Source organism: Schistocerca gregaria, chromosome 2 (assembly GCF_023897955.1).
Source record: "Schistocerca gregaria isolate iqSchGreg1 chromosome 2, iqSchGreg1.2, whole genome shotgun sequence".
Classification (NCBI taxonomy): Eukaryota; Metazoa; Arthropoda; class Insecta; order Orthoptera; family Acrididae; genus Schistocerca; species Schistocerca gregaria.
In genome coordinates this window covers 925,556,321-925,628,409 of record NC_064921.1, presented here as the reverse complement: position 1 = coordinate 925,628,409, position 72,089 = coordinate 925,556,321, and positions in this window count along the sequence as shown.

Below are 72,089 nucleotides of genomic sequence, written 5' to 3'. Positions count from 1 at the left end.
TACACGAACTGCTGCAATACAGCGAGCACCAATACTGCCAGCTAAGTAGAAGGTTCTAACCACTAAAGACACTGACTTCTAATAGAGATGTGGTTAGCAAAGGATAGACATTGTTGTGGAGCAAACAATGTACTTACCTTATTAATGTGGTAACCACTTCAAAAATCATATAATATATAAACGTGTGTGACATCCAGTTCCAAAAAAGATTATACACTCCTGAAAATAGAAAAAAGAACACATTGACACCGGTGTGTCAGACCCACCATACTTGCTCCGGACACTGCGAGAGGGCTGTACAAGCACTGATCACACGCACGGCACAGCGGACACACCAGGAACCGCGGTATTGACCGTCGAATGGCGCTAGCTGCGCAGCATTTGTGCACCGCCGCCGTCAATGTCAACTAGTTTGCCGTGGCATACGGAGCTCCATCGCAGTCTTTAACACTGGTAGCATGCCGCGACAGCGTGGACGTGAACCGTCTGTGCAGTTGACGGACTTTGAGCGAGGGCGTATAGTGGGCATGCGGGAGGCCGGGTGGACGTACCGCCGAATTGCTCAACACGTGGGGCGTGAGGTCTCCACAGTACATCGATGGTGTCGCCAGTGGTCGGCGGAAGGTGCACGTGCCCGTCGACCTGGGACCGGACCGCAGCGAAGCACGGATGCACGCCAAGACCGTAGGATCCTACGAAGTGCCGTAGGGGACCGCACCGCCACTTCCCAGCAAATTAGGGACACTGTTGCTCCTGGGGTATCGGCGAGGACCATTCGCAACCGTCTCCATGAAGCTGGGCTACGGTCCCGCACACTGTTAGGCCGTCTTCCGTTCACGCCCCAACATCGTGCAGCCCGCCTCCATTGGTGTCGCGACACGCGTGAATGGAGGGACAAATGGAGACTTGTCGTCTTCAGCGATGAGAGTCGCTTCTGCCTTGGTGCCAATGATGGTCGTATGCGTGTTTGGCGCCATGCAGGTGAGCGCCACAATCAGGACTGCATACGGCCGAGGCACACAGGGCCAACACCCGGTATCATGGTGTGGGGAGCGATCTCCTACACTGGCCGTACACCTCTGGTGATCGTCGAGGGGACACTGAATAGTGCACGGTACATCCAAACCGTCATCGAACCCATCGTTCTACCATTCCTAGACCGGTAAGGGAACTTGCTGTTCCAACAGGACAATGCACGTCCGCATGTATCCCGTGCCACCCAACGTGCTCTACAAGGTGTAAGTCAACTACCCTGGCCAGCAAGGTCTCCGGATCTGTCCCCCATTGAGCATGTTTGGGACTGGATGTAGCGTCGTCTCACGCGGTCTGCACGTCCAGCACGAACGCTGGTCCAACTGAGGCGCCAGGTGGAAGTGGCATGGCAAGCCGTTCCACAGGACTACATCCAGCATCTCTACGATCGTCTCCATGGGAGAATAGCAGCCTGCATTGCTGCGAAAGGTGGATATACACTGTACTAGTGCCGACATTGTGCGTGCTCTGTTGCCTGTGTCTATGTGCCTGTGGTTCTGTCAGTGTGATCATGTGATGTATCTGACCCCAGGAATGTGTCAATAAAGTTTCCCCTTCCTGGGACAATGAATTCACGGTGTTCTTATTTCAATTTCCAGGAGTGTATATTCAATGACAAATTACATTTCCATGACGCACACGTACAGATAGTCCTCTCGAGCTAACACTTGAAACCTCTAACCTCCATTACCTCTGGCTGTTCTCCCCCACCCCCCCCCCCCTCCCCATCCATCACTGCTGGCTGTTCACCTCCAAGTGCTCAACAGTACTTCCATCACTGCTGGCGACTAACTTCCAACTACCCAAAACTACTGGTGATTAACTTCCAACAACGAGTCCAACCAGCCACGGAGTCTCTTACATAGAAAGCGCAGTCAGAGATCCAATGCAAAGCGCTACACAGCGTTGCCAACACAGAAGCACCCACTTACAATAGTCATACCAACAACTAATGTGTCACAAAGAGCAAGAGTTAGTAAATGGAGTAGAAGTCTCCAAAATTTTTAGTCCACCTACTGATGGGAATTTGAAATAGGAGAAGCATATTACTGAGCTCAAACAATTAAGAGCTACTTTTGCTCTTTGTTTATATGGTGATCTTTGAAACAAAGGAATTTAACACCTGACATAATTTGCATATTTCCATTCAACAATGTCTTATGGAACAGTGTTCTTGAATAGCGTAAATCAGTTGACTGAGCACGAAATTAGTTGACTGGACAAAAGTGAACAGTAGGAATAATAAATGGCATGCGCCTAAGGACGTTAGGTAGGTACCTCTTCAGCTAGTCACGTACTTGAGGTGTTGCGTGATTGTAGATAGATTTCCTACTCAAATTAGTAATAAATAATCCACCATAATGCCAGAACAACAATGATGTTCGTAACCGCAACACTAGAGAGAAAAATCTTTCTTACCACTTATTTAAGCTGTCAGTAGCTCAGGAAGGAGTTCAACACGCAGCAACAAAAATTTGTGATCATTTGTCCAATAACATAAAATGTCTGACACTTGCAAATCAAATTTTGAATGTAACTTAGAATCATTTCATCTGTGCAACTCCTTTTGTTCTATGAACGAATTGCTATTTAGAAACAAGTAGCCAGTAAAAAAAGGAATGAAAGAAATAACCTAGTTTTTAAATGTAGTTGCACAAGTAGAACAAAAAATTCTTTTCTTTTTTCATTAATTTTAACACTAATCATGTACACATATTGTGTAAACTGACTCGTTCCTCATCAATTCGATAAAATATTCGATAGAAGTGATCTGTGGAACTTGTAACTGACTAACTAGACACTATATTTACCCATTTGAACGGAGACCGACTGCGCAGTGTCCTAGAGAATATGGATGCGTTTTTGACATGTGTAAGGACTGGTTTTCGGTTGGTTTTACACGTGAATCCTGCATCCACGGTATCAGCAGCTGCCTTATGTCTCAAACATTCCTGTTATGCAGTTACTGAAGGCTGACACAGCGCTATCGGCTGTTATAAGACTCTCCTTCCACCAGAATATTCGCCTTTGACTCCTGTGTTTGCGTTACATTAAAGATAAATAATGTTCTATTTAGAGAAAGTGGATCTATGAACGTTTTTTTCTTAAATAATTTACAAGTACGCAAACAAAACGCATACTACATCGAGAGGTGCAGCATGTTAGCAGATTTACCACTGTGGTGAATTAACGTAATCTGATAAGCACTTTACCATTTTTATTGTGAATCCGTTAGGATGGTACGATAACAAACGTGCGGTTTGTGGCACACCACGATTTCGTAACCTGTACACTGTGGATCTGAAGCCGACAGCTTAGTCCTGTCGAAACGTGTAATCCAGAGTACCTACACGCGATCAATCCAGTAAGAAGTTCATACCTGAAGCTTTCTTTAGATTTAATTCATTGATCGCTCTCCAGCCGACAATGTAAGGTATTTACAATTTTGACCTCAGTCTCCCACGAGACTGATATCGCTTGGTGGCGTTGAGGGTACGTAACAGGGTAAAGAGAGTATGTAAGTGAAGCAGAGACGAATCGGTGATCATTCCAGAGACCATGAGGGCCGCAAATGGTAAAATCCACTGACGTAAGTGACTTGGATTAGGTGGACATGGTTAAGGCCCGACGCTTGGGAATAAGCGTCTCGGAAATGGCGAATCTGATTCACTATTAGCGTTGGTACTGTCTCCAGGATATAAGGGAACTGGTTGAAGGACGTTGAAACCACGAATAGGCGGCTAGGTGTTGGGTGGTCTCATCACAGAACTAGAACATCGGAAGCTTGCCCGATCTGAAAATTAGAAGTCTGTGATCCGTGGCATCGCTGACGACACAATAGGATGCTAGTTAAGGCACAAGTGTGTCGGAGCACACCTTTTAGGGCACATTGTCCTACAAATGGCCGTATGAAATCGGTAATTACGAATGCAGCATGTACAGTATCACAGAGACTGGGCCGTGGGTCAATGGAAATCTGTCGCCTAGTCTGATTAATCAAGTTTCTCTTTACACATATCGATGGCTCTGCCCGGACGCGGCGACATCCAAGCGAACGGCTGTTCGAAGCACGCTCGACGCTACGGACGCAGGATCATTTGCTCTTACCACGTAGAATACTTGCTGTATCGTGTTTGAAGGGCGAACCTAGGAGCTGTTATGTAGTAATTTTGCTGAGCAGTGTATGTGATTCACTTTTAACTGCTTGCTGATCAGACAACAACTTCTAAAATGACGTACCATGGGTGTTGAAATGTTTTGCCGAAAATTTCATAAAATTATTTTCGTTAATCACAACAGAAATTTATAAGTTACAGAAATATGTTATCATGATTCCCCTCTACAATCTTACTTAAAAAGATTATAGTAAAGCACAGCCCGCAATTTTCTTGCCATTCATCAAAGATGTTACTGTCCTCATAGGGAAAGTCTATAAGAAACCGTGTAGTATCTGGTTTCCGGCAGTGAAGAAGATGTATATCGTCTTCCACAACGGATCAATAGCATTAGCGGACCACTGCAATCGACAATAGCCAACTGAGTGCGTGTTTGTATGTGATACAAGTTGACATGGTGTGTCGAGGAAGTTACGTACCTAAGTGGCCTTTGTATCTGACATTCATTAAATAATTAATAATCCAATGACTACTAAATAAGACAGTAATCACAATTACTTCGGTTTATTCCGTTAAAGTTCTTCGTAACACATTTGACAAACAATAGCAATATTAATATAACAGACCTTGACATATCTGCAAAAGACATCAAGGGCAAAGACTCTAATAATCGCGCAAGTGAATTATTGCGGTCGTGGAGTGGCACTGTCACTGTTGTCATATTAAATGGAATAACAGATAGTACTGCAGTTGCGTTGTACCGGTGGTGAGAGCTGAAAGTAAGCTATTCAATGAATCTAAATATCTGCTCTCAAAGTGAAGATCGAAGTAATCGAAATGGTGTACAATTACGTTAATATTCCTACTCATCGTCTCACAGTTGCAGCTCGATCTTACTATACTTTGTCTGCTGTTGTTGTTCACCGAAAATCTACTACTCTCCTTCTCTTTCGTGAGCGTGTCTAACGTCTCCTGGTTACTGCCGTTTAAGGTTTCCTGCACACTCTTAAATGGCACTAAATCTCTTGTTTCGGTATGTTCTCTTATATTTATTGGTACCTTTGACAGATGCTGTTTCCTTTTGGTAACTGCTCCAGGGCGGTGTTCAGCACTTCCTCTCGTTCTACAACATTCACCAAGGTATCCTTTTTCGAGTTTACTTCCTCCCCATCCCATAAATAAACTTCTTCAATATCTTTACTGCTGGTATCAGTGTTCTTCACATAGGTATAAATATTTTTTTTGTATTAGTATCAAAGCATTTCTTTAATACATGATTTTAGTGCCTTGCGTTAACGTATCCACTCTTTAATTTACTTCTTGCGTCTAGTTTTCTATTTTCTTGTTTAACATTTCTTCCAGCTATTCTTATTTCTTTAAGTGGTTACTTCCTGGTTAATCACTCTTAGCTGCTCAACTAGTTTTTTTATCTTGATTTTTAAATTTTTGCTTGTTTTCTCAGTTTCTGCATCCCTAGTTTTTTTTGTTTTATTTAATCGTTCCCCTAGATCGCTAAATTCTACCTCACTATTCTTGCAAATGTTTCATTCTTTTATTCGCTTTATTTGTAGAGTTCCGGAATATTCTTAAGTTGTTCGTCGTTCTTTTCTTAATTTTCCTTAAAAAATTATCGTTTTTCTTCATCTGTTGATCATTCTTCTTAAATTGTGCAGTCAGAGAGCACTGCCGGTCGAATGCTGCAGGTAGTTTCGCTGTGTGCTCGCGATGTGTTTCACTCTGTGCTCCACCTTCGCAGCCTTTAATTTCGCCCTCATACTAAAATTCTTTCACCTCCTAATATACAACATACATGAGCGCAAAATAAGCAAAAAGCCCTCCAAAAGTTCAACAATGGTTCTTGAGCTGCACAGCCAACCTCACCGAAAAGAATATATAAATGAATAAGCGCCAGCATTTCGAACGAAATTTTAGGTTACTTGAATTATTTGTTTCTAGAAAGCAGCACACATTCTTCTGTAAATTCTAAGTTTCACAAATGTAACTACAGCAGATTACAGATCAATGAATCGTAGGCAGCTGCGGCCAAAATGGAAGTTAATGTGATGGATGGGGGAAGTTATATATGAAATGGGCCCAGAAACAAGAATCAGAATTACATCAGTTTATACCATAAAAATTATTTATAAAATAATTGACAAACAAAGGCGATATTAGTATAGTAACACCTTGGCACATATCGAAAAGTGGTCAAGGTGAAAGATGCTAATAACTGAACAAGTGAAATAATTACTAACGTGAAGTTGCACTGGGGTTGTTGTGATGTTAATTGAAAGGACAGATAATACTACAGAAGCGAACGTGTTTCACGGCAGCTCAGAGTCGCGAGCAGACAGTGCAGTGTCTTCTACTGTAAGTGGAACTTTCAGTAAAAGAAACACGATAAAATGACCTTAATAGTCTTGCGTATCATTTCATGGTTGCAGCTCGGTCTCACCTTAGTAAACCTTAGGCGGAGGCTGAAACGGCTGCAGAATCAATCATTGGTGGCATCAATGACCTTTGCCAACAGGAAAGTGCAGTCAAACCAAAATTTAGCTACGTCTCTTGACACATCAGCACAGTGACAGCAGGCCATCGGAGGCTCTCTGTGGAGAAGTCTGGAGGTGAAGCCTCCTGAATATCAAGAAAACTGAAGATACAGACTGATAAGCATGTTACTTCTGATCGAAAGTTTACTAAAAGGAAACAGCACGTTGCTGCATGTCGTGTCTCTTACTGTATTCAAACTGACTGGCTGAGCGCCAACCAGTAAAAATGCTCCCTAGAGCATGGTAGTCCCCTTCCCTCCTTTACCCTCTAGTGAATTAAGCAGTAACGTGCATTCTACCATATAACACAGAAAGCGTCATATCACTCTCTCTGTAGCTCTCTCTTTGATCAATGAGGTGAGTCTTTATCGACTCAGTAAAGTTTACACTTCTAAACTTTATTTATGTTAACCGATCCCAGTAGATCTTATCTTACATAATTTGTTCGTTGGTTTGGGTGAGGGGATCAAACAGCGAGGCCATCGGCTCCATCGGGTTAGGGAAGGATGCGGAAGGAAATCGGCTGTGCCCTTCCAAAGAAAGGATTCCAGAATTTGCCTAAAGCGAATTAGGGAAATCTAGGAAAACCTAAATGAGGATAGTAGGACGCGGGTTTGACCCGTCATACTCCCGAATGCGAGTCCAAAGTGCTAACCATCGCACTACTCAAACTGGTGGCACTAATGTTTATTTGGTGCAACTGTTTCAGAGTCATGATCGGCTTCATCTTAATGCGGCTTTTAGGCGAGCTAACATGGCACTGGGGAGGGCGCTGACGGCAGAGGCCATGGGTCACATCTCAGTGCTGCCAGTTGGGTCTATCAGTAGATCGGGATCTATTAGGCACTTTCTGCATCTCAATAGATATGGGAAGGGGAGGCTGGCTAAGCTTATAGGTGACAGTGTAGAGGGTGGTGGTGGTGGTGGGATTACTCATGGAAAAATTCCTGCAGTAGTTGATATTAGAGCTGCATCTTTTTTAGACTGAAGTCTGCTGACAGGTATACCTGCTTAAAGGAAAACCCTCTAACTACGGGCTCACCTTCAGAGGATGTAATGCTTCCACGTAGAAAAGGAATTAGTATATTTCATCAAAATATAAGAGGTATAGAGATAACGTTAGTGAACTACTTATAGATATTGACTCAGAAGTTATGAATAATTTGACAATTCAGAGGATTCCTTTACCAGGATACATATTAGCAGGCCATTTTTCAGTGAGTTCCTTGCGGGGTGGGGGAGTGGCTATGTGCGTAAAAATCAGTATTCAATTTGCGTCAATAGACGTGTCTCGGCACTGCATTGAACAGATATTTGAATGTTGTTCAGGGGCTGTTGAGTTTACTGAAATTAAACTTCTAATTGTTATTGTTTATAGGTCCCCTAACCCGACTTCAGAGCATTTCTGCTCAAGCCAGAGATGATTCTTGATTCGCTTTGTAGAAAGTACCAGAAATTAGTTGCATAAGTTGACTTCAATATAAATTTTGTATGTGATGCTGCAAGAAAAAGAATGTTGGTAGATCCCATAAATTCATATGAAGTGATGCAAACTGTGTTTTTTCCTCCTACGGTGCAGGGAAACAGTAGCACAGCCATAGACAATATTTTTATTCATTCTTCATTACTATATGGGCATTCTGTTAGTAAAAGGGTGAATGGCATTTCAGACCATGATGCACAAATTTTAACACTAAAAGGCTTTAGTAATCAAACAAACGTCACATTTAATTACAAACTATGTAGGAAACTTAACAGCAATAGAGAGTTTTTTAACCTTGTCATGGAACAAGAGGGGAAGAATGTTTATAATGCTGATAAAATAGATGATAAATATAATGCTTAACCTCTTGTCGACCCCTGTTCACAAGTCTGGATATTTCGACATTGCCCTCTCAATATATTCCTTACTGTCATATCTTATTAACAAAATTAGCATATTTCCAAGAATAAGCAGCTATCACTCAGTTAATACTCGGCAGAAATCAAACCTGCATTTGGATCGGACTTCATTAAGTACTGTGCAGATATGTGTGCAATATACTGCTACATCCATTTTTAATAAGCTACCACTCGAATTGAAAAATCTTAGTAGTAATTCACGCGCTTACAAATCGAAACTGAAGAGTTTCCTCATGCGTCACTCCTTCTATTCCGTCGAGGAACTCCTTGAAAAATGAAGCTGATTCTTGTTGTACTATTGATTGCATTTACTTACTTATGGAATGACTTTTTTCAAGTTCTTAAACATTTATTTTTATCTGTTCTTACTTTTATGTTGTAATTTTGTGTACTGAAACGTTACATGTCCTTGGAGATTTGCTCCTCAATTTGGTCCTACGGAACTTGACGTGTAAATATAAAAAAACAGGCTCGCTAGGTTTATCTTGCAGAAGCCTTTGGTTTTTGTAATGTTATATGCCCAGTGGTATCTCACGCATTCAGAAGCTCAAAACTGTAGGTTACCATTCCATTTTTGAGATGTTTATATGTGACATCCGGTGGCGCAAGGAAAAATATTCATCTTTCTGCTTTTGTACACTTGTGCCCTCTGCTAAAAAGGATTCCAAGTGCTTCCTCTACAGGTTGTAAACTAGTTGTAGCTGGGGGGGGGGGGGGGGGGGGCTTGCGACACAGAAGATTGAGATTGTCTGTAATGCCCTGGGCCATCCAGTGTGACTGTCAAAATCCTGTCCGGTGGCCTGGGAGAAACTGAACTGCGCTTTGCTACTGTACTTTCCCAACTGTGGTTTCAACGTCATCTCATTTACATAAGGCACCAAAACTCGGATAAAATGGTAAATAAACAGTCACGTTCATTATTAAGCTACCAATAATCGTTAGTACCTTATGTATCATAGTTGTCAAATCTGATTAAATATTTCGATAAAATGGGTCATTCATTATGATTTTACATATATTACGTGTTTTTTTCTCTAAAATGGTCTCATAACAGTGACGCCACGTCCCTGGGTCGGAATACTTGGAATCGAGCTTTTATTTCTGTCGGTATTAAGTGCGGTTGTGCACTGTACGTTCATAGAAGGTAAAACGAACTTTGAAGAGGTTCGTCCCAGATGGATTCATTTGACTTTAGCACAGTGGGCCAGAATATAGTAAGTGTAAGCCGCTGTCTGTTTAGCCAATTGTCCGGCCGTAAGGACTCTCCTTCCAGTCGCGGACTATGGATGAATTTAAAGTGACACATCTTCACACTGAACACAGTACTCTATACATTAAGGATGTTAGGCATAAAGATCTTCAGCTTCTGATCTATTTTGAAGAAAAAATAATTCCACTTTTATTTCCTGACACAATCAGTCTGTATATAACTTTTCTCGGTTCACTTGTAACATTAATTCCATATGAAAATCCAACCTTGCAACAATATCTATCATTGGAACTTCCAGGCAGATAAATACTGTTTGCCAGACCGAGACTTCAACTCGGCCTATTTGCTCTTTGTGGGTAAGTGCTCTGGCGATTGAACCACCCAAGCATGACTCGCGACTCATCTTCACAGCTTTACTTCAGGACCTCGACTCCTACCTTCCATCATTGTCTTCGTCGGGAGATAAATGGATTGTCGAAGAAGAAATTGAGTCATACAGATGTAACTGATTATGCTTTTTGTTTGTTGATCGACATTATTGCACATTACAGCTAGCGGCACTATCCAGTGCGATTAGAAATCATATTGGTGCTGACGATGAGACGTCACTCACAGAAGCTTTGTCCTTCACAACGTACAATACGTAACATACTACTATGAAATATCATGGTGCAAAGTGCCCAGTTCAATACACTGGTCAGTACTTGTCTCCTAAAGATGTGGCCACTAAAAGGCTTCTTTACATAATTGTGATACCGTTACATTTTCACCAGTCATCTGCTTTCCTGACGAGTACAGACCTAATATTGTCCAGATTTTGGATTCAGATAGCGATAAGTGCACTGAGAACGTACTAAAAATTCTACTGAAAGATTTCTTGGTTAAATCTGACAACAAGTTTACAAGTACCTTTTATGTTATTCGCCCTCCAAGTTCAAGCACATAACCAAATAAATGAATTTTTATACCCGAAGATAATAAGAATTAATTATAAAATAGAACCAGCTCCACACAAATTCTGTTAAAAGATATCATCTCTAACAGTGCATTACACAAATAGAGAACGAGAAAAGTCGGTTCAGGACACGCATTCGCTTTAGCGTGGAGTTAATTAGCCGCCCCGATTAGGTGAGCAGCGACTAACGTGCAGCTCTTAGCGTCGGGTGTTTCTGAGAGCTTCAAATCGATAAACAGAGCCGGAGGTTCCATTAACGTTCCTACCGAGGGACCTTCGAGAGGAATTCCTTGCGCCACCTGGCAGCTAAATAACATGGTTGCGGTAAGTTTTTCCCTGCGAAGGAGCCACTTTCAATAAAAGTCAATACAAGTTTCTTCAGCAGCTACCGGGTAATTTCAAAAACTTGTTCACTGCACCTACCAACGCTGATTTTCTGTTTCTTTTTCAACTGGTGGACCTGTTATAATTTCCCTGGTTGTAAGAGAAGCTGTGTTTTTATAAAAGTTCGTACGAATCGTAAAGACCGTCATGAATATTTCATTTCATATTGTCAGTACGAGTTATTATTAGAAGCTGTCGCTTGATATTACATGTGCTCTGTTATTGTTGTGTTGTTTTTCCACGCTGTAAATTAAAATTTTTTCCAAACTGAAGTGTCACTCACTCCTCAGTTAGTTATGTATAGCTACAGAATTTAAAAAGTACGTTGGTTAAAAATAGTCATCCAACTAATGTGGTTTTTAAGCACTGTTTGTTCCCGCATGCAGTATTGCTTTACCTTGCACAGGAAAAGTTCACGCGAGTAACTTAACATAGAAGGTTTTCAGAAGAAGAAACTGGAGACGAAAACATTATGCATTCCCTTATTCAGATCGAGGTAGCAAGGGATACAAATGACAGGAGCACTGGTGATTACATAGTTGTGAAAACACACTTGAACTTTTCGCAACAAATACTCCTGAGCTAATAACAAGCATCAAAACGGATACATGGATTAGTGAACACAGGATTGTCGTAGTGAGACTAATTATTATAACCCCCAAATCCTTCAAAAGTAAACGAAAAATATTCCTATTCAAAAAATCTGATTGAAATTCGCTTGACGTCCTCGTGAGAGACAATCTCCACTGTTTACCAGATGTGGCTTGAATTCAAAGAAATAGTATTGGCAGCAGTTGAGAGATTTATACCAAATAAATTATCAAACGATTGTGTTGATCCTCCTTGCTACACTAAACGTGCCTGAATACTGTTGAAGAAACAACGAAAAAAACATGCTAAATTTAAACGGACACCAAATATCCAAGATTGGCTATGTCTTGCTGAAACAAGAAATTTTGCGCGGTCTTCAATGCGAGGTGCTTGTAATAGTTTCCACAACAAAATTTTGTCTCGGAACCTGTCAGAAATTCCAAAGTGATTCTGGTCGGCAAGACACGATCAACATCTTCTCTGTGCGATAGCAATGGAAATACTATCGAGACTACTGCCAAAGCAAAGTAACTAAACGCAGCCCGGTTCGTACGGCTACCTCCGCCGGAGGTCCTCCCTCGGCCATGGGTGTACGTGTTGCCTTTAGTGTAAGTTAGTTTAAGTTAGATTAAGTAATGTATGAGGACCAAGGACATTATTAGTTTGGTCCCATAAGAACATACCACAAATCTCCATTGAAACGCAGCCTTTCAAAATTTCTTCACCAAAGAAGATGAAGTAAATATTCCAGAATTAGAATCAAGAACAGCTGCCAACGTGAGTAATGTTGAAGTTGATACCCTCGGAGTAGTGAAGCAAATTAAATCAATCAAAAAAAAAAAAAGAAGTCAACAGAAAAATGGTTCTGAGCACTATGGGACTTAACATCTGAGGTCATCAGTCCCTAGAACTAAGAGCTACTTAAACCTAACTAGCCTAGGGACATCACACACATCCATGCCCGAGACAGGATTCGAACCTTCGACGGTAACTGTCACGCGGTTCCAGACTGAAGCGCCTAGAACCGCTCGGCCACACCGGCCGGCAGAAGTCAACAGTTAGGTTCCTTTCAGAGTACGCTGATACAATAGCTCCATACTTAACAATCTTATACAACCGTTCGTTCGATGAAAGATCATTAACCAAAGACTCGAAAATGTCACAGGTCACATTAAAATTCAAGAAAGGTAGTAGGAGTAATCCACTAAATCACAGACGCACATAATTAACGCCGATATGCAGCATGATTTCGTAACATATATTGTGTTCGAATATTATGAATTACCTCAAAGAGAACTGTCTATTGACACACACTCAACACGGTATTAAAAAACATCGTACTTGTGAAACACAACTAGCTTTCTACGTGAAGTGTTGAGTGCTATTGACAAGGATTTCAAATAGATTCCGTATTTATTGATTTCCAGATGGCTTTTGACACTGTACCACACAAACAGCTTGTAGTGAAATTGCGTGCTTATAGAATATCATCCGAGTTATGTGACTGGATTTATGATTTCCTGTTAGAGAGGTTACAGTTCGACGTAACTGATGGAAAGTCATCTACTAAAACAAGTGACAAGTGATTTCTGGCGTTCCCCAAGGTAGTGCTATAGGCTCTTTGCTGCTCCTTATTTATATAAACGATTTAGGAGGCAATCAGAGGAACCGTTTTAGGTTGTTTGCAGATGAAGCTTCCGTTTATCGACTAGTAAAGTCATCAGACGATAAAAAAGTTTCCAAAAGGATTTAGAAAATATATCTGGTTGGTGCAAAAATTGGCAGTTGACCGTAAATAAAGAAAAGTATGAGGTCATCCAAACGTGTGTTAAAAGGAACCCGTTAAACTCCGGATACACGATAAATCAGTCAAATCAACAGGCCATAAATTCAGCTAAACACCTAGGAATTACAATTACGAACAACTTAAATAAGAAAGAACATATAGAAAGTGTTGTAGGGAAGGCTAACCAAAGACTGCGTTTTATTGTTAGGACACTTAGAAAATGTAACAGATCTACTAAGGAGACTGCCTACCTTATGCTTTCCCGTCCTCTTTTAGACTGCAGCTGCACTTTGTGAGAACCTTACCAGGTAGCATTATTGGAGTTCATTGAGAAAGTTCAAACAAGGGCAGCAAGTTATGTATTCTCGCGAAATAGGGGAGAGAGAATCATTGAAATGATACAGGATGTGCACCGCTCATCATTAAAACAAAGGCGTTTTTCGTTTCTTCACGAAATTTCAATTAACAACTTTCTTCTCCGAATGCCAAAATATTTTGTTGACGTCGACCTACATCGGTAGAAACGATCACCATAGTAAAATAAGGGTAATCAGAGATCACACGGAAAGACGTAGGTTTTCGTTTTTCCCGCGCGGCACGAGATTAGAATAATAGATAATGATTGTGACGCTAGCTCAATGAACCCTCTGACACGCACTTAAATGTGATTTGGAGAGTGTCCAGGAAGATGTAGATGTAGATTGACACTGTTGGGTGACACCTCGGACAGCGTTGGAAAACGGTGGTGGGGGGGGGGGGGGGGATAAAAAATGGTTCAAAGGACTCTGAGCACTATGGGACTTAACATTTGAGGTCATCAGTCCCCTAGACTTAAAACTACTTAAGGGGCAGTCTTGCACTGCTATTTTTATAAATCCATATCTTTCTCATTTTTTGTTCAATCTCATTGAAAATTTGCACACGTATGTATAGAGATCTAATACGATTCCAAAAATAAATTCAGATTTTTAATAACAATCTAATGCAGTGGGATAATTTTGAATTTTTTACTACATTATTATTTTAAGTACACTTTTTCATAATTTCTAGGAAAATTTGGCAAGTTCTTTTAATGGTAAAATAATCTACACTAATAGGTGTACAATTGAGTTCAGTATCTTTTTGGTAAATTAATGCTATTATTTTCTGTGACATTCTGGATTCGAACATTTTTTACAAGCACACTTTTCAATATATTATCAACCACAAAACTATGTATAATAGCTCGATCAAAATTTTGTTCCACTTCGCTTCAAAGTAAAATAATAGGTGTGCCAAATTTCATTGCATTCCTTCAAGTAGTTTCTGATATATGCGTTCTGGAAAGCAGTAAACCTTATGTTGCAGAAAAATCATTTTAAAGTTTGGATGAAACGTACAAAAAATAATAATCTATCATACCTTAGCTAAAACTGTCCATATCCATATTCCGTTTCTTCCTCATCATCCTCTACAGCTCTTTTAGCTTCTCTGCTCTTTTGCCTAGTAATTTTTTGTATGTTCTGGACTGAGGTCTCCGCCTTCGCGGTTCTTGGCTTATCGATGATCTGGCGTATCTGCTCAGTCTGAAGCCCAACTTGCTGAGGATGTAAAGTCTTGCCACATTCCCTCATTAAGCACTGCTGCAGCTTCTAAAGCAGAAATATTCACCACCAAATTGGAAACAAACACAGTATTTGGACTTCTTTTCCAAATAGAAGCATTGAAACTTTCATTTGGGTTCTGTGTTTTCCCATGCAGATATTTTTCTAGCAGTTCTGGTGAAGCCAGTGCTCTAAACGTTGGTTTAATGGCCATTGAAACCTCATATGGAAGGCTATTTTTATGGGTATATGCTTCCCCACTTTCCTCACTTTTCAAAAATTTACACCAGTCATTAGAACAGAGGCCATGTTGAGGTGTAGTGTCTGTCGACAAGTAATGAAACCAAATCGCCCATACTGCTTTCCTCATACTGTCCAAGCTTATGATGTTACTTCTAACTGCAGCACCATAATAGACTTGTAGGCTGTCAGTTCTCTTCTTTGTTAGTCTGTTCTTACCTCCCAGTGGCTTCCCATCCTCTAGTAGCTTGCCTTTATTGTCTGCAACAAGTCTTCGGAGTTGTCCACTAATCCTCTTCAGAATATGGCCTAAACACTCCAGTTTCTCAATAGTGCAATCTTTTGCATAGGTCTGACTTTCAACTACATTCTTGAAAGCACTAGAGTCTCCATCTCTTACATACTGTACGTATCTTACTCCTTACTTTTGCAAAGATCTATCGAAAATGAATTTCACACCTGCAGCTTCCATCCACCCACTGGAGCCTCCATAATTTCTGCTAAAAACAGCTTTATGGGCTTCTTGCCATTCTGTTTCTTTACCAGCATCAATATATTTCTTGTGAAAGGAACATGCAGAACAATATTTAGACATCACCTCTAAGTCTAATACTTTTCCATTGTCGACTCTAATGATTGTTGGAACTCCATGCAGTGAAGGATCTTAACCTAGGAACTGCCACAGGAAACTGTTATATTGTTGCTATTAGTTGCTTCACAATTTTCTTGAATTGACCCCAGGACTGCCATTTGCATACTCTTTTCACTTACTTCTGCAACTATATTGAGGAGAGCAGTTTTCACTGCAGCAAATTCTAGGGGAAGACCAGGTATGTTCATAATACCACATAAAAGGTTTCCAGCATATCTTCCAATCCCTATACATCTTAGTTCATAAGAAAATCTCATATTGGCTTCATAGATTCTATTACTGACCTTTGATGTCTTCAATGGTCTGTCAGCATCACAGTTTTGACACAAAATGTGCACTGTGCAAACTAAACCTTCTCTCATTCCATCATCAACCAAATCCACATTTCCTCCACAAACAGAGCACTTGCAGGCTTTTCTAAGTGCTTCTGCCACCATTTCCAGTTTCACAATTCTGAAACCTGTATTTCTGTCATGATTTGTTTCTTCTGACACAATCCCTGTCCCGAGTTTTATTTTAGATGCAGTTGGAGACAAGACAATTTTTGCATCTGCAGGCCTGACCCTAACTTCAATGTTAGTTTTTCGCTTTATATTAGAAACATGAGACTTACTATATTTTTTAAAAATATTTTACCAGGCCTAGGCATTGTAAAAAGGGATCAACAGATTCAACCTTGCACAAAGAATGGCACAATAAATCAAGCTTCACTCGAATTCCACTAAACAGCACCAGCTTGTTTACAACACTCCACAGCCTTCTATACCACACTGATTGACCCAGAAAATGGCTCAACAGCCTTCTTTACAGCGCTGCTATTAGGTGTACAAAAAATCACAGCCTTCTGAGGCTATATTTTCTAGGTTCACAGGCCAAATTCTGGAATAAAATTTTTCCTCCATTTCGTACACTGAAAAGCGGGCTCGTCGCATTGCACTGCTTAGGGTTTTAATTTGTTTATGCCATTTGTGGTTCGAATTTCAAGGAGAAATTTGGGATAATAATCTCAGTTATATTTACTATCTAATAAGCAAATAAAAATAATATGTAAATTTTTCATTATTTCCGCCACCGTCTAACCTAAGGACATCACACTCATCCATGCCTGAAGCACGATTCTAGCCTGCGATCGAAGCAATAGCGTGGTTCCGGACTGAGGCGCCTAGAACCGCTCGGTCACATAGACCGGAAGGGGGGGGGGGGGGTCGTGATAATGCTGCTAATCAAAAAGAAGTTCAGTTTTCACCAAACGTTGGTTACTTATAGAGACTTACACTTACAGATTTTGAATGTACGAGTTATAAGATATCTCACCAAATATTTTTAAGTGAGAAAGAAAATAGTATATTGGACCAACCTGCATTTTTCTAAAGGCTTATGCAGTGACCAATTTTCTGTTGCTGAGCGTGTTCTGTGGCCAGTGTCATTGCATCGGGTTCACATGTTTGTTTTTCTGGTTTGCGGGCACATTTTCCTGTCGTATTCACGCCATAGTACCTGTAAGAATGGAAAGTGGCTGCAGCAGACCGTTACTGACATTCTTGAATTATGCCAAATATAACAGGACGGAGGCGGTTCAAAGTGATATACCTTAAATCATTCAAAATTGTCACGAAGGGATAATAAGGTGGATGACAGCTTTGTGTATAAAATTACGTAGAAGTTAGTTTTTTCTGTTGCGTTATTCGCGTTTATGGAATTAAATAACTATCATTGCGTTGAATAGCTTCACCACTTTTCCCGACAAGGCGTGTGGCCACTTTACCGGAAGGCTTGTGAGATGTCCATGACTAAAGAATTTATTGCTAGGGCACTCGAGCAGATGTAATTTCGATGGATTGCTCTCGCGCTGCCTGCGATATGTAAGCTATAAGAGAATCTGAGACCAAAGAGCAGTGCTGACTGCAGTAGGAGTATGTTGTTACTAGCGATCAGTCTGGTGTATCGTGTTGGCTAGGCCGGTCGTGGGTGCGATGGCGGTGCCTGAGCGGTATAATATAAGGTAAAAGCAGCCTAGCTCATATGTACTATTGTTATATCAAGCCCCATGTAAATGTTTTTAAAAAAAATCTCTTAATAATAATCTTTCTCATAAAAAGTAACTATAGACAATCATTCATTTCAATTTAAAGAATTTACTAATTTCCACAATCCATGGTCATCCCGATTATTGCAAAGAAAAATCAGTTGTTCTTTCTATACAAGGCAAATGTATCGGCCAGCATTGCACTGAGCTGCGCCAGAAAAATTTCTTATAGGAGCAGATGTATAAGCGTTATCCGGCGACGTAATTGAGGTAAGATTTTTCAATTTATTCAGAATGAATTTTCAGGGCCATGATGCAGCACTGCTGACGTCCAAAATTTACCAGTTTAAATTCACAGTCAATTATTGAAAGGTTATAAGTGAGCGACAATTTTATTGAGAAGTTAGTCACATTGTATTATTGGTAGGTTACGAAATTTTACTATTGGGAGGTTTTGGAGTGTATCTGTTGGAAGGTTACGCAGAATGTGAATTATATACTTATATTCTTTTTACTGCTGGGAGGTTACGGAATTTATTTTGTGGGGAGGTTAAACTAAATGTGAATATTATTCCTATTATTTTATTTTGTGGGGAGGTTACACTTGTCGAGAACCGGCCAGGATCGTATTCTATTTGTGAATTTCTGAGAAGTAGTCAGTTATATATCTGCTCTCATTTACATAATATTAACTGTAGTTTGTATCTGGCGTAACGCATTTACTAATTTCTCACTCCTTCATTCACAGATCATCGCCAATTTATTGCTCTTTGTTGTAATTGTATTTGTTCCAATTTTGCTTTGTCTTTGTTTGATTTTGTACTTAACTTTGATTTGTGAAAATGCCGCGAAAAACTGCCAACAGTACATCGCGATGTGCAATGAATGAAAAAGGCGACTTCAATAATTTGACCTATAATAATAGCGGCACTTAGTGTAATAGTGATAATTCCCTAATTACAGATAATCAGTGCGTGCCGATCACTAGTAATGATATTGATCTTAATGATGAGCAAACAAATTCAATTATATCCACCGTAAATGTAACAATTGATGACGCGGCACGTTCCGTTACAATGAACGCTTTCCAGTTTGACACGCCTGATTTGCAAAATATACGTAGCGAACAGATAATTCTTTCTAACAAAGGTGAACACAAAACACGTCAAGTTTATTTGATTCCGATGTAGTGACCAACAGTGCACATCCGATTGGAAAACCTTTTTGTGAATCAGACAATGACCAAATGGTTACCAGTACACAAAACGTGACACATGAACATACAATATCACACAGCACAGAGTGCTTGGCATGGATCGAGTTATGGCATTATTGCTACAACTTAATGAAAATCTCAAACAACAAATTAATGAAAACCTCAAACAACAACTTAATGAAAATCTCAAACAGTCGAATGAAAAACAAGACAACAATTACAAACTACTTAATGAAAATCTCAAACAGATTAATGAAAAACTTGACACCTCTATTGAACAGCTTGAAACGCCCCCTTAGAAAAATTATACACGACTGTGCTTAAACTGACACACAACAATTTTTAGCGCAACGCAATCTGACTTTCAAAAATCCCTACAAAAGAATGGCCCTAACATTTACCTATACCTTTCACAAATCACTTACCTCACCAATAGTCTTCGTTACTCGAACTACTGCAATACAGCGAGCACCACTACCGCCAGCTAAATAAAAGATTCAACCTACTGAAGGCGCTAACTACTGATAGGCATAGTTAGCAAATGAAAGATTTTAATAGAGAACAAACAATGTATTTACCTTAATATATATATATATATATATATATATATATATATATATATATATATATATATATATATAACTCCACCATCTCTCTCCCCACGTCCACCACTGCTGGCGTTGCTGGCGTCTCACCTCCAACTCCGCAACGCTACGCTCTGTTAACATCCAGCTGCCGCTGCCCAACACTCCAATGGCAGACAACAATGCAAACCAGCCACAGACTGCACACGGCTGAGCCAGTGATTTTCATACAGAGCGCTACGTGGCGGCGGCGTTACCAATAAAATAACCTAAACATCCTACTTACAAGCTTACTGAGCAGATTACAGCCGTTGCCGAGCAATGTAACGAAGCTAAACAACAGTTACGTGAGGAAATTAAGGCTAGTGATAGGAATAGTAGTGAAGAAATTAGATCCGTTGCACAAGAAATATGTAATACACATGCAGCCACAACAAAATAACTTAGAGATGAAATTAGTGCAGTTGCTAAACAATGTTCAGAAAACGCAACACAGTTACGCGACGAGTTTAAATTAATGTCAGCAGAACTATCACGCACAATGGATGCGAAAGTAGACAAGAAATTCGAACAACAGAACAGCTAATCACCACCCACAAAACAGTGAAACGCGTTACCGTAAATTCAAACAGGAAAAGAAGAAAAGTAAAGAAACAAGTCATGGAAACAATGACTGCACAGAGACAGGAAGATAAGCGTAAATTGTTTACGAAGGCGAAAACATACGTAGACAACAATATTGCTACAGTATCAGACGAAATCAAACAGTTGAATCCCGAATTGCATGATGAACTCTCCGATCTTAAAACAAAAACAGACCCACACACAGTAGACTTTCAGACAGTGACCAACAGACTTGAATAACTAGAATTAATACAGGATCCCGATGCCATCAAAGCATACGATAAGAAATTAAACAAAACCACACGTAAAATCAAAAAAACAAATTAATGCTTGTGACACTAAAAATGATGATCAGGTTGAAGCATTGACTGAAAAATTAGATGAACTGGCCAGTCGTATTGACGTTATCGAAAATAACAATGACACCAAATCAGACGATACGTCACCAGTTTCGTTTAATCAGACACCTGAATTCCAAAACATACAGCAAACAATCAATGAGATAGGTTCGTCCAATAATACATTGCGTAGAAAAGTGTCGTCTCTACAGCAAGAAGTGACAGAGATGAAAAATGTTTCAATCTGTAACACGACACAGCATACGCCACATCCGGAACCGAACATTTGTTACACTCATACAGCCAATGTAACTCAGGTAATCTACAGAGAGAACGTCACTTAGATTCCGAACAGTCACAAACAAACAGATTACCATACAATCCTGAACCTGTTCAGACATTCCGAGACGATAATTTTGATTATAAACACTTTCTATCCGTGAGAAAATTTAAGGTATTTAATAATGACAGAGCACAGATTCACCCTTTGAACTGGATACAACGATTTGCTTTTGCATTTCAACCGGTTTGGCCAGTAACGCAGAAACTAAAATTTATTTGCAGCGCGTAAGAGACCTCAGGGGATTCATTACACTTCGATGAATATGTGCCGTAGCGTGCAGAGGGCCCCGAGCCGAAGTAGTGCTATTTCGTCTTTAGTTTTCTGCACTGCTGCCTACTCTTTTACTATCCTTTATATCTATTAAAACAGCTCATTAACTATCGAGCTATCTAGGATTAGGAATGAGTAAAGCAAACCTTATAAGATTAGTTTTACCGGAAGTGACAGTTTTCGTTAGACACTCCCGAAATGGCGAGAACTACCAGCACAATTTTAATAACAGACAAAATTTTAATCATCAGTATGCACAAAATTTTCAGCAATCGCAATCAAATTTCGGTAACAATAGAGGTTTATCCCAACAACAACAAGTCCAGCTGGTTAGTATACCTAACCAACAATGTGGTTTGCAAAGTCAACCAAGCTTTAACGTTTCGCCGCCTACACGTATAGCGTCGGCTCCACCAAATAATAACGCACCGAAACAAGGAAATCAGTACGTACAGAAAACACACCATTTCAACTGGTATCGCAATGCGCCGTATAGCAACGATTATTATGACAGACGTAAAAGTAATGAGCACAGTTTTCAGCGTACATTTAATAACAGTAGGTCTTACCAGCAGCAGAATCATCTGCAAGAACAGATTATCATGAACGAACCAGACCGTCGATATCATCCCGAACCTAACATAACAGGAAGAAATACACTCCTGGAAATTGAAATAAGAACACCGTGAATTCATTGTCCCAGCAAGGGGAAACTTTATTGACACATTCCTGGGGTCAGATACATCACATGATCACACTGACAGAACCACAGGCACATAGACACAGGCAACAGAGCACGCACAATGTCGGCACTAGTACAGTGTATATCCACCTTTCGCAGCAATGCAGGCTGCTATTCTCCCATGGAGACGATCGTAGAGATGCTGGATGTAGTCCTGTGGAACGGCTTGCCATGCCATTTCCACCTGGCGCCTCAGTTGGACCAGCGTTCGTGCTGGACGTGCACACCGCGTGAGACGATGCTTCATCCAGTCCCAAACATGCTCAATCCGGAGATCTTGCTGGCCAGGGTAGTTGACTTACACCTTCTAGAGCACGTTGGGTGGCACGGGATACATGCGGACGTGCATTGTCCTGTTGGAACAGCAAGTTCCCTCGCCGGTCTAGGAATGGTAGAACGATGGGTTCGATGACGGTTTGGATGTACCGTGCACTATTCAGTGTTCCTCGACTATCACCAGAGGTGTGCGGCCAGTGTAGGAGATCGCTCCCCACACCATGATACCGAGTGTTGGCCCTGTGTGCCTTGGTCGTATGCAGTCCTGATTGTGGCGCTCACCTGCACGGCGCCAAACACGCATACGACCATCATTGGCACCAAGGCAGAAGCGACTCTTATCGCTGAAGACGACACGTCTCCATTCGTCCCTCCATTCACGCCTGTCGCGACACCACTGGAGGCGGGCTGCACGATGTTGGGGCGGGAGCGGAAGACGGCCTAACGGTGTGCGGGACCGTAGCGCAGCTTCATGGAGACAGTTGCGAATGGTCCTCGCCGATACCCCAGGAGCAACAGTGTCCCTAATTTGCTGGGAAGTGGCGGTGCGGTCCCCTACGGCACTGCGTAGGATCCTACGGTCTTGGCGTGCATCCGTTTGTCGCTGCGGTCCGGTCCCAGGTCGACGGGCACGTTCACCTTCCGCCGACCACTGGCGGCAACATCGATGTACTGTGGAGACCTCACGCCCCACGTGTTGAGCAATTCGGCGGTACGTCCACCCGGCCTCCCGCATGCCCACTATACGCCCTCGCTCAAAGTCCGTCTACTACACATACGGTTCACGTCCACGCTGTCGCGGCATGCTACCAGTGTTAAAGACTGCGATGGAGCTCCGTATGCCACGGCAAACTGGCTGACACTGACGGCGGCGGTGCACAAATGCTGCGCAGCTAGCGCCATTCGACGGCCAACACCGCGGTTCCTGGTGTGTCCGCTGTGCCGTGCGTGTGATCATTGCTTGTACAGCCCTCTCGCAGTGTCCGGAGCAAGTATGGTGGGTCTGACACACCGGTGTCAATGTGTTCTTTTTCCCATTTCCAGGAGTGTAACAGAACAGTACAAATAGTTGAAATGCCACAGCATCCTCCCGCAAATAACAGCACGTCAGAAAGAATTTGACTAGATACAGTACAGGTTGCATCTTCCAGCAACGCAAGCATACTTTTTGACACAGAGAATCTTGTTCACAAAAATGTTATTACTTTTGAAGACATCCGAGACAGTCTTTTGCAGTAAAAACCAGTTATACAAAAAACCATTTCCCACCCTGTCATTGAAGTAAAGATTGGATCATCCAAATTTTCAGCAGTAATCGATTCTGGATCACCTATGTCAGTCATAAATGAAGAAACCTTAAATGAATGTAACAAAGAGAATATTTATCCTACGTTACCATTAGGCAAAAGTATAGTAAAAGGAGCAGTATCTGGTAAGGGAGTAGATGTAAAATTACAGACACACTTATCATTTTGTATTTCAGGTACTACGTTCCACTCAAATTTTTGTATTGTTCCCTTATTGACAAAATACGTTATTTTAGGTACGAGTTTTTTGGTATAACACGACGCAGTTATTGACTTTCAAAATTCCTATTTAATGTTAAAGGATGAAAATGTACAACTGGCATTAGAATTTCAGAACGCTTTATCTGCAGACGAACAGGCAATTAATCGAACAGAGGTCATTTTTACATCGCGTAAGACAGACTGTCATTCGACATTGCTCACCGATACGTACGTACACAATTATAATACACTAGACGAAGCTGACGTTATGCAGATGATTTGTGATAAGGTAAAACAAAGCAGCGCAAATACAGACGTCGAACGTACTGAACTACGCAATATTCTTTTACAGCAAGCTCCAGTTTTTGCTAATATCCCTGCTATATGTCCGGTTTCATGTATGAATTTCAAGTTAAACAGCACGACACGTTTAAAGCCAAACATTATCCCACTCCGTATATTCACAGAGAACAAGTTAAGAAAGAATTGCAAGCTATGCTTGAACAATGAATTATTGAACCGGCAGGTAGTCCGTACATAAACCCGCTCCTTATTGTTAAGAAAAAGGATGGATCACTTCGACTCGTACTTGAGTCGCGTCACATCAATGACATTATTATTAATGAAACATATCGCCCACAGACACTAGAAGAACTTCTACAGAAATTTCATGGTACTGCTATTTATTCCACATTAGATTTGAAATCGCGATATTGGCAAATCCAGCTCCATCCGAACTGCAGAAAGTACACAGCTTTTCTCTGTTTTGGTGACTTATGAATTTTGCAAATTACCGTTCCGTTAAACAACTTCTTCAGCAGCGTTTATTCGCGGTTTGAATTCTATACTTCCGACAGAACTAAAAGACAGAATCACAACGTATGTAGAAGACATCCTTATCACAGAAGCTAACTGGTCTGAACACAATTTGATTCTGAAAAAACTGTTGCAAAATTTTCGTGCACAATGACTGACAGCTAATCTTAGTAAATCACTCTTTGGCAAGACTTCTATAAAATTTCTTGGACATGTAATTTCACCAGAAGGCATTGAGCCTGACCCGGAAAAGCTTCAAGCTTTACGTGACATTACTGTTCCAACGACAAAGAAACAATTACGCAGCTTTCTGGGGTTAATTAACTTTTTCCGTAAATTTATTCATTACTCTGCTTTAGATACCCCTAGATTATGCCAATTGACAGGTAAAAACACTATTTGGTCCTGGGATAGCCAAGCACATTCTGAATTTGTTAATTTGAAACATTCCTTGTTGAATGCACCTCTTTTATCACACGCAGATCTTACTAGAAATTTTTCCATTGCCACCGACAGTTCTAACACCGCTTTAGGCGTACACATTTTTCAGGAAATTGAAGAAGATGGTACCACAGTAATTAAAAACATCGCTTTTGCAAGTCGCATTCTGTCACCTGCTGAACGCAATTATTCTGTCACAGAACTTGAAATATTATGTGATCTATGAGCATTTACGAGATTTAGGCATTTTCTTTATGGAAGACATACTACCGTTTACACAGATCATAGAGCTATACAGTTTTTTCTTTCGGCTAAATTTACACATGACAGGTTAAGCAGATGGAAACTTTATTTACAGGAATTTAATTTTACAATTATTCACATTCCCAGTACACAAAATGTTGCAGCAGACGCACTATCCCGTTCTCTCAGCAACAATCAACAAGACATGGCAACCGACGTCTGCCAAGCAAATTTTAGTGTCATGTATATTCAACAAGTTGCATTCGAAAATTTTATTTCGGCCTCATTACGAGACATAGCAGAGGAGCAGTGCAAAGACAACATTGGAAAGAAATTAAACACCTTTGGCAAGATAAGAATAACGTTACCATTAGAAACCATTACTCTGTACGCAATAATATTCTGTTTCGCCGCTCTCACCCTGACAGCAACAACTGGTTATTATGTATTCCTGACGAGCTTGTTGACAAATTAATTTGGTATACTCATTTGAGTTACGCACATTATGGAGCCAGAAAATGTTTTCTTATATTGAGACAGAACTGTTATTTTGCGAACATGGAGAAACGTATTCGATGAGTTTTAGCGCCATGTAAAATCTGCCAGAAAGCTAAATCAGACACGACTTCACATATTCCTCCGTTACATCCCATTGTACCTGTTAAACTGAGACACATGGCCACTGTAGACATTTTTGGTCCGATTCCCAGAACTAATAGAGGTTTTTGCTATATCTTTGTCGCTGTTGAACTCACTTCGAAATTTGTTACCTTCACTCTGTTACGCAAATCTACTGCTAAATCTGTTTCGAATGCATTTATAAAACATTTTATATTTCATGTAGGGCATGTATTGAAAGTAATTTCCGACAATGGACCACAATTTCGATCAGCGATATGGACCCGTATGTTACGAGCTAGAAACATTTATCCGATCTATATATCCAAGTATCACACTTCTTCGAATCCTTGTGAACGACTAATGAAAGAAATTGGTAAACTATATAGAAAATACTGCCATAAAAGACATATTGACTGGGATACACACATACTCTCATTCCAGGATGTAATTAACTCCATACCAAATGAATCTACTATGCTATCTCCGACTGTTATATTGAAAAATGTTGAACCACCTAACAAAATTATAGATTTATTATCTTTTCCTACATCTCGTCGACTACGCCACCATGAAATAATCGACATTGCGCTCAACGACATCAAACGTGCCGCAGAGCGCCGGAGAAGACAGCAAAAACAGGTTTGTACTCGCCGTGACTATCACATTGGACAGAAGATATTAGTACGCACACACTATTTATCCAACAGAGGAAAGAGTAAATGCAGTAAATTTGAGCTTCTATACGCAGGTCCATATAGAATTCGCAGCATTCCTCACCCTAATGTAGTACACGTCGAAACTTTGAGAGCCAGAAAAAGCAAGGGCAATCACCATATTTCCAATATTAAATCCTTTATTGAATGAACATACTTTATGATTTATCACACTGTAATGCCATTTGCTGATGTTTATATGGCCACTTATGCAATTATATTTATTTGACTACTTACTGATAATGAGCGTATTTTTTTTGTTGGCAAGTGCCCGGCAAGTAAGGTTAGCAGGTCGCTTTTCTTGTCGTTATATATCAGACCGTACACATTTTCGATTTTTTGTGTATGTATGATTCTTTTCCTATAGAAAGCAGAATTTTTGTCTGTATGCACTATGAAATGTTTAAGATGTAACAAACGCCAGTCATGCTATGCTATATGCTTAGTTATATCACTAGAAACAAGTTTTTATTTAATGGGTATATGAATTAAATGCAAAATATTAATCCATATTCATCATTTTCAGAAAGGAATACCATGTAAAGGAAATAAATTATACAACCACAGTGGTTTACTATGAAATGGAAATTTCTCCTTCTGAATGAACGGAAGAAATTGCAATAACTTGTCATGAAGAGTAAATGGATCAGAATTAACAAGTATTAACCAGAATATACTATACACACCGTACGATAGCAGTCTTGACTAATTATTTTTCTTTCGGAATACGACGCGATTATTGCAGGCTGTCAGACAGAACTACACATGTTAATTTTAGTAATGAAATATGCTAGGAGTAAGAAACTCTAACTATATGAAGTAATGAATGATAATGAATAGTAGTATGAAGTAAATGGTAATATGAATAATTAAGTATCTATTTTTTGCAGATGATAATAAATGATGATGAATAGTTATATGAAGAATATTCTAATATGAATAATGAAGTTTTTCTTTGCAGGTGATGACTGTTATTAAAGAAATTCGATGTAGTTATTTAGGTATTTGTTGCAGTTCCTTTTGACAGCATGTCTTATGTCGCATAGTATTATGACTGAATGTTTTGGAAAAGACAGCTAGAGTACATACATATTGAGTACACGTTTCATTACCTGTTAATTCGAAGCTCACTACTTTCAGCATAACATGCATTTCATCTTTCAGCTCAATAATCCATTTTGATTTTTTCCAGGGGAAGCTTTTCGTGATATTAATGTGCTATAAGTAGTCAGTTATTAAAACTATTCTGGTACTTGCATTTTTTTACCCAGTTGTCTCTATCATTTATGAATGTGATCACATATACTATACTTGTTTCATAACCTTGCTACATCTGACTCATGACAAATGACGTTATTAATCCTTATTTCCAGCAATAAGTCAAAAGCAAATATTTTCATGCCCCAGCAATAAATTATCGATCCCAACGCAATGCACTGCTAGGAAAAAATAAAAATAATACCAGTCCCAACTATTACCGGTATGCACTAAATAATGCTACCAGTTGAAGATATATTTCTAGTCCTAAATATAATGCAAATTTCTCTGATGTATTGAATCCATTCTATGTATGTATTATTGGACTACAGACCTTGAGTGATAGTTACAATGTCTTACATTTTAAATATGTCTTATGTTACTTGCATGATATCATAAGCACTAGCAGCTTGATGCTACACGCTATAACTTTTGTTTTGAATGATGACTTCTGAATAATGCATAAAAAATGCTTTGAAACTGGGCAATGAGTGTCAATAATTACTGCAGTCAGATGAGTTATGAATAATGTTTTGAATAGTGTTTTGTCATAGTAACTGGCCAATGAATGCCACTGATTACTGTAACTAGATGACTTATGCATTAATGATATGCCAATAATTAACTCATTTTGAATGATGACTTATGAATAATGCATAAAACAATGCTTTGTAACTGGCCAATGAGTGCCAATAATTACTGTACTGAGATGACTTATGAATAATGTTCAGTAATACTCCATACATATTACTTAAATGCTGTGTAAATAGCCAATAAATTCCAATAATTATTCAGATCGGTTTATACACTAGTGTAATTCTGAATGATGACTAACATGAGACTTAATGTATCCTTCACCTTCTGACCTAATTACCAGCTATTACTGCAATATCCGTTTTTCCTGTCCATCCCCATGATCGTGGAGCACTTTATTTGGTTTTTGCACTAATTCTACGTTGCTGTAAGAGTATGGATTCTACAAGAATGTGGTGTTGTCATAGCAAGCTGTCCACCACCTTCAACGATGGAGATGTCATTATGGTCCTACTATTTGGTGTACCTAGTGTACTACCAAAATGATAACATTGAATATTAATACAACATTTCAGTGTCTTGGCTACACTGATAAATACTTCAGGGAAGAGAAATTCAGATTGTCTCACTTGGTGTTGTGCTTCTGTAGAAAGATATGGACTTTCAGTGCAGCTACGTGCCACCTACTGTGCTACAACCATGATGCAATCCTTCCCGTTCCTTTCCTAGTTCTTGTAAAATGGTAAAGACTTATATAGTGCGTTTAAATTCTTGTAAAATGCTAAAGACTTTTACAGTGCGTGTGCACTTTATTTCATTTGTTATTGCTTTTAGTTCTCGTAAAAAAAAATGCAAAGACTTATACAGTGCGTGTGAACTTAATTTCATTTGTTAATATGTTCAGTTGTCCTAAATATGCTAAAGATTTTTACAGTGCGTGTGCACTTTATTTCATTTGTTAATGTATTCAGTTCATGTAAATATGCTAAAGACTTCTACAGTGCGTGTGCACTTTATTTCACTCCTTCATATTCATGTAAAAATGCTAAAGAGTTATACAGTACGTGTGCACTTTATGATATTTGGTAATATATTTTGTACTCATTGCATATACATTGTGTCATGTCTTAATATGTTCTTAACTCAGAGTGTGTGCACTCTATTTCATTTCTTAATATCTTCTGCACTTATCAATAATGTATAAACTCTGCGACTGTAGACTTAGTAACTAAATATATTTGCCCCCCCCCAAGTGGAGGGTTATATAAGAGGTTCATGACTAAAGAATTTGTTGCTAACGCACTCGACCAGATGTAATTTCGATGGATTGCTCTCGCGCTGCGTGCGATATGTAAGCTGTAAGAGAATCTGAGACCAAAGAGCAGTGTTGACTGCAGTAGGAGTAAGTTGTTACTAGCGATCAGTCTGGTGTATCGTGTTGGCTACGCCGGTCGTGGGAGCGATGGCGGTGCCTGAGAGGTATAATATAAGGTAAAAGCAGCCTCGCGCATATGTAATATTGTTATATCAAGTCCCATGTAAATGTTTTAAAAAAAATCTCTTAATAATAATCTTCCTCATAAAAAGTAACTTTTGACAATCATTCATTTCAATTTAAAGAATTTACTATATTCTCCAATTAATGGTCATCCCGATTATTGCAAAGAAAAATCAGTTGCTCTTTCTATACAAGGCAAATGTATCGGCCAGCATTGCACTGAGCTGCGCCAGAGAAATTTCTTATAGGAGCAGATATATAAGCGTTATCCGGCGATATAATTGAGGTAAGATTTTTCAATTTATTCAGAATGAATTTTCAGGGCCATGACGCAGCACTGCTGACGTCCAAAATTTACCAGTTTAAATTCACAGTCAATTATTGAAAGGTTATAAGTGAGCGACAATTTTATTGAGAAGTTAGTCACATTGTACACTCCTGGAAATGGAAAGAAGAACACATTGACACCGATGTGTCAGACCCACCATACTTGCTCCGGACACTGCGAGAGGGCTGTACAAGCAACGATCACACGCACGGCACAGCGCACACACCAGGAACCGCGGTGTTGGCCGTCGAATGGCGCTAGCTGCGCAGCATTTGTGCACCGCCGCCGTCAGTGTCAGCCAGTTTGCCGTGGCATACGGAGCTCCATCGCAGTCTTTAACACTGGTAGCATGCCGCGACAGCGTGGACGTGAACCGTATGTGCAGTTGACGGACTTTGAGCGAGGGCGTATAGTGGGCATGCGGGAGGCCGGATAGACGTACCGCCGAATTGCTCAACACGTGGGGCGTGAGGTCTCCACAGTACATCGCTGTTGTCCCCAGTGGTCGGCAGAAGATGCACGTGCCCGTCGACCTGGGACCGGACCGCAGCGACAAACGGATGCACGCCAAGACCATAGGATCCTACGCAGTGCCGTAGGGGACCGCACCGCCACTTCCCAGCAAATTAGGGACACTGTTGCTCCTGGGGTATCGGCGAGGACCATTCGCAACCGTCTCCATGAAGCTGGGCTACGGTCCCGCACACCGTTAGGCCGTCTTCCGCTCACGCCCCAACATCGTGCAGCCCGCCTCCAGTGGTGTCGCGACAGGCGTGAATGGAGGGACGAATGGAGACGTGTCGTCTTCAGATATGAGAGTAGCTTCTGCCTTGGTGCCAATGATGGTCGTATGCGTGTTTGGCGCCGTGCAGGTGAGCGCCAGAATCAGGACTGCATACGACCGAGGCACATAGGGCCAACACCCGGCATCATGGTGTGGGGAGCGATCTCCTACACTGGCCGTACACCTCTGGTGATCGTCGAGGGACACTGAATAGTGCAGGGTACATCCAAACCGTCATCGAACCCATCGTTCTATCATTCCTAGTCCGGCAAGGGAACTTGCTGTTCCAACAGGACAATGAACGTCCGTATGTATCCCGTGCCTCCCAACGTGCTCTAGAAGGTGTAAGTCAACTACCCTGGCCAGCAAGATCTCCGGATCTGTCCCCCATTGAGCATGTTTGGGACTGGATGAAGCGTCGTCTTACGCGGTCTGCACGTCCAGCACGAACGCTGGTCCAACTGAGGCGCCAGGTGGAAATGGCATGGCAAGCCGTTCCACAGGACTACATCCAGCATCTCTACGATCGTCTCCATGGGAGAATAGCAGCCTGCATTGCTGCGAAAGGTGGATATACACTGTACTAGTGCCGACATTGTGCATGCTCTGTTGCCTGTGTATGTGCCTGTGGTTCTGTCAGTGTGATCATGTGATGTATCTGACCCCAGGAATGTGTCAATAAAGTTTCCCCTTGCTGGGACAATGAATTCACGGTGTTCTTATTTCAATTTCCAGGAGTGTATTATTGGTAGGTTACGAAATTTTACTATTGGGAGGTTTTGGAGTGTATCTGTTGGAAGGTTACGCTGAATGTGAATTATATACTTATATTCTTTTTACTGTTGGGAGGTTACGGAATTTATTTTGTGGGGAGGTTAAACTAAATGTGAATATTATTCCTATTATTTTATTTTGTGGGGAGGTTACAGGCTGGCTCTAAGCACTATGGGACTTAACATCCGAGGTCGTCAGTCTCCTAGACTGACAACTACTTAAACCTCGAAACTTCCTGGCAGATTAAAACTGTGTGCCCGACCGAGACTCGAACTGGGGACATTTGCCTTTCGCGGGCAAGTGCTAAACCATGTCTCCGCAGCATCCTTTCTTTCAGGAGTGCTAGTTCTGCAAGGTTCGCAGATCTTCTGTAAAGTTTGGAAGGTAGGAGACGAGATACTGGCAGAAGTAAAGCTGTGAGTACCGGGTGTGAGTCGTGCTTCGGTAGCTCAGATGGTAGATCACTTGCCCGCGAAAGGCAAATGTCCCGAGTTCGAGTCTCGGTCGGGCACACAGTTTTAATCTGCCAGGAAGTTTCACATTAGCGCACACTCCGCACACTCCGGTGCAGAGTGAAAATCTCATTATTTACTTAAACCTCACTAACCTAAGGACATCACACACATCCATGCCCGAGGCAGGATTCTAACCTGCGCTCGTAGCAGCAGTGCCTAGATCCGCTCGGTCATAACGGTGGGCTTTACCCGACCGGATGCCACGACGGCCCTTATGATGCACAAAAGAAACTATTGAACTTTAGTTATTAACAAGGAACTACATATGTAGGCCAAAGGACGTTGTTTAAACATTGACACTGTAAAAAGATTTTATTCTTCAAGTAAGCGAGTTAATAAGAACAATATAAATGTTTTACCTTACGTCAGACGATTCTAGAGCGAAAACGTTCGTACTAAAAAATAACGGAAGAGATTTCTTCTCTCAGTTTCACTGACAACAATGCCAGTGTATATTACAACTACTCAGATCACTTCTCGGCAGGCGGTAGCGCTGTTTATGGCAAAAAATATGCCATGGCCACACTTTCTGTCCTGGCCACTTTACTGCACCTTCCTCTACCGATCTCACTATTAACTGGTAACCTACGTAAATTGTAATGGCATATTAATAACAGCAACTGCAATTTGAGACGCGATGGCAAATGTTTACTAAATGTTTTGAATGAAATTTTTCATTCCCTAACTCCATTTTATTTCAACAGCCTTAATTTCATTGCATATTACTTGATACAAACATATTTGTAGATGAAGTTCTCTATAAGGCTCATTTAGGGATCCATGCTACTTCCATCTGACACATCATAGCAGCTGGTCGGGGCTTATTACGCACCGTTGTAAATTGTCAGCATTGGAAGACAAACGATAAAACATTCCATCTCTCACTTTATTAATGACGAAAAGGCCGCGCTGTGTACAACCCTGCCCCTGACTAAGCGTCAAAATTTACGTAGCTCAAGGCTGAATTCATCAAAGTCCATTAAAATTAAACACATTATATTTTTAAGAGAAAGTTCTTAAGAAAATATTTGACCCAGATAAATTATTGCCATATGAGAACGATATATGATGTTAACCCTCATACCCAAATTTTTCACTAGTGAGAAGTTCTAGTTTGGCTGCATGGAGAGGAGGAACCGCTTCCATCGACGATTCCACATTTTGTAGGTCCTTCTGTTAGTAAAGCAGGAAGTTGACAGTGTAAGATTCCTAGACTGGCGGTGATGGCAAATTACTGGAGGCGGTTTATATAGGTTTGGGACGATGAAAGACTATCCCGGGAGAAGTATGCTTGGCGATAGTGTCGGAAGTCATGATCCGATACGGAATCTGAATACTGCGAGAATATCGCAATCGTTGCTGGTTATACAATGGATACTCGATGGCTGAAGGCACGTGGTCGAACTGCATGCCCTTCACTCGGCTGTACTGCGAGAAGGAAAGAAAGGGCAAATCATCTTCGTCAGCGAAATTTGGCGAAAAGGACTGATATTACCTCTCCTAATGACACAACTGCGTACCATTACAGCCTACACAATGCTCAGTCGCCTGCTAAAGAGCTCGTAGTGAGTGCAAAGATGCTGAGTTCACATGTTATTCAACATGTAACCTAATCCTGCTACGTCACGTTTCTCATTTTTTCTAGTTTTTGCCTAATGAGATTTCACGCCAGTCACGTAAGTGTGGCGTATGTAGCGCCACTGTGAGGATGCCAATCAGGTTTGCTCTAAATTCACGCTGTAAAGGTCGTGAGCGTTACTTGCCTTTGAGATTGGACGTGGTGAATTGATGTTTGTCAAGAATGCCTTTAACGCGACACAGACGCTATTATCAACACCTGACTGAGTTTGAATGAGGCACAAGAAGCTGGATGTTCCTGCTGCGATATTGCATAAGGACTTGGAAGGAACGTATCCATAAGGACTTCAGAGGAATGTAGCCACTGACACGATTGCTGGTAGTGGTGGTCACTAGAATCTACCAGGCTCCTCACAGACACGTGGCACTACCCAGAGGGAAGACCATCGGGGTCGGAATATTTCTCTGGCGCATCGTACTGCATCTGCGACGGTAACTTGAGCATCACTTGGCACCACAGTGACACAACGAACAGTTACAAATGGGTTACATCAAGGAGAGATCCGAGTCAGACACTCTGTAGCATGCATTCCACTGACCCCAAACCACCGCCGTTTACGACTTCGTTGGTGTCAAGCGAGAAGTCATTGGAGGGCAGGGTGGCAGTCGTTTGTGTTCTCTGATGGAAAATTTATATGCCTCAGTGCCAGTGATGGCCGTGTGTATGTCAGAGGGAGGCTTAGTGAGGGACTGCAACTAACCTGTGTGCGTACTGGACACACTGGATCTTCGCCTGGAGCTTTAATCTGGGGTGCGATTTCTAATGATCGACAGCAGGAGCACTCTCGTGGTTATCCCACACACCATGACTGCAAAGTTGTACGTCAGTCTGGTGATTCGTCCTCTTGTGCTGCTACTAATGAACAGCATTCCAGGGGATGTTTTCCAGCAGGATAACGCTCGCCTACATACCGCTGTTGTACCCCAACACTCTCTACAGTGTGTCTACATACGGCATTCGTCTGCTCTATCACCAGATCGGACTCCATTCGACTCACATACCCATCATCGGATGACAACTCCAGCGTCATCCACAAACATCATTAACGCTTCCTTATTGACCGATCATATGCAGCAGGAATCAAACTCCACCCCACAAACTGACATCCGGCTCCTCTACAATACAATGCGTGCATGTTTGCATACCTGTATTCAAAGTTTCGTCCGTTAAATCAGCATTTTACGTATGAAATGGCTTATCTCACGTTTAAATTAACCTGTGTTTTTGTAATGTTAATCACTCAGATATCTGTTATCTAGAGAGTCGTGTTCCCAAAATGTTGTTACTCTATATTAATTATGTTCGGGTACTGCGATGTTTTCCGTAAGTGTACTTTCGTAACAGTGTTTGATTTTACTAACATAATGACGCGTGTAACCTGACATACTTCATTTGCTCTGACTTAATATTGTGCTTAAAAGCCTCGTCTAACTATATTTTACCACACATACTACACAGATCTGACTAGCTGTCCGTTAAACTCAAAAACTGCCTCTCCACGCTTCGCTGGGCGTTACCTTATGCTGCGTGGCTTAACATAAAATTCTGTCTTCCCCTCTAACCTTCTACCCAACTGTATCTGCCATAATTCACTCTACTGAGCATAGGCATTTGTTGTGCACCCTACTATCATGTGTTTTTATACACAATTTACACTAACGTTTGACGATATTTCTACTTACACTGAACTGGTTACTTTTATGGCAGTCGACTGTTTATTTCCAAAACGTAAGTTGGATATGAAACCCAACCGCAATACCTAACAAAAACCCACCCACTCACACACAAAAAGACACACACACACACACACACACACACACACACACACAGACATACACACACGTACACGCACTGACACGTCCATACCATTATTTCACTCACTACCTGCGCTATTCTTTATATAACTTCGTTCCATTCAATGGACAACACTGTCGTTGCTAGAAACTGGTTGTGATCTGGTGTTATCTTACAGTGCGAGAATCCCTCTGTAAAATATGGTTATTATAACAAAAATGATCACCAGCTCTCAAGTAGCAAGAGTTTATGTATTGTTTCTCAACTTTACTTTGAAATTATGAAGCCAAATGTATTTGAGTGTACTTGAAAACAAGATCAATGTAAGTTTTGCAGTTAATACGTAGCTCTGTGACCACCATCTGATAACATTAAAATGCGTACTTATAGAAAATGATTATTAAAAAACTGTAAGTGAAACCTTCAGCAAATTATCAATGACAAGTAATAAGTGATTATAAATATTTACGCAAGATAAAATAGCTTCTTAAGTTAGTGGAGACTGCACAACATTTTTCGACTGTGATACATTGTACGAGGGTGAGTCAAATGAAAACTTTAAATTTGTAATAACAAATCGAAATTTCACGCCGTTATCCCGTAAGTTGGTAAGCGTGCTACAAACAGCGTGCAGAATGGCCTGTAGGTGGCAACATAGTGCAGATGCACACATACCGTCCCACTATCGGTATGAAGATGGCCTCCCCACTTGGGACTTACACCAGGCAAGAACGGAGTTCTGTTATTCGGTTTTTGCGTAGTGAAGGTGTGAAAGCTATTGAAATTCATCGACGAATGAAGGTTCAGTACGGTGATACATGTTTGTTACAGCATCAAGTCTACGAATGGAGTAGGAAATTAACAAATAGTGTGACTTCTGTGGAAGATGCTCCTCGGCCAGGTCTGGCACTACTCTTCAGAACATTGCAACAGTTGAAACCATAGTGAAAGAAAACCGAAAGTGACACTGAATGGCATTGTAGCATGTTTACAGGTCAGTCATGGGTCAGCACACCACATTGTGCATGATGTGCTCCAGTTTCACAAAGTGTCTGCAAGATGGGTGCCACGGCAGCTGACTCGTGAAGTGAGAGAACGACGTGTTGATGCTTGTGAAGAACATCTTCGACGCTTTGAACGAGAAGGTGATGGCTGCCTTAGAAGAATCGTTACTGGAGACAAAACCTGAGTTCACTTCCATCAACCGGAAATGAAGAGAGCGAGCAAGGAGTGGCGCCATTCCTCATCACCAAAACCAAACAAGTTTCGAACAGAACCATCAGCAGGAAAGGCTACAAAGACTCTCTATTGGGACGGAAAAGGCGTCATTTTGGAGCATTACATGCCTAGAGGGACCACTGTCATCAGTGCATCATTCACAGATCTCCTAAAAAATCATCTGCGGTATGTAATCAAATCAAAGCGACGTGGATTGCCGTCATCAGGTGCCCTTTTGCAACACGACAATGCAAGGGCCCACACTGCCCGTGCAACAGTTGCAACAATCACAGACCTCTGTTTTGAGTGTCTTCCTCATCCACCATACTCACTAGCCCTTGCCCCAAGTGATTTCCATATGTATGAACCATTCAAAGACGCAATGGGACGAAAGAAGTTCCGTTCTGACGAAGAGGTACTCCACGTGGTTGCGCGGACTACCAAAAGCATTTTTTTCTAAAGGAATTTATGCACTTTGTAAACGCTGGAGTACTGTTATTCAGTGTGGGGGAGATCATGTTGAAAAGTGATACAGCTTTGTACCACTTCTGCACAATAAATAATATTTTTTTAAAAAATTTAAGGTTGCCATTTGACTCACCCTTGTAATAATCAGATACAGTATTAGAAATCGTATAGTCAAAACAAAATGTGAAGTATATAAGATTCAGGAAATCAAAAGAAGTAAATAACGGAAGTTTAACGAATATATGAACCAAGAATATAGAAAACTATATATATATATTTTTTAACTTTGAACCATGAAAAATTTTTCGACAGTATTCCACTCAAGCATTACTAAGAAAATTGGTAACCACAAAGATCTTAGCTTGAAATGTGCAGTGTTGTTGAAACGTATGGTGTAAATTTAATATATACCAGCTCTTCACACCTCTGACAAAGTGGATTAACAAAGGATCACAATGATGCCTGTAGAAGCCATATTCTTACTGGCTCAAATACTGTAACATGTTACAACTTAAAAATCCGTGACCCATAATTGAAGAGACGACTTTTTAGTATATATTCTTAAAGAGACACTAATTCACATGTGCCGACGTGGAAACATGTCCACGTCTGCACTCAAGGTTACCCCGTCTCTGACTCCTTTCGTTCTGTCAGCAAGTCGTGCTAACGGATCATTCAATAAACCGGGAAGCGTAAAACTCGTAATTTGTATAACAAATAGGTTGAAATTTGACTTCCCTACCTACGGCCCCTAGGAACACTATAGTCATATTTAAAATACGAGGCCTCATGACGGAATAGTCCAAACGCAACAGAAATCGGTGTATGTGATGTACATGTACAAGCAAATGAATGATTACAATTGCTGGTAAATTGGATGATTTATTCAAGACAAAGAGCTTCATAAATTTAGCAAGTCAGTAATGAGTTGTTCAGCCTTCGGCTCTTGGGCAAGCAGTTATTCTGCTTGGAATAGATTGACAGATGCGTTGTTGGATGTCCTGAGGGATATAGTGCCAAATTCTGTCCAATTGGCACGTTAGATCGTCAACATCCCGAGCTGGCTGGAAGGACCTAACCATAAGTCCTGTAAGTAGGCTGTTTAGGTTTTCTTATTGGTAACGCCGCCGCCACGTAGCGCTCTGTTTGAAAATCACTGGCTGTGCCGTGTGCAGTCTGTGGCTGGTTGGCATTTTTGTAATACTCGCCATTGTAGTGTTGGGCAGCGGCAGCTGGATGCTAACAGCGCGTAGCGTTGGGCAGTTGGAGGTGAGCCACCAGCAGTGGTGGACGTGGGGAGAGAGATGGCGGAGTTTTGTAATTTGTAAGACTGGATGTCATGAACTATCATATATATTATGACTATTAAGGTAAATACATTGTTTGTTCTGTATTCAAATCTTTCATTTGCTAACTATCCCTATCAGTAGTTAGTGCCTTCAGTAGTTTGAATCTTTTATGTAGCTGGCAGTAGTGGCGCTTGCTGTATTGCAGTAGCTTGAGTAACGAAGATTTTTGTGAGGTAAGTGATTTGTGAAACGTATAGGTTAATGTTAGTCAGGGCCATTCTTTCGTAGGGATTTTTGAAAGTCAGATTGCGTTGCGCTAAAAATATTGTGTGTCAGTTTAAGCACAGTCGTGTATAAATTTTTCAAAGGGGACGTTTCATATGTCGACCCTTAGCCAAGGATACCTCACTGGAATCTTCTGATTTTGTTTGTAGTTTGTGTAGTTAGTGTAGCCTTTGTTTACTGCTAGCGCGTAATCATAGAGAGAATTTCCTTTGTAGTTGCAGTCTTTCATTGTTGTACAGTAAAACAGTTGTGGCACGCATATACCAAGTATTTCGCAGCTTCGCTTGCAATTAACTAGATATTATTTTCAGTGCTATGTTAATGTGTTCTTTTATTTTTGTTCTTCAAATTGTGACAATAATGGCGTGTGAAAAACGTAACACTAGACTCCAAAGTAAACTGAGAAATGACAGTGAAGACGAAAGCAGTGTGTTAACGTCACCATGTAATGAATTCACTAATGTTCAAAGTAGTAATTTGGTAATAGCGCATAGGGAAATGGAGCGAGTTGCAAATAATGGTGTAGGCAGTGAAACAATTAGTGAACAGGGAAGCATTATCGATCGATCGGTCGGCAACAGCTCGCCTCAGGATTCCGAAATGACAGGACACAATCTTGCAAATACTGTAGATTCAGATTTTGCGTCCTCACCGTTTTCTCAAATAAGTCAAGACACATTTTCTGTTTTTCAAACTGCGAATATTGCCGGTTCAAATGCATTGCCGAATAGCACTGAGGAACATGTTTCAGACACCAGTGCACTGTTATTACAGTTAATGCAACAAATGGGACAAAGGCTACAAAAGTTAGACACAACACTTGAACAAAATCAGAAACAAATGGGACAAAATCTTCAAAAGTTAGACACACTGGAACAAAATCTTCAAAAGTTAGACACAATGGAACAAAATCAGAGACAAACACAACAAAAGCTTCAAAAGTTAGACACAATGGAACAAAATCAGAGACAAACACAACAAAAGCTTCAAAAGTTAGACACAATGGAACAAAATCAGAGACAAACACAGCAAAAGCTTCAAAAGTTAGACACAATGGAACAAAAGCTTCGAAAGTTAGACACCACACTTGAACAAACACGTGAAGATTTAACTACTGAGTTACATAACATTGAATCGAAATGCCAAAAAATCTGTAATGACGTTAAAACACAAATTTGTGAGCATTTTCAACCTATTTTTTCGCGGCATGAAAATGCATTACAGAATCATGAAGCAGCCATAAAAGAACTGCAAACTATTGTTCGTGAAAATCACGACACCTTTCAAGCTAAAATGGACTCAGTTGCATCCACCGATTCGGTTACGCAACTTGCAAGAACTCAGGAAAACTTAAAGGTCACAGTAGATTCGATTTCATCACAAATGGACACTCTGAAACTTGGTTAAGAAAAACACACTGAGGAAATGTGTTCACTATCGGAGAAAGTAGCCGAACTTTCAGATCAGTTCACTAACTTAACTACAAAGGTAGATGATGATCTGAATGATACAGAAGGGTGCGAACAAATTATGAAATTCAAACAAAATCAGAATCAAATTAATACACAACACCAAAGAGAAATTCGGGAAGTGCAAGATCAGCTGAGACAGGTAATACAAGAATTACGTATTTCAGAGGACAGTCGCGCTCCAACACGGAAAGATGGACTTATAAATACGGAAAAGCCACAAAATAATAACACAGCGCATTTCGGAAATTGTGAAAGAAATTGGCAAGGTGCACCGAATTTTGAGATGGAACTGCCGACACGACGTAACAATGAACGATATGCTACCCGCCGACACGATGATTTTGACTATAAGCTGTTCATTACTGCACGTAAATTCAAAACATTTAAGAATTCTGGCAACGACATTCATCCACAAGCGTGGCTCCATCAATTCTCTCATTGTTTTCCTCCCAACTGGTCATTAGAGCACAGATTAGAATTTATGTGTGGCTACTTGGAGAATGAACCAGCTGTAAGAATGCGATCGGTCATTCACGATTGTCATAGTGAAGGAGAATTTTATCATGCCTTCCTCTCAGCATATTGGTCTCAAGCTACACAAGACCGAGTAAAACATAGCATCATAATGATGAAACATTTCGAACAATCTGAATTTTTCAGTCTTGTCAAATATTTTGAAGACATGTTACATAAGAATCAGTATCTTTCAAACCCATACAGCCCCTCAGAACTCATCCGCATTTGCTTAATCAAATTACCTGAACATTTACGACAAATTATTTTAGCAGGACGATGCAAAGACGACATTGAAGCTTTTCAGGGACTGTTACAAGAACTGGAAATTGACACTGACAATCGCGGAACGCGAAAGCAGGAGCACAACAATTACAGGTCACACCTGTCACAATTCCGCGATGACAGAAATAATACACGACAAGGCTATTCGTACAACGTAAATCGTGACCAAAACAGACACCACCCGTATGACAACCGTTGGCAGAGTAGTAATTATTACAGGGAAAGATCACCTCTCCGCGGTAATGACTATCACAGAGACAATCAGAGAAACATACAATATGGAAACCAAAATAATTATTATCAAGGGAGACGGAATAACTTAAGACTCAACGGTCCAGCGCGCAGTTACGATTCAGGGAGAAATTCTCCACCACATGACCGACAAGAAAGAAACTATGGAATCTACCGACATGACGACACACGATATGATCGTAACGACAGACCTGAATTGCAGCAGAACTGGCGGGATTCAAACAGAGCAGGGCCCTCTCGGCAAGGTGAATTGGTAGAAGTTAGGTCTCCAAATCCCAATAACGGCGCGCGCCAACAAAGAGACAGACAATGACCCCCCACCGCAGGCAGCCGCGTGCGCCGGCTGGCTCAGAGAAAAATAATATAAGCTAACCTTGAGAAAAATTCCAGTATTCTTTACCGTCGTATACCGCATGATAATGGCATTCAAGTTCAAACTCTGAGTACTATAAAGGGTAAAAGGTTTACACCACATTTCACATGTAAAACAGTTTATTGAAAGATAATCTGCATTTTAACTTTGTCTTTGCCATAAAACATTTCACTTCACATTTCTAGTATGCTTTGTCACACTGAGAAACTGTTAACATGCAACAATGTTTTGAAGTTAACTATACAGTCTAGAACCTAGGGAACATTTTTAAACAGAAATTACGAATGCATTGTTATAGTGAACAGACATCACTGTGTTATTGCGTGTGTACATTCTTGCTTGTTAGTTGCACGTTTACGTAACGACTATAAGGCTCACATACTTAGAACATTTACCAGTATTGCTAATGAGATTTTAATGCAACATTTTGATTTACTTGAAAATACATTCTGGATTTAAAGTACTTTCTGTGAGATACCAGATGACACAGTGGTTAGCTTATGTGACAGCTACACGATTTTATCACGACGCTACTAATGAGTGACAATTTACAATGTTGCTTTTGCAGTTTATCTGTTTTATATCAGCACAGTTTTTCTGAATTTTTCTGGAAAGTAAAACATGTTTTAGTGGTAACTTTTGTGGTATAGCTACAATTAGACAGCCTTTTCCATAGCACATCAATACGTTACAGCATAGTACTGTCTTCATCACGGCAATAAGCGTAATAACTAAGATATTTATACGCAAAGCAATTCACTTCCTTTATTACGAGGTAAGTACATTGACTTCAGTAGAACTTTGCTTACAGAGGACGATATCTACAACACTTCCACATAATTATCTTGCAACAAGACGCACAGTTTATCGCTACAGTACACGTATTTTAGTGATTAATTTTGTACTTAAAACATTTATTTTTAAAGATATTTGAAGTACAATGATACAAAGGTTTTCTGTGATACATTTCATTCCATTGCTGTAATCTGTAACACCTGAGGATATAATCACATTAATCCTCAGGGGGGTACACGAATACTTTGTGTACCATGTGTGTGGCAAGCACAAGGAGCCCTAGCTAATATGGTATTTGCTTATACAACTTTACACATCGGTACCGTATTTCTTTAACACATTAATTACACAGCTATCTGATCATTTAACTGGGAGAGACAAACATTCATTTTACTACATCAGTGACAGATGTTTACGTAATTACACAGTTGGATAACTTCACACTTACGAAATTGTATTTTGTCTGTACTTTGTGAACTGTTCATATTTTTTCAGAACCATTGTGACACTATGAGAGCTTTGAATGACATATTTGGTATGGGATCACGATTTTTAAAGTACATTTGAGGCAGATGACACTTTTGACATGAGCAGATAATTTTTTTTTGTTTTGAAATTATTGGCGGAAGCTACGGAGATTTTGAGAATTTGACTGTGGTGTTATGATGTTATTATTACGTCGACGATGTGAATTATGGTGCTGAAGTATGCTTAAGCTGATGCTATATGAGTTATTTGGTTATGCTACGTATCTGTTATGATGACATATTGAAGAAGTGTCGACGAATATACATATGTGTAATAAGGTAAGGAATAATGAGTAGTGGTTAGGGACTCTGGTTTGTGAAAAAGGATGTTGGAAACCAAGAATCGTACTTTAAGAGTTATGAAATGAGTGTATATGCGTGAATGTATCACTATGTGGCGAAAATTATTTGGACACTATTCTATTTAAAGGATTTTGTTTCTACATATTTGTAACGCAAATTCTTGACCTGTGAATTTTTTTATATGAGACTGCCACTGTAGGGGAAACTGGTGTCGTAAATATTTCGATAAGACTGTTAAGTGACCACCTGCATGTAATGCGTCGTGGGCACCCAGCTGCGCGACAACCACCTGACAAAAGAAAGCCATTAGTGTGTGCCTGTCAGAGGCACAGGTGGAGGAAAAAAAAATAAAAAAAAAGATGCCGTTATCCTCGCTATTGACATTCCTTTGTAGAAAGCACTGCAAATACGACACGCTCATTTCTCGGAAACATTCTTACATCTGCACATCTGATTATGACAAGTGTCTTTCTACGAGAGTTGACAGAACTTCTTCTGACAATAGCCAAATAGCTATTGAATGATGTTTTTATTCTTTACTTTGCATTACTGCTTATTTCAGTTTATATCTGTTTTCCAGCTGTGTTACAACATTGGTTTTATAAAATAAAAGTAAATGCATTTGCTAACGTGAAAACTTTCTGTCAACGCATCTGTTAAATAAAAATTTAATGATCCACATTCATCAAAAAAAAAAAGGAGCACTTGGAAAGGAAAGAACAATAAGAAGGAACTAGTAACAGGAACTGCATACATAATTTTCTTTTCAAGTACTTGGTAATTTATTTCATAGAATAAGTTGTGGTGCACCACTTTAATTACATAGCCATTAAGATGTGATTATATCTTTTCCTTATCTGCATTGTTGTCTTTAGTGTACTATTTTTTTCTGCTTGTAGCTTTGTCATGTTTAGGTATAAGTTATAGCATTTGCTGCGGCTGTTTGCCATTCATAGTGCTACTGAATGTCACTTTGTATTACTAGGATAAGCCAATTTTATTACTGATTTATTTTTCTTGTTTGCTGCGCATTGCCTTATATTAGTTGTAATATTGCTGCCTTTTTTGCCAATTTCCATTTTTTTTTATCATTGCTGTTGTGTAAATTGTTTTGAGCTGCTGCATTGCCTCGTCCCTTAGTCAAGCATCTGAGCTCAGTAGATTTAAGTTAGCTTAAGAGGGGGTAACCTATATAAGAGAATGAGTTGCGATGAATTTGAAGAAATGCACTGAGAGGTTATATGAGAAAACTATAGAAAGCAGGTATAGATAGGACTTTTTGGGAATAATGAAGAACGAATGGAGATCTCCGAGAAGTAAAGAAAGTTTAGTTTGCAAAATACTGCAGTAAAACAAACCCTGTCCTTTCCTTGTGTTATCCCACTATGTGTTTGTGTACCCTTGTGTATTTATGTTCTTCCTGTCTTTATATGTTTATCTGATAAGACTTATGTTGCAGAATTTTTGTAATACTAAGCTACATTCACTATGATGAGGAGTACTGTTATCCTCAAATATAATTTGCATTATTAACATGTTATTTACTTTGTAAAGATGTTTACACATTATTTATTCTGTTTTGTTCTAATGCTCATGTGTGAAGTTGATGTTTCAAAAGTTATTCTGATCTTTTATGTATGTACTTGTGTCGTAATTTTTGTAACACTGATGTATTTGCTATTTCGATTCTTTTGTAAAGCCTGTACTACAGCAAATGTTCTCTGTATTTTTATGTTATTTAAAGATGTATTTTGTACCTTTGTTATTGTATTTTCATGTTATAAAATTGTAATTGACACCAGTTCTTCAAATTAAGTAACTTGTAAATTACATTCCACTGCACACGTTTCTGTTGGTCATTGTATATGGACAATATGTGAGAAGTAGGGACTGATAGTGTTTGCACGTGTGTTCATAATTCAGTAAGGGACTGGATAACAGCATTGCTGGTTGTAAGGACATTTCAAAAACAATTTTTGTGAGTGCACAAGTGGTGGTTATGGACTTGTTATATTATCCGCAAGACTCTTCAATGGTGATTGTGCGCCTGCACAGTCAAACAGATGGCTGCTGGCCATCTCTCCAAGGACTACAGTGGGTCTACACCTTTGATGACCCACCAATACCATTATTTCTACAAGGACTGCAATGGGTCTGCACCTCTGGTGGCCCACCAATACCGTAATCTCTACCAGGACTACAGTGGGTCTGCTCTGTGATAACCTACCTACCGATAGTCTTCAACGTCGACTGACTCTGCTGTGGCCCATTACCTGTCTGCATGTCAAGAGTCAGCACTGTCTTTCGTTGGAAGGACAACACTACTTCTTCAAGACTGCTTAGAAATCCACTACCTCCAAGTGCAATTTCTTTTATTGCTCAGACTTTGAAAAAAACACTGCAATTTTACTATGATGAACGATCAGGACTGTCTTTATGGACTGTGAGAAAATTTTAGCTTTTGACCAACATTGTATCAATAAGTGTGTGCATTTGATATATTTGTTATAGTAATTATGAAAAATTTTATCAAATCATTATTGGCCACTGCCCGAAACAATTTGTAAAAATTTTTTGTGGGGAGCATGGGGGCTAGGCTGTTTAGGTTTTCTTATTGGTAACGCCGCCGCCACGTAGCTCTCTGTTTGAAAATCACTGGCTGTGCCGTGTGCAGTCTGTGGCTGGTTGGCATTTTGTAATACTCGCCATTGCAGTGTTGGGCAGCGGCAGCTGGATGCTAACAGCGCGTAGCGTTGGGCAGTTGGAGGTGAGCCACCAGCAGTGGTGGACGTGGGGAGAGAGATGGCGGAGTTTTGTAATTTGTAAGACTGGATGTCATGAACTATCATATATATTATGACTATTAAGGTAAATACATTGTTTGTTCTGTATTCAAATCTTTCATTTGCTAACTATCCCTATCAGTAGTTAGTGCCTTCAGTAGTTTGAATCTTTTATTTTGCTGGCAGTAGTGGCGCTCGCTGTATTGCAGTACCTTGAGTAACGGAAGATTTTTGTGAGGTAAGTGATTTGTGAAACGTATAGGTTAATGTTAGTCAGGGCCATTCTTTCGTAGGGATTTTTGAAAGTCAGATTGCGTTGCGCTAAAAATATTGTGTGTCAATTTAAGCACAGTCGTGTATAAATTTTTCAAAGAGGACGTTTCAGTCCCTACGCGCTCTCAGCTGGGGAGAGATCCGGCTACCTCGCTCACCAAGGTATGGTTTCGCGAGCACCAAGGCAAGAAGTCTAGCCGTGTGTGGGCTGGCTTTATCTTGCTGAAATGTAAGCCAAGGATGGTTTTGCATGAATGGAAAGAAAACTGGGCATAAGGGTATCGTCAACGTACAGCTGTGGTGTAAGGTTGCCGAGATGGCACCAAAGGGGTTCTGGTATGAAATGAAATGGTACCCCAGACCATTAATCTTGGTTGTCGGGCTATTCGGCGGGCGACAGTCATTTTTTTAGCCCACCGCTATTGGGGGTGTCTCTAGATACGTCTTCGCTGTCATTTCATGGTGGAACACATCACAGAAAACAATTATACTTCAGTGAATGAGATTCAAGCAGAATGTGCACAACGCCACTGCAACCTGGATTGTTGATTTACAGAAGTCAACAATAGACGGCCCAAGGGAAACCGTTAGCTAAGCCCCGTTTCTGTGGGCCGCCTATTAATAGTCCTTGGGGTCATTGAAAAACCTGTCGCACGTCGTATCGATGATAATGATAACTCTGGATCTGTGAGCTCCTCTCTGACTACTGCTTGGTATTCAGGTTCTGCCTCTCTAGGTCGAACACAGCTCTCTTGACGCTGTGCTCCGTCGTAGTTCACCCAACATCGTCGAATAGTGGTATCGCTCCTATTCAAATGTCGAGTGATGCTGCGATTACTCCAATTAGCTTTTTTGATCACAGCTACACGTCCTCTCTAGAATCCTGATGTCTGTGCCTGTCTACGAGACTAACTATGTCTCAGTTGGACATTAACTACATGTACAACTCAGTACAAGGACTGAAAGTAGCAAAGACGTTATGCCCTGGTACCAACATGTTCACTGTTTACCATCCTTGCCAGCTGCAATGTGAAATTGCACTACACTGACGCGCATTCGTGTATCGGCAGCCAAAATTTACATTTTTTTCATTTTCCGTCGACCCTGTTTGAAAATCAGTTTGAAATAAATCTGCATAGCTCCTTGGAGATGTGTGTTTTTTTTTTTTTTTTTGTACCGTATAGTGTATTAACATATATCCATTTAGGGGGTTCCAAAGATGCAAATCTTTTGTAGCAATTTAGGCTCAATGTTTCGATGCAGAATAATTGTCAAAATTTGTATGAATTTTAAGGTGGTTATTCTCCACATAATCCCGATGTGTTACAAATATGACACCTTGCAGAGGACTGTGCCGTAGCTGACTACCCTTTTTTCTTAACCACCATCACCACTGTGTGACTTAATTAGAAATCTGACAACGATGGAGCCAGTATAAACGTAGGTTTCCACGGCCACTGTCACTTTAAATAATTTTTTTTTTTTTGGGGGGGGGGGGGGGGGGTTTGTGACCGCATTGTCGATATTTGTAAAACTACCGACGTTTCGGTCCCTGTTCCAGGCGACCTTCTTCAGGATGTTTGTTTTACCTGAAACGTCCCCTTTGAACAATTATACAAGACTGTGCTTAAACTGACACACAATATTTTTCTTTTTGCGCAACGCAATCTGACTTTCAGTAACCCTACAAAAAATGGCCCTGACTAACATTAACCTATACGTTTCACAAATCACTTACCTCACAAAAATCTTGGTTACTCCAACTACTGCAATACAGCGAGCGCCACTACTGCCAGCTAAATAAAAGATTCAAACTACTGAAGGTACTAACTACTGACAGGCATAGTTAGCAAATGAAAGATTTTGATAGAGATCAAACAATGTATTTACCTTAATAGTCATAATATATATAGCTGTTCGTGACATCCAGTCTTACAAATTACAAAACTCCGCCATCTCTCTCCCCACGTCCACCACTGCTGGCGGCTTACCTCCAACTGCGCAACGCTATGCGCTGTTAACATCCAGCTGCCCAACACTACAATGGCGAGTATTACTACAATGCCAACCAGCCACTGACTGCACACAGCACAGCCAGTGATTTTTCATACAGAGCGCTGTGTGGCGTTACCAATAAAAAAAACCTAAACAGCCTACTTACATACCAAACACGTTTGCAACAGGGATGGAAACGTTTCTAGTTTCATATATATCGACAATGCGGTCACAAACCGAGAAAAAATTTATTGAATGCAGTCAGTATTTGTAATGGCAATACTCCACCTATTCGTTTTATACCCCATTGTTTCTTACTTTTTATGTCCATTTAATTTATCATATTCGTCGCTAGCACGACATTTCTGAAACATACAGTTTCTTCTCCAGATGAACGACAGCCACATTTTACAAATATACACTGAGATGACCAGAATCATAGTACACCTTCTAATATCTTGTCGGACCTACTTTTTCCCGGCGTAGTGCAGCAGTTCGACGTGGCACACACTCAAGAAGTCCTTGGAAGTCCCTTGCAGAAATATTGAGCCACGCTGCCTCTATCGCCATCCATTATTGTCAGCAAAGGCAGTCGCATCGGTCGTTTGTCACCATAACCTATTAACGTCAAATTTCGCCGTACAGTCGTAATGGATAGGTTTTCTTATGTCTCACATTTATTTCTGTTGTTATTTCACGCAGTGTTTCTTGTCTGTTATCACTGTCAATTCTACGCAAACGCAGCTGCTCTCGGCCGTTAAGTGGAGGCCGTCGGCCACTGCGTTGTCGGTGGTGAGAGACAGCACCAGAAATTTGACGTTCTAGGCACAGTCTAGACACTGTTCATCTCAGATTATTGAACTCCTTGCCGATTTCCGAAATGGAACGTCCCATGTGTCTAGCTCTCACTACCATTCCGTGTTCGAAGTCTTTTTAATGCCCGTCGTGTGGGCATAATTATGACGGAAACCTTTTCACATGAACCATGACAGCTGTACAAATGCACTGCTCTTTTGTACCTTGTGTACGTGATTCTGCTGCCATCTGTATATATGCCTATCGCTACCACATGACTTTTGTCACCCCAGTGAATGATACCAACAGAGTACTTTACTACAGCTTTGTTCGTCTATGGCGAGCTGGTTTCATTAAGTTTCTTGTTGCAGGAGACCTCTGCACTAACCGATTTCTACGCAAAATTGACTGATTTCGACTGAACAATCAAGGATTTCGACACAAAATTCAGTTTTTTTCACCACAAAACTTGCTGATTTCTTGTATATTGCTGACACTGTTCAAGTGTCTATCCGTGATGGACGTACCAAGACATACTCTTAAGGAACGCAATGTGAGCTCAAGTGCTTAACTACGTGTAAGACCGTTACGGTCTTTGACTGACAAAGAGACCACATGGCAATCGTGTTTTATAATTTTTTGTGTTTATTTTACGAAAATTTCAGAACTCAATTATCAATATCACAAAACAGTCCAATGCAATTCTCAATATAGCTCGAGAAAATCGACTATGAAGTTTCCGTGTCATCTTTTATACACTGAAGTAGTTTACGACTAAGAGCATTATTCTGTCTTACCCCGCTAAATGGGATCCCTGGGTCCTTTTCCTCGTGGATTCATATTTTTTAAACAAACGTACATGTTCTACGATCATTCCCGTAAAACTTAAAAAACATGGAGATGAAAAAATATAGCTATCGCTCGAGATTAGTGAACGCTGGATTGGGTCTCGTTCAGTCGTTATTTTTTTTGTTTTTCACGCATTATGTTCGAATACATACTTCATTTAAGTACAAAATTCTCAGTACATACTAATTAATACATATCTGTCATTCGTACGCATGATGTGCTTCTTATTTCTAATAACATATCGCACACAAAAATAAGCTATTCATCGAAAACACTAATTCCTAATTATCGATCTATTCTAAAACATTTTTAATTAAGGTTTTCTAAATTAAAAAAAATGGTACAAATGCAGTGTTCTTCCATATTAATAATCACAGAAATGTTCGTAGAACATCAGTTTCTTGAAATATTTAATCTACCGGGAGTCGAACTCACAACCCCCTTTCTCCCACACATAGCAGGCTAGCCCTCTATCAAAATGCCAGGCTGCTTATCGAGTAAACGACATAAACGTAGCCAACTAAAGGTAGTCGGAACATTTGCTTTTTGAACACTGTACAATTTATACTGGATTAAAAGTCGCCTCTGTAGTAGAAGGTTAATTATTTATGGTAGTCTACGCAAGGGTTCAAGAAACAATTTAAGTTGGTTGTGATACGTGACCAATGTAAATATTTCGCGAAATCTGCAGATATATGAAGCTATGTGTAAATTATCGTTCAGGCCTCTTTTTACTCAGCGGGAGAATTCTGTTGCATCTTAGGGTCATAGCACATGACGTACAGGACGTTCTTACGGTATTTCTGTGATATAGTGCTCCCATTATCATGCAGTAGAACACTTGCCTTTCAGGACGTAGACGTCGCTAATACGATGCCGATGTGAGGGTGATTTGACTATCAGGCCCTAAAAAGGCCTGACACCAGGAAAACATACTTTTCTTTGTTGAATTTATTAATAAGCTATGTCGGTTATTTTAGGTATAAGGCGAGTACTGTTGTTAACATTGCAATGAAAACGTAATAACTGAAAGTAAAGATTTGCGCAGGTGTGCCTATAGCAGTAGCGTTTTGATGGGTTTCCAGGATTCACTTTAAAAATTTAAAGTAAACCTTACATTTTGAAACCTTTGTAGGTAGAAGTAAAATTTCTGAATATTGCACTTGGTTTGGAGTGAAACGGAGTCCCAAATTTTGCACTCCGGCTGAGCCGTACTGTTTGCCATAACATGAAAGTAATTAGCGCGAAACAGAAAAGGCTAAATTAATTGCTACACAGCGCACTGAAAATTTGTTGAAGCGCTAGCTACCTCGTAAGGCAAGCGCTTGTAGGGAAACAAACCGGACGGGACATTAATCAAGAGCAGCTGTTGTGATTCGGCCGCTGACCGTAATTGCAGATACACACTGGATTTGTCGACTTGCGCGAAACCCTTTCCGCCCTTAAATGGAATGAACAAGTCTTCTGTGTGGCACGAGACCATTACTGACTGTGAGTTTACAGTGGACTCGAATTCTCACTAGTAATGACGCACCCCGTACAATGGCAGACGATCCAATAAGCGGATATTCTGGAAACTATTTCATCTCTCAGTACGCAGCAAACTGGCCGGGGTCGAAATAGACTGGCGTAGCTGACACATGCAATGTGCGCTTCAAACGATGAGGCAGTACCTGATCCTAGTACAGTTCTGAAGTCTTTGCGAGAATATTGTAAAATTTTTATATTTTGAAATGAATAAACCGTACAGCAGATGCTTAATCATCAATCTTTTATTGTGTACACGACCGGTTCAGGAACACTTTTAAAATTCCGTGATATGGCTCCGTTACAACAATGGGGTGAGGATGACCTCAGATGGTTAAGTAATTTTATTTTGTTCACTAGATGAAGGAACTTAAAGGGTTTCAAAATGGGTCGTGTACAAAAAAGAAGATTGTGGATTAAGGAACTGTTGTGCGGTTTCTTCCTTTTACAAAATACACCTATGCAGTTGCTGCGGCTCCATAAGAAGAACTCTTTGTGCTTAAATATTTTGATATCGAGACCTATTAAGATATTTTTATCCTAAAATATCCTTTAATATGAACTGATGGACCTTCTTTTTTTTTTTTTTTTTTTTTTTTTTTTTGAATAGTACAAGCATTGTGTTCTACAACGATCTCAATTTTGACGGGATGTAAAGTCGATCGCTACTTATTGTTCTATCGTATACTGATTACTTTTTCATCAGCTACATCAAAGAAAGGGTATACAAATATATTGCAGTAAGAAATACGTACAGAGCACAGTGATTCCAGCAGACCAACACCAGTATACTTTAACCTTAACTTTCAAGAAGATGTTTTTGAAGATATGCGCTTAGACGGAAGCGATTATATAAATGAAACCCTTAAAGCAGGAAATGTGTATAAGTGAGGAGTTACTAATTGGAGATGAGAAAGGAAAATTATAAGTTGAACTAAGTCTATGGAAATACCCTCGTAGGAGAAGAATAGATGGTTATACACATGAAAGTTAATTGTTAATAGTACTAGGAGGTAAGAAGCGTAGTGAAAGAGAAATGTAGGAACGTGTAGAACAGGAAGTTAAGCGTGACTTTTGCAATATGTATAAGTGATGAGATAGATTTTTAAACATGTGGTGGATATCTTCATCGTTGTAGAAAGACAGTTGATAACAGAGAAAAGTAGAACACTGGACGTCACATACTATGAAACTTCGAGACGCTAGTAGTGGTAACCATCGCACCATATTTCTAAGCTTCCTTCTTTTCACCTACAATCGGAAGTAATTGGGTAACACCGTGGCCTAACACTACCACCAGATCAAATGAACGTTTCAACTGAATCTGGATATATGAATTTGTTATGTTACTGTAAGCAGATATTCGTGATCGAGTCATGTCACACTCTAGCACCTAACTGTTTTCTGTGTATTCACAATCTGTGCAGCTGGTCGTGCACGGACAGTGTCTAAAATTTTCATGTTTCCTTGGAGAGGGCCTTTTAGTATCCTACAGTGATGGGATTCCCCGGCCAGCCTGAGTACTCAGGCACGGTCGTTGTTCGCTCACAAAAAGAGCGTCCCCGCGTAAGTGCCAATAAATAGCGCCGCTCCTCTCTCGCCCCTCAGTTCCTCACTTTTCTTTGAAGCCTTCGGTCCGCGCCTTTGATATAATGACAGAACTTGCCTGTGTTTATTTACAATTCGTATAATTCCCTACTTACGACGACTTTCGCTACTCTGGTAGTGGCTAAGTATTCACTCCGCTGTCATTGATCAGAAAAACCACCTGCGTGTTCCACCATCAGATTGTGTTCTAGCTATGCAGAGTAAAGTATAAAAACAGTTGTCATATAGATGTCAACCAATAAAAGACCCAGCCTGTTGTTACGTTTCGTGCATTTGATGCATCCGTGTTAAGGCTGTTTCTTCTTCAATGTCAATTAATATAGTGCTGCACCTGCAGAATTATTGAGCGCTTTCTGTACAAAGATTGTGTATTAAGCTTTACTTCAACAAGATCAGCAAGCGTGTCCGTTTTCTGTAATATTCAATGAGAATGGATTGAAATTGAAAGTACTCGATCGCCATACGCACGATTTAAACATTAATTAACAAACATCAATATGGGTACATACATCTGAACGGAAATTACCATTCCCGTTGTCGTTGTTGTAACTACAAAATTTTCCATTGCTGATGGTGCTGAATACATGTTTTTTAAAGAAAGTGTAATTTCTAACTTATTTCATATCAGAGAATTGTTTAATTATATGGCTAGTTTTGTGTCATTTTATTTTTGGCTTCAGCCCGTTTGAATCTTAAGTGTTTGTAAGTTTTTCAATGATGTATCATATTAATATTGTTAGTTCATGAGATTCCCTGTAATCTCGCATAAACGCGTTTGTTCCATTCTGTTTGCAGAGTTGTAAAACTACCTTAGGCCACTGTAGACTGTCGTAAGTAGGCGTGGACTACGTTAGTTCTCCAAGTAGCCTTGGTCAGTTAAGGTCATATCCCTGTTATCTGTATATCGGGTAAGTTGCATACGTATCGTGCGTTCCCTATTTTCGATCCGTTTACTTGCGTATAAGGTCAGCGGTTTACTAGATTTCCATAGAGACTAGTAGCAGTAAACCATGTAGAAACTGAGGATAAAAATGGGACCATGTAACCTTACTTAATATTTTTGTACTACATACTTACACTTCTGTCCGTTACTTAAAAATAAACTGTATTTATAGAAAAATTTTAATTATCAATCTTTAATTCTGTTTTTATTCGAAAATTTTGATTTGTAACGTGAAACATACGGACATGGTACTAAAAATATGCCGGCCAGTGTGGCCGAGTGGTTCTAGGAGCTACGGTCTGGAACCGCGCGACGGCTACGTTCGCAGGTTCGAATCCTGCCGCGGGCGTTGATGTGTTTGATGTCCTTAGGTTAGTTAGGTTTAAGTAGTTCTAAGTTCCAGGGAACTGATGAACTCGGAAGTTAAGTCCCATAGTGCTCAGAGCGGTTTGAACCATTTGAACTAAAAATATAACAATACAGGTTTATCATGTAGCGCTAGAAAACGGAATTTCCTCAAAAACAGGTAAACTTAACCAAACATGCATACAACAGCATATCAAATATCGCTGGAATACCTGAGGGAACTATAGAGGGTGAGTCACATAACGTTACCGCTGGATATATTTCGTAAACCACATCAAATACTGACGAACCGATTCCACAGACCGAACGTGAGAAGAGGGGTTAGTGTAACTGTTTAATACAAACCATGCAAAAATGCACGGAAGTATGTTTTTTTAACACAAACCTACGTTTTTTTAAAAATGGAACAACGTTAGTTTTGTTATAACATCTGAACATATAAACAAATACGTAATCAGCGCCCTTTGTTGCATTGTAAAATGTTAATTCCATCCGGATATATTGTAACCTAAATTTGACGCATGAAACCTCCGACGTTCAGTTGCGTGTTGTAACCAACACGGGCCACAGTCGGCGAGCAGCATCTGCAGAGACATGTTTACGATGACGACCGTGTTTACGAGTGTGGCTGTAGTGCACTGTTGTGGTTTGGTCTAGCTGCCGCAGTGTCCGCATGTAGCGCTTGCTGCTATTGTTATTCTGCATTCGTCACCGCACGCAGACCAACTGTAGTACACCGTGTTACCAGACGTCTGTGATAGTGTAGTGTTGTAGGAACTGTGACCATGGTGTATTCGAACTCTGAAAAGGCGGAGATGATACTCATCTATGGCGAGTGTCGACGAAATGCAGCTGAAGCCTGCAGGGTGTATGCAGAACGGCACCCGGACAGAGAGCATCCAACGTGCCGCACATTGCAAAACATCTACCGCCAACTTTATGCAACAGGTATGGTCGTAGCACGCAAACGGATCCGTAACAGGCCCGTCGCAGGAGAAGCGGGTGCAGTTGGTGTGTTAGCAGCTGTTGCCATGAACCCACACATTTGTACACTGGACATTGCGAGAGCCGGTGGACTGAGTCAAAGTAGTGTCATGCGCATACTGCATCGTCACCGCTTTCACCCGTTTCATGTGTCGCTACATCAGCAATTACATGGTGATGGCTTTAATCAATTCTGTCAATGGGCATTAACAGAGAATGCGTTGTAGTTCTACCTGTTTACCGATGAAGCGGGTTTCACAAACCACGGGGCAGTGAATCTACGGAACATGCATTACTGGTCCGTGGACAATCCTCGCTGGCTCAGACAGGTAGAGCGACAGCGGCCGTGGACTGTAAATGTACGGTGCGGAATCAATGGCGACCACCTCATTGGTCCTCACTTCATGGCAGGGGCCCAAACAGCTGCAACATACATCGCGTTTCTACAGAATGATCTGCCAACGTTGCTCTAAAATGTCCCCCTGGAAACGCGTCGACGTTTGTGGTATCAGCATGATGGTGCACCTGCACATTCCGCAATTAACACTAGACTGACCCTTGACAGGATGTTCGACGGGCGTTTCATAGGACGTGAAGGACGCATAAATTGGCCAACCCGTTCTCCTGATCTTACACCTCTGGACCTCTTTCTGTGGGGTACGTTAAAGGAGAATGTGTACCGTGATGTGCCTACAACCCCAGAGGATATGAAACAACGTATTGTGGCAGCCTGCGGCGACATTACACCAGATGTACTGCGGCGCGTACGACATTCATTATGCCACAGATTGCAATTGTTTGCAGCAAATGATGGCCACCACATTGAACATCTATTGGCCTGACATGTCGGGACACACTCTATTCCACTCCGTAATTGACAACGGAAACCACGTGTGTACGTGTACCTCCCCCCTCATGGTAATGAACGTGTGCGTCAGTGAAAAAGGCCAATAAAATGGTGTTAGCATGTGGACGTAATGTGCTGTTCCAGTCTCTTCTGTACTTAAGGTCCATCACCGTTCCCTGTGGATCCCTACGTAATTCGGTGCCCTCCGATACACACGATCGAACAGCAGAGGAGTGGTACACAAGCCTCAACTTTAGGTTACAATATCTCCGGATGTAATTAACATTTTACAATGCAACAAATGGCACTGATTACGTATTTGTTTATATGTTCAGATGTGCTAACAAAACTAACGGGGTTACATTTAAAAAACGTAGGTTTGCGTTGAAAAACATACTTCCGTGCATTTTTGTTTTGTTTGTATTAACCAATTACACTAGCCCCTCACCTCACGTTCGGACAGTGGAATCGATTCGTAAGTATTTGATGTGGTTTAGGAATCCAGCGGTAATGTTAGGTGATTCACCCTGTATATAAAATATGTTTTTCTTCTTCATAAACTACTTTTGCACTTATCAGCTGTAACAGGAAACTCTTTACCTTTGAGCATTATGAAGAACGTTCTACGGAGCAGAAAACCCCAACAATAATTACATCGACTGTTTGTGTTTGTGGCTGTAAACTGTACTTGCATTGAAAGTAATTGCTTTAGTTACATAAAACGACTTATAGAAAGTATTTTACACTCCGTAAGAGTTAAAATATGCAGTTGACTTACACTGAACAATGTGCAGTACTAATTAGCTGCAAAACCAACAAGAACATAGGACTGTAGGTGGCTCTCAGTTCTTCTCTCACAGACTCATTTATGTTTCTTTTCCTGGTAATGCTACGAATACAACTGGTAACCTTACCACTTACTACGTCATTTGTGTACTGTGCTGTACCAAAACTACCGAACTGTATCCTTGGTAGACTGCAACTCTCTAATCTCATGTGATGTGTGCCAGATCATAACGATAGAGATTGTTTTCTGTGGCACTTACCTAGCAACAGGGGTGGTGACGATCCACCAGAATGCGTAACCTCTCCGCCTTCCGGATTTTACAGGGCTCACCACCCAAGGTGTCTTTTGTCCAGTTCTGGCTTTCGGACTGCAGCTGGCATGAGTCAGACGGCGCCTGCAGAGTGCCGCGGTCCAACTGGGCACCAAGATGATGCGTTGTTCGGATGGTACTCTGTTAGGACTTGCGGTAGCACGAGAGCTCAAGCTAATGGCAAACAAAGGGCGGGCAGACTACGTAACTTGCGGCTGCCGATTCCATCTAAGTCGCCAACTGAGGTCAGCATGTATTAAAATTGGTGTGAACTTTCCTGTACATTCGCGTTCAACATTTTTGCGTTCTGCAAAGACTGAATGGAGTTCTGACGAGATAATCTTTGATAGTGTTGTTTGGCAGCCAAGTTTAATCAGCTACTGTAACGATAGGGCAGTGTGACGTAGTCATATTGCTCTTTCTGACATTGTATACTGTGTGTGAGGCATGACCTTTCTGTTCCTTTCTGGTCATTACAGAGAACTTTAGAATTTAGGTTTGATTGAGGGCTGTTCCGTGTTCTTGGAGTTTAACAGACGCATTAACTTCCCTTCGTATTTTCTAAGGTTCGTAATTGTAATTTCATCAACTTCTTCTCTGCACCTTATTGATTTTTAAGATTCATACTTTTATTAAAGTTATTAATTTCCGTTCTAAATTCTGCAGGATAATAATCTTGTTAATATTTTAAAATTATCAGAGCTCTGATAATCTTGGGGTTTAAATGTTCATGAAAGCGTTTACCCTTTATATCACATTGTGGAAGTTTGTTATTTCTAGGATAGAATAATTTGTTTTTAGAGTTTTATTCTACTGCCAGAAATACAATTATTTTTTGGGGTGGAAATAATTCTTTTCTGTTCCTGGCAACTGCCGCTCCTAGCTCCTCGCTCATTACCTTTCATTAGCGATCAGCTAGAAAACTTGATTTCACGCCCCCTGGGTTCACGTACAAACGTATACTGCTTGCCTTCACTGTCTAACCAAAGCTGGTGGCGTAACACATGTCCATTGAACATGTACTACATAGCATCCCATATTATTTCCTATGTATAATAGTATAGAGAAGAGGTCTTCGATCCCGGGTTAGATACCCGCCACTGCTTAAATTTTTATTAATAATGAGAATTGGCGGTCGAAGACTTCCGCCATAAGAAATCACCCTCATTATGCCAACGGTCTTGTAAAAAAGGGCTAAGGAGCGCAAATAAGTGTCAACGGCGCTTTCCTGTCATTGGGGTGGGAAATTTCCCCTAAAGGTGGAAGAATCAGATATTGTCAACGGCATGAGGATGCAGAAGGCAATTGAAATCACTGAAATAAAGACACACGACGTGTATCCACAGTACATGTGGCCTGTAATTGAAAAAGTGGTATGATGGCCTCTCCATTGGCAGAAGATTCCGTGATAGTCCCCCATTTGGATCTCCGGGAGGGGACTGCAAAGGGGGAGGTGACCATGAGAAAAAGATTGAATAATCAACGAAAGGATAACGTTCTACGGGTCGGGCCTTGGAATCCCAGAAGCTTGAATGTGGTAAGGAAGCTAGAAAATCTGAAAATGGAAATGCAAAGGCTCAATCTAGATATAATAGAGGTCAATGAAGTGAAATGGAAAGGAGACGAGGATATCTGGTCAGGTGAGTGTAGAGTAATATTAACAGCAGCAGAAAAAGGTATAACAGGAGTAGGATTCGTTAGGAATAGAATGGTAGGTCAAATAGTGTGTTACAGCGAACAGTTTAGAGATAAGATTGTTGTTGTCAGAATCGACAGCAAACCAACACCGACAACGTTAGTTCACGTACACATACCGACGTCGCAAGCTGAAGATGAAAAGACGAACAAAGTATAGAAGGATACTGAAAGGGTATTACAATACATAAAGGGAGATGAAAATCTCGAGTGCCGTTATAGGGAAGACTAAAAGAACAGATTACTGGAATATGGTCTTGCGACAAAAAGTATTTGTTCGAAGGCCGTAATGTCCAGAAGCAGTATGCTGATCAGGCAACATGGCCATGAGCATTGAAAAAGTCATTCCACCGATGCACCGAGTTGAATGTACCCTTCTTGTAAAACCAATGTCCTGCTCGTGAAGCAGTCCGAGACTGCCGGCTGCACATTCTCGTCGGATATGGATGGAAAGCCCTTCAAGGCGTTTTTAAGGGACCGAAGACGTGATAATCACATGGCAAGAGGTAAGCAATATATGGCGGTGTTCGGGTGTCTCTCACTTGTGTTAGCGCAACTTACACGCTACGACTTTTACGTTTGGGGATGTGCGTTATCATGAAGCAACAGTACCCCTTGTCGGTGGTTTACGACAGACGTGCTGCTACACACATATTTACGATTTTCCGAGAATAAATACCGGTGTTTCCCTTCGGCAGCAACAAAAAAGAATAATAGCATGTTGCTTCCGTCTAGAAGCACAGCTCGCGATTCAACATTTACCGCATGCACCGCATGGCTGTATACACGTTGCATATATGCTGCGGTAACGCACTCCAACGGAAACTTTTTGATTATCCGTTAATGAGGGACAGTCTTAGATTCGGTACTTCCATAAATCACCGGCTGTACACGTCAAATGTGCTTTTCTGTTTCTTGACCTTCTCGCTAGTACTGAGCACACATCTGATAGAGAAACAAACCTGGTGAAATTTTGAACCATACCGTTGTCAAGTTTCTTCTATCGTTATTGCATTTCCAAGTGTGTCAGATTATGTCACCTAAGAACAAAGCCTTAACTATTCAGAAGTAGAGATGCTCAAAACCTCTGACTTATCGTCCAAAGTAAGGAAATCAGTCTAGAACTTTCCTTGATGTTGTGCATAATGTATATATCTAAAGCTACAGTTGGGAAATTCTTATTATTCGAAATGGAATGACCTCTCCAAACAGTGAAGTGGATATTGCGTGTTCACTACAGGTTTACTAATATAATTTAATAGAGTAACTAATGCAGTTCATCGTTATAGCTAGACTGCTGAAAATATTGTTAGTAATATTATTTGCCGTTGTTGTTATGCAACATAATGCAGTAAACGAAATTATAATCTCCAACTACGTATATTTCTTAAACGGCGTGATACAAGGGGATGCGAATTATCATGAAGCATCAGCACCCCTCGTCAGAGTGGCCCATTGATCGTGGCCGGGCCAAATATCTCACGAAATAAGCGTCAAACGAAAAAACTACAAAGAACGAGACTTGTCTAGCTTGAAGGGGGAAACCAGATGGATCTATGGCTGGCCCGGTAGATGCCGCTGCCATAGGTCAAACGGGTGTCAACTGCGTTTTAAAAAATAGGAACCCACATCTTTTATTACATATTCGTGCAGTACGTAAAGAAATACGAATGTTTTACTTGGACGACTTTCTTCGATTTGTCATAGACGGCGCTGTAATAATCACAAATATATGGCTCACGATTTTAGACGACGAGTTGGTAAGAGAAAGGTTTTTGAAATTAAAATACAGAACGTAGGTACGTTTGAACATTTTATTTCCGCTGTTCCTATGTGATACATGTACCTTTGCGTACTTATCATTCCTGCATGCTATTACAGCGTGATTACCTGTAAATACCACATTAATGCAATAAATGCTTAAAATGATGTCTGTCAACCTCAATGCATTTGGCAATACGTGTAACGACATTCCTCTCAACAGCGAGTAGTTCGACTTCCACAATGTTCGCACATGCATTGACAATGCGCTGACGCACGTGTCAGGCGTTGTCGGTGCATCACGATAGCAAATATCTTCAACTTTCCCCACACAATGAAATCCGGGGACGTCAGATCCGGTGAACGTGCGAGCCAATGGTATGGTGCTTCGACGACCAAACCACCTGTCATCAAATATGATATTCAATACCGCTTCAACCACACGCGAGCTATGTGCCGTACATCCATCATGTTGGAAATACATCGCTCTTTTGTCGTGCAGTGAAACATCTTGTAGTAACATGGGTAGGAAATCAACATACATTGTGCCATTTAGATTTCCATCGATAAAATGGGGGCCAATTATCCTTCCTCCCATAATACCACACCATAGATTAACCCGCCAAGGTCACTCATGTTCCACTTGTCACAGCCATTGTGGATTTTCCGTTGCCCTATAGTGCATATTATGCCGTTTTACGTTACCGCTGTTGGTGAATGCTTCGTCGCTAAATAGATCGCGGGAAAGATGTGTCATCGTCCCTTAATTTCTCTTGTACCCAGTGGCAGAACTGTAAACGACGTTCAAAGTAGTCGGCATGCATTTCCTGGTGCATAGAAATATGGTACTGGTGCAATCAATGTTGATGTAGCATTCCGAACACCGAAGTTTTTGAGGTTCCCGATTCTCGCGCAATTTATCTGCTACTGATGTGCCGATTCGGCGCGACAGCAGCTAAAACACCTAATTGGGCATCATCATTTGTTGCAAGTCGTGGTTGACGTTTCACATGTGGCTAATCACTTCCTGTTTCCTTAAATAACGTAACCATGTGGCGAACCGTCCGGCCACTTGGACGATGTCATCCATGATACCTAGCAGCATACATACCATGCGCCCGTTGTACATTTTGATCACAATATCTATACATCAATACGATATCGACCTTTTCCGCAATTGGTAAACGGTCCCTTTTAACATGGTTAATGTATCACGAAGCAAATAACGTCCGCACTGACGGAAAGTTACGTGATACCACATACTTATAAAAGCACTACGTCATCAGGCCACAAGTGGCCCATCGGAACCATCCAACCACCGTATCATCCCCAGATGTGGATGCGGATAGCCGCGTGGTCAACACACCGCTCTTCCGGTCTTTACGTTGGTTTTCTTTCACCGGAGCCGCTACTATTCGGTCGAGTAGCTCCTCAATTGGCATCACGAGGCTGAGTGCACCCCGAAAAATGGCAACAGCACATGGTGGCCCGGATGGTCACCCCTCCAAATGCCGGCCACTCCCTACAGCGTTTAACGTCGGTGATCTGATGGGAACCGGTGTATCCACTGCGGCAAGACCGCTGCACACGTACTTATACGTTTGTGAGTATTACAGCTCCATCTATCACAAAGCAAAAAAATTGATCCAACTACAACGTTCATATTTCTTTACATACTACACGAATATGTTATAAAAAACGGGGTTCCTATTTTTAAAAAAACGCAGATGATCTCCGTTTGACCTATAGCAGCGGCACCTAGCGGGCCAACCATAGCGCCATCTAGTTTCCCCCTTCAAGCTAGACGAGCTTCATTCTTTGTAATATTTTCGTTTGATGCTTATTTTGTGAGATATGTGGCCCTGTCAGTGTCAATGGACCACCCTGTGTGTGGTATATATACCAGGTATATGGTATTCAGGTTTAGTACACACTGATATTCCCTCGCCACAGTATTTAGTCTTCAAAAAACAGCTCAGCCCACTGCTAAAGGGGAGTATCGTGCGGTAACGCATTGTCGACATTTGAAGGTGAACATCGCTGTAACAGTCTTGAAAGGAGTGACGACACAGTTGTAGGGTAGCGCAGACGCGTCCAGTGTGAGCAAAGGAGGCTTAATTACGAAGAAAGAAGTGGCGGATCATTTCGATGTGAATAACCCGGTATCATTAGATAAGTTGGGACTCTGCTGCTAGAAGACGAGATATCATAATCTAGGCGAGACTAGCACAAATGAAAAGATCGGCGCACCAGATTTCAGTATCTTCGACGTCATTTCGAACATAACAGTGATCTCCACCCAGTACTTCCGGCCTTGTTCACTCTCAGACAAAACTCGCGCCGATGAGAGGCGTAAGTGAAATGCCTCAGCTGTCAGATCATAACTTATTCAGCGGCCTAAACATCACTGTCCCCGAAACAAAGGGGAAAACAACCAGTGGAAACCTTTGTCTTCACCAGCGCCGTACAAAGCGAACACTAAACTATCATTAGGCAAGTGGGTTTTTGGAGAATACCATTGAGCAGTGGTAACGGATTACATTCGTAAGGGACAAACTGTTGTGGTAGTATACTACCGGAGCGTACGGTTAGATTACGGGAGACTAATGGAGACTTGGTGGTAAGCTGTCGAGATGATAATGTTGCTCCACGACAAAGCCCAAATTCCTTATTGGGTCATTCGATTATCGTAAAGAAAAATCAGATGTTTCTTTTTGTATATGACAAAGTTAGCGACGAGCATTGCACTCGGCTGTGGCAGAAAAATTTCTTATAGCGTTATACATCATTGAGGTAAGAATTTTCAATTTACTCAGAATGACTTTTCAGGGCCATGAAGCAGCATTGCTGACTTCCACATTTACCAGTTTAGATTCACAGTCAGTTAATTATTGAAAGGTTATATATGAATCACAATTTTATTGAGATATTAGTCACATTTTTATAGCGAGGTTACGGAATTTAAGCTGTTGGGAGGTTATAAGGGGGTTGGTCAAAAATGTGAAAACAACGCAAACACAACACGTTCCCATGGCTAATACTGTGCAGGAAGTTTCCAGAATGAGATTTTCACTCTGCAGCAGAATTTGTGTTGATATGAAACTTCCTGGCAGATTAAAACTGTGTGCCGGATCGAGACGAGCGCAGGACCTTTGCCTTTCGCGGGGAAGTGTTATACCAACTGAGCTACCCAAGCACGACTCACGCCCCGTCCTCACAGCTTTTTCTTCTACCAGTACCTCGTCTCCTACCTTCCAAACTTTACAGAATCTCTCATTCTGGAAACATCCCCAAGGCTTTGGCTAAGCCACGTCTCCGCAATATGCTTTCTTTCAGGAGTGCTAGTTCTGCTAGGTTCGCAGGAGAGCTTCGGTAAAGTTTGGAAGGTAGGAGACGAGGTACTGGCAGAAGTAAAAGCTGTGAGGACCGGGCGTGAGTCGTGCTTGGGTAGCTCAGGTGGTAGAGCAATTGCCCGCAAAAGGCAAAGGTCCCGAGTTCGAGTATCGGTCCGGCACACAGTTTTAATCTGCCAGGAAGTTTCATTGTGCAGGAAACTGGACGGCGTTTAAAACAGCTACTAGTCATACAGGAATCAATGGATACGGATCCTGTATGGTTGGTAGCATAATATTTTACTATTCTTCATTCAGAATAGGTACAACTGAAGGTAACGACAATGGGCAACCTTATTTCCAAAGCAGACCACAAAAGCTCAGTATTGAGATCTGATGACTGTGGTGGCCAGTGCATATGCAGCAGTTCTTCCTCGTACTCACTGTGGGAGTCCTGGATGATGAAAGCTGTGTCAGCAGGGACCCTCTGATTTTGGCACACAGCGTCGTCATTGGGGAACAAACATTGTACCATGTAATGAACCTGAACAGTCAAAATAGTCGCATAATCCCTGCCACTCGCGTGCTCTTGAAGAGTAACCACGAGTTCCATTGAAATACCACGACAAGGCTGCCCAAATCATCACCGAAACTGCACCATGTTCCACTCTTAGGACGTGAACTGAAACAGGAATAGGAAATAGTGTGAAATAAGACCCATCCGACCAAAGGACATTCTTCCACTGCTCTACTGTCCACGTTTTATGGCTTCGGCACCAGGCTTTCCTGTTGCAGCCATTTGAATTGCAGATGACTGGGGTTGACATTACAGCACGCCCGGCAATTTCTCGTTTATGGAGCTCGCTTCGTGTTGTTTTGGTGCTGACAGGTTTCGCAAGTGGGACGTTTAGTTCTACAGTGTTTTCTTCATCTGATATCCCAATCCCATTTCTTCTAAATGAGCATCCGGCACGAATATTCAGCACACACTATTGACATAACGGATGATGTTTTTCCGTTTTTCTTCTCTTTGCCTCCTTAGTCTTCTGACTGCTTTGATGCTGCCCCTACGAATTCCTCTGCTGTGCCAAAAAATTCTTCTCAGAATAGCAATTTCAGCCTAAGTCTTCAAATATTTGCAAGATGTACTGTAATCTCTGTCTTCGTCTACAATTTCTACCCTCTACGGCTCCCTCCAGTACTATGAAAGCAATTCCCTGGTGTCTTAAAAGATGTACTAGCATCCTATTCTTTCTTCTTTTCAGTATTTTCCATATATGCCTTTTCTCACCGATTCTACGGAGAACCTCCTCATTCATTACCTTATCGGTCCACCGAATTTTCAACATTCGTCTGTAGCACCATGTATCAAATGCACTGATTCTCTTGTTCCGGCTGTTCCACCGTCCATGTTTCAGTACCACACAATGCTGTGCTCCAAACTTACATTCTAAGAAATTTCCCAAATTAAGGCATATGATTGATATTAGTAGACATCTCTTGGTCAGAAATGTCCTTTGTGTCAATGCTAGTCTGCTTTTCGTGTCCTTGCTCCGTCCATGTTGGGTTGTTTTGCTGCTGAGGTAGCAGTATTTATTAACTTCGTTTACTTCGTGATAGCCAATTCTAATCTCAAGTTACTCGCTATTATCATTTCTGCTGCTCCTCATTTTCCTTATTTATCCGAGTAGATGAAGTGAGTGTGAGTGAGTGGGAAGAAGAGGATTATGGTATCCAGGAAACTAGTGCGCCTATTTTGTAATCAGACGTTTACAGATAACATATAACATAGTACCACCTGACGTGAACAAAGAGGTTTCAAGGAAACATGAAACTGCTCATATTTCATGCCACCTTGGATCATAATTACAAACATGGATAGATTTGCTCAGACTTTTTATCGCATGCAGAGTATTGTGTTGATTCCTGCCCAAGTGTTACAAGTTTTTCTGTAAATAACATGTCACAGTAAGAGTGTCGTGTAATGAGTATTGATCGTATGACGTGGAGAACGAGTATCAGTTTATTTTTAAGTCCCTTGTAAGTAATTTTACACATAATATTAAATAATTACAGTACTGTTACGTAGTGTGTAGTGTCTGAATATCTTATGTTAAAATAGGTTTTGGAAGTAACAAACTAAACATTATAAATGCTCTCGTATTTCAAACGTAGCCATTAAATAATTACGAGTTAACTTAATTATAGAAAGCAACTGTGCAGATTGACTTTGATGAGTCTCCCGTTAAATTATTACTATTTTTGTGCAAATATTTTGCATTTTATCTCCATAAAGTTGCTAGAACCACTCTGGAGTCAATAAATGTGCCAGACATATACTACGTTTTTCCGTAGCTGATACCATACGAGGGATTACTGATTCTGCGATAATAGCCGCACTTTTTCTGACTGTCTTCGGAGTTGTATGGATAATGTTTTTTTTCTGTATGTCTGATGGTATATCGCTAGTATCCCACCACGTGAAATCGTTTTGAGCCACTTCCCCCAATAATTTTAGAAATTCTGTGCATTCTGACTTTTCTGATCTTAAGTTGTCGAAAATTCTTTTACCTTCTAATTCCAATACTACATGCCTTCTCCCTACATCTCGTCTCACTTTTCTTCCTCGATCACTGAGCGAGGTGGCGCAGTGGCTAGCACACTGGACTCGCATTCGGGAGAACGACGGCTCAATCCCGTGTCCAGCCATCCTGATTTAGGTTTTCCGTGATTTCCTTAAATCGTTCCAGGCAAATGCCGGGATGGCTCCTTCGAAAGGGCGCGGCTGACTTCCTTCCCCGTCCTTTCCTAATCCGATATGACCGATGACCTCGCTGCCTGGTCTCCTCCCCAAAACCAACCCAACTCTTCCTCCATCACGTAATCAGAGAAGTCCCCCCCCCCCCCCCCCCCCATCACAGATGCCTTGAATCTACTCTTTCCATCTATCCGTTCTCTCCTCTGCCTTTAACAGTGGAATTCCCTTTCCACTCTTAGTGTTACCGTCCTTGCTTTTAATTTCAACAAAGGTTGTTTCGACTTTTCTGTATGCTGAGTCAGTCTCTCGGACAATCATGTCTTTTTTTATTTCTTCGCATTCCAATTAGTTTCTCCCTATCTCTGTTGCGGAATGTGTCCTCATAGGAAGAATTCTTGCGCAGCAAATAAATTCGAACACGGCATCCCACACCACCTGATACGTTCAAATGAGCTCGTATGGTAGCTAAACATCGGCATCTTTGTCAGCAGAAGAACGAGTCTTTAAACTCAACTGTGACACACACTTACTCTGTTAGCTGAAATTTACATGGCAAAATAAAATAATATCTCTGCTGAAGGCAGATAACTCACTTTCTCTGTGAAGCATAATAACACTGCATCTCATTCTCTCGTGAACGTTGTTCTTAATAGCGCACGTGTGAAGATTTACTTCGAAAGAGTCGCAAATACGTGAAATCTTAAAAGCATTTATGTATTGCGTAGAAAAAGAACACAAAGACTTATGTCTTACACACACACACACACACAAAGCCTTGAGCGAATCACGTGAATTTTCAACACCATACATTTACAACAACGAGGGAAGAACAGTCCTCTGTTCATATGTACGTCCATAGAGTCATTAGATGACCGAACAAGCAGTGTCATAAACTACTTGCAAACTCGGATGAATGAATAGGAAACGGATAACGATTTCCACATCTTCCAACCAGTTCGTGAAACCGAAAAAATAATGTAAAACTGTTTCGATGAAATGCACTTCAAAATTCTCTTGCGTGTGAAGATCTGACAAGAACGTAACGAATTATTCCGCGAATGCAGCAGAGGCAAACAACAATCTTACCACACTCCTCGATGATGTCGCTTCAGCATTCCCATTTTAGTATCTGAATGTGTGGTGTCTGTTCTTTCTGACATGGAGGAAATGGACAGGGAATGCGGAAATGTGGCGCTCTTAGGAATATGGATCGGCTGTGAGGTGAGTCGAGATAGTGGACACAGTTGCAATAGCACTGTGTCTGGCAAGGCGCGTTGGTTAATGCACCTGCCTAGCAAATAGGAGATCCCGGGTTCGAACCACGGTCCGATACACATTTTCACTCGCTCCGCAGATTCGAAGTACCGTCTCAACACACCTGACATCAGTAGTCCTTTTCCGTTCTTTCTCTCTCTCTCTCTCTCTCTCTCTCCTCCGTCTTCAACTTACATAAATTATTTTAGTATCACAAGACAAGAGTCTACACTATGCAGTATGGCATGTGCTAGAGGTGAAAATAGCAGAGCAGCGGGTTGAAACCAAGAGTTTTGGTTTTGTCCCACACTCTATGCGGCGTCTCGCCAACCACTCTCTGTGCCAAAAATTATTATTCACTGACTGCTAAGGGTTTAAGTAGCGTGCTACAGATAAGCTTTCACGGTTCCAACCAAAGATGAAACCTCTCCATCAGACGGAAGACTAACTACAGGGCATGGACAAAAATATGGAAACATTGCGAGAAACCCATGCTTGAACGTAAATACATGTGCTAGCCAGGCCTCAGCTGGCGTCGTTTTATTTTTCCACCAACAGCAGCAGTGCAATGTTCTCATAAATCGTTTCAGGCAAATGTCGGGATGGTTCCTTTGAAAGGGCACGGCCGATTTCCTCCCCAATCCTTTCCTAACCCGAGCTTGCGCTCCGTCTCTAATGACCTCGTTGTCGGCGGGACGTTAAACACTAACCACCACCGCCATATTCTCATTACGTTTCAACTGTCAGTCGTGGTTAGAGCGGTGTTCTGTGCAGTTATGAGTGTATTATGTCTGAGCAAAACGACTTCGAACCTGGCCGGCCTGGGTGATCGAGCGGTTCTAGGCGCTACAGTCTGGAACCGCGCAACCGCTACGGTCGCAGGTTCGAATCCTGCCTCGGGCATGGATGTGTGTGATGTCCTTAGGTTAGTTAGGTTTAAGTAGTTCTAAGTTTTAGGGGACTGATGACCTCAGCAGTTAAGTCCTATAGTGCTCAGAGACATTTGAACTTCGAACGTGGGCAAAATGTTGCCACTCGTTTGGTGGATATTTCCGTATCCAAGGTAGTCAAAGGGTTTGGTGTTTCAAGAGCCACCCTATCGAGGTTTTATACAGCATACAGGGGAAGCGCAAAAACATTATTCGCAAAGTCGCAACGCTAACGAAAATGTGTGTTACCTGGCCGCTCACTGAGGAGTATCGTGACGAAAAATAAGAGGACGACAGCCCTCAAAATCCACCGAAGGACTCAATATCGCACTCGTGAACCTTATTAGTATCAAAACAACACGAAGGGAGCACCATAAGGAGGGAATTGGGGGCGAACTTGAATTCGAAAAACACAGCAGGGCTGCAAATGCCCTTAACAGGAAGACGTAGTGCTCAAGCCGCAAACCCTGGACTACGGAGCAATGAGACAATGTTAATTGGTCGAATGAGTCTTGTTTCACACAGTTTCGTTCTTCGGTTTACTTTATGTCCCAGGCGAGAATCATTGCATATAATTGTATCGCGGGCTTCATTGTTACTCTGAAAGGTCGCTTTGCTACGGAGGATTTTGTGACCCTTTGGGTTCATCAGGTCCAACCCATGTTACGCTGTTTGTCCTCCAGTGGTAATCCTATGTGCTAAGAAGACAGGGACCGTTTCCACACAGCTGGCGTCGTTCTCCCACCGTCGAAAGTTCGAGTCCTCTTCGGGCATTGGTGTGTGTGTCGTCCTTAGAGTAAGTTAGTCTAAGTTAGATTAAATGGTGTATAAGCTTAAGGACCGATGACCTCAGCAATTTGGTCCCATAAGATCTTATCACAAATTTCCAAACTTTCGCATCGTTTAGGACAGGGTTTGTGAGCGGAAGGATGAATTATTGCATGTCCTCTAGCCACCATAGTCAGCAGATCACAATGTTATTCAGCTTTTTTGGTCTACTTTGGAGACAATGATGCGCGTGATCTTTATCCACCTCCATCAGAAACGTTCAAATATGTATGAATTTCTAACGGACCAAACTGCTGAGGTCATTGGTTCCTAGACGTAACACAGTACTTAAACTGACCTATGCTAAGTACAACACACACATACCCATGCCTGAGGGAGGACTGGTACCTCCGGCGGGAGCGGCCGCGCAATCCGTGACATAGTACCTCAAACTGCGCGGTCACTAAGAGCCGCCCACCTCCGTCAGGTTACCTGAACATGCATGTATTTTTAACGAAGAATGGTATAAGAAGCCTTTGAAAACCATCAAGAACCTGTATTTACCCATTCCGAGACGACTGGAAGCTTCTTCGTCTGCAAAGTATTTCTCAGAGCTTATTAGGGCCTATCACGTGTTGCTTTTGTGGTGCCTCCATAATTTTGTGAACCTACTGTACATTCCTTTGACACATGCAAGTGGTTATCAGTGTGTGTAGGAATACACATTATGAGAGATTCCTGTATGAGAGAGCTTTTAATCGCTGAAATATACAGGGTGGTCCATTAATAGTGACCGGGCCAAACATCTCACGGAATAATCATCAAACCAGAAAACTACAAAGAACGAAACTCGTCTAGCTTGGAGGGGGAAACCAGATGGCGCTGTGGGTGGCCCTCTAGATGGCGCTGCCATAAGTCAAACGGATATAAATTGCGTTTTTTTAATAGGAACCCCCATTTTTATTACATATTCGTGTAGTATGTAAAAAATATGAATGTTTTAGTTGGACGACTTTTTTCGCTTTGTGGTAGATGGCGCTGTAATAGTCACAAACGTATAAGTGCGTGGTATCACGTAACATTTTGCCAGTGCGGACGGTATTTGCTTCGTGATACATTACCCGTGTTAAAATGGACCGTTAAACAATTGCGGAAACGGTCGACATCGTGTTGATGTATGCCTACTGTGATCAAAATGCCCAATGGGCGTGTGCTACGTATGCTGCTCGGTATCCTAAACGACATCATTCAAGTGTTCGGACCGTTCGCCGGATAGTTGCGCTATTTAAGGAAACAGGAAGTGTTCAGCCACATGTGAAACATTAACCACGACCTGCAACAAATGATAATGCCCAGGTAGGTGTTTTAGCTGCTGTCGCGGCTAATCCGCACATCGGTAGCAGACAAATTGCGCGAGAATGGGGACTCTCCAAAAAGTCTGTGTTGAGAATGCTACATCGACATCGATTGCACCCGTACTATATTTCTATGCACCAGGAATTGCATGGCGACGACTTTGAGCGTCGTGTACAGTTCTGCCATTGGGGATACGAGAAATTACGGGACGATGACAGATTTTTGCACGCGTTCTATTTAGCGACGAAGCGCCATTCACCAACAGCGGTAACGTAAAGCGACGTAATATGCACTATTGGGAACGGAAAATCCACGATGGCTGCGACAAGTGGATCATCAGCGACAAGGCGGGTTAATGTACGGTGCGGCATTATGGGAGGATGGATAACTGGCCCCCATTTTATCGATGGCAATCTAAATGGTGCAATGTATCCTGATTTCCTACGTAATGTTCTACTGATGTTACTACAAGATATTTCACTGCATGACAGAATGGTGATGGACT